Raw genomic sequence first — 72,089 nt, 5'->3', positions numbered from 1 at the left:
AAGGGCAAAAAGACAAAAGAAAAAAAACACAAGCAATTTTATTTCTGACAGTAAGAGCACTATGAAACCTTGACCTCAAAAGTAGTAATGCAAGAAGCTTTTCTTGATATACAGAGGTGAGATGTTCTCCAGCCTGTAGTAAAGAAGAGGCTGAATGAAAAGCGCTTCAGGGTGTTTATACAGTCCAAGTACAGAAAGTACTGCTACAACTCAAGAACAATTATGCATGAGAACAAATGACTCTGGCATAATTTGCATCTTAAAGATTTAATGCTATATAATAGGTTTTTCCTGGAGCCTGATATCATGGCCATTAAACCAAACAGGCTAGTTCATTATGACAGAAGTAGTGTAGCATCCAAATGTGATGATGCTAGAAGCCAGCCAGTTGCTATACTTAGGAAGTCTTGTTTCTTATGCATAATTCATGTGGGAAGAACAACAGATCTGAAGACATTGAACCAAATCTCAACTTACTGATACAAAGATAGAAAATCTGGGGAAAAAAATATTAATAGTTTGACCATGTAACCTGTTATACAGTTTTCCCATGGTCACTGACAGGCCACAAGTTTTGTAATTAGTTTAAAAGGCATTAGACCTTAAGTTTCTCAGACGTGTTCTGGCTCAGCTTTCCTGATATGCCTGCAAATTTTCTTTACTTAGTTGTTTTAAATTAGTTTACTTGGTTACCACGTGTCCATGGCTAATTTGTTTTACTTTCCTTTATCTTTGTATTGTACAACCACAGCTTTATGTAGCTAGCAGTAGTAGTAAGTTATTCTAAGCAGAATGTGATATTTATGCCTGTAACATAATGATGAAATATAGAGAAATATATGCCTCATAAGATAGTGGAACAATAATATATTTATTAGGAGCAATACAAAATGCAGCAAATGTTGATGCAACACTTGAGCTGAAGAAAAATTAGGAAAGACAAAGGTGTAAAAGTGTGTTAGAAAGCAAACAGAAATGACCCCAAGTAATTCCTGGAAGGAGGAGGACAAAATTATCAATGTGAACACCATATTCCTCCTGACAAAGGACATCAGGTGCTGACAACTCATTGTAGCACCCAGCATATCCACCGGGATCAAAACAGACAGCAGGATCCAGAGGAGCAGGGAATGGGTATACAAAAAAAGGATACAAAAAATAACAACATTCACAACACCTCAGGAATGCTCAATACAGGTGTAGCAGGTTCATACAAAAAAACCCCAAAAAAACTCAAAGAAAAAGCCACAGCCAGCCTCTGAGGGTTTTCCATATTTAAATGAAGCAAATAGACAAGAAATATGGGGAATATTCCTGATTAGCTAAGCTGACTCCTATGTTTTATGATTTGGGACTCACTTGCAAGAGTGGCTGTAGAAGTAAAAAGGCTCTGTAAGGTGTCAGCCTGGAAAGCAGCAAACATTCCTACTAAGAGAATTGTTATAAGAGGATTAAACTTTAGTTTCTTATTCCTACTATGGATAAAGTAGCTATAGGTTTAAAAGCAAATTATATAAAGAAATATTTGAACTGTTAAGTAGGTGGGAACAGAGATGTTTACATCCATTGAAATTCCCTGGCAGAGAAACTGAAATACCAAAGCATAGAAAACAGCTTTCTTCAGTTCATCCTGCACAGACCTGTTTTAACAGGAAAATTTTCCTCCCTTCCCTTCACCTGCTGAGGGTATAAGATGTGATGAAGGAAGGGCTTCCCCTCCAGATATTATGAGCTTGATGTGAAGAAGAAAAACAAAATTTATTCCTATTTTTATCGCAAGCAAAATGAAGGGGCCTTTTTTTAAGAGGAGAAACACTCTCTTGTTTATGCAATTCCCTGTATATTCCGTGCAGCTATCTCATAAAGTCAACCAAATTGGACAGAAAAATTGGGTCATAGAATGACACAGCCTGGGAGGGACTTCAGCCTCTGAAGGTCATCTTATACAACTTCTGATCAACACAGGATCAGCAAAACAATCCCCAAGGGATTCTCCAACCTGGTCCTTAGAACAGAAACAAGAACAGAACAGAAAGGGGAGCAATACAGACAGACTGGAATGGATTATTTCTGCTGCTCATAAAACAACCTGCTTCTATAGGGTTTTGTTTGCTTCAGATACAAAATTAATTCAAACTAATTATGTAAGATTTGTATTCACTGTTACCCTTTGAGCATGTTGCTTCTGCATAAATGTTATATTTAATCACTGTTCACCTCTCTACAGTTAAAATGGAGCATGGAGCAGAGATCAGCTTGAACAATTTTACTCTCCATTGTTCAACTCAAATAATCAGTATGTGAGTTTCTCAGAATTATGATTGTTTTCCACCTTTTGAGAATAAAAGTAACTTCTGCAAACTGAAAAGAGTTTATAAGAAAATGAAAACAGCTTCAGTTGTTTCCAGTGAAAGAATACACAGTAGTTACTCCTGGTAAATTACAATCCTGTGTATGGACTTTTTACTTTCTGAGATTCCCTGAGGTGAGCTATATTTTTTTTTAAGAATATCATATCAAATAGAGAACAACTTAATTAGCAGCAGGATTTATATTCTAAGAAAACACAGAATGTACCTAAGGCAACAAAGGAGAAAAATTTAATCAAATTGTTCTCTGCTTCCAGTCTTGGTATCAGTCACACAAGAAAAACTGCACTTCAAGATGTAAGGATGGGATGCAAGACCCATGAATAGGTCTAAAAGGCTGTATTTTTTAGGGGAGTTTCCTAAGAAAACAAAGCTTATGCAATTCTACATTGCAGTTGTCCCATCCACATATCTTCTGTTAGAAGATTTGATCCTGTTGGCCAACTTCAGAAAGGCTCAGTGGGGGTGATTATCAAGAAGATGATGGTGTTACTCAAATTCACAGGAGTGTGAGCAGCCACACCTGATCACAGCTGCCTACTTGGGAAGGGAAAGTGCAGATTTCAGCTTCCACACACTCCATTTGTCAGCCACTGATAAGATGCTGACGTCTAAATACGTCATCCTACTATCACCCTTTCAGATTTTTATAAGGACTTACTAATTATTTCATTATTTTATACTTCTCAAGACATTTTACAGACATTGCATCCTGCATTCAAATTTTTGAGAGCCCTTTCTTAGCTGCTGTAAATCAGCTAATCCAACAGTGGCATTCTGACACGCACCAACACAGGAAGAATTCCCACAAAAAATAAACACTGCAGCTAAGGAGAAAATAATTCCCCTGATGCATTAAATAGTCTATCTGATATGTCTTCTTTCTATCCTGGGGTATACTAAATGTTTTTATAATGAAGAAATTAGTCATATAGATTTCATCCCCAAAAGTCCATGTATAGACAGAGTATTTACGAAATAAAAATGGAGTTATTCCCTGCATGTGAAATCCTTGAAAGCAAAGTGGTTTAGTGTCAGACATAGTTAAGCACAAGGATTAAGAATATTGCTGCATATCTCTGGTAAGCATTGTGTAGTATTGACTAAATACATAGAAACAGGGGGACATATTTAGTCTGAAAATGAAAAAAACTCTTTAAAAGCATGACCAAGGGATTACCACAGAAGTTACAGCGGCTGTCAGGCTGCCCAAACCTGTACCAAATCAAAACAGACAACTGCCTAAGCCAGAGGGCAGACCCAGTGAACAATACTCCAAAATTTGATGCAATTGAAATAATCAGCGGTACATTGAAAGAATAAGGTACAGACTCATACTAGAGGCTTCTACACACTACAGAGAGTTTGTTTTCACATACACAAATGCATTAGCCTTACTAATATTCACCCCAGGCTGCTGGTGTGAATCCCACAGGTGGCCAGGAGCTGACCTAAAAAAGCCTTGGTCACCCAGCAGTGATGGCAACAGAGACAAACCAGAGAAGAGTTGGATGGCAGAGGAAACAGCAGCTGGAGGCTGTAGAACCAGACAGCATTTTGTGCTGAGGCACAGTGGACAAAGCAAGCATTTAAGCCCCATAAACAGCTGCCAATGTTCTCTCTTTTTATTCTTCCACTTTTTCCTCACAAGTTCCATTAGTTCCACTTATCTCCTCCCCCCTCCACTTCCCCTCTGCAGCACCTCTGTGCAATTAGCTTATTCTTAATTTTTCTCTTTTCTTCTCCTTAAAGCCTTTTACTGCTCTCCACTCTCCTGTACAGTTAAGTCAGTATCAACAGATTCCTTTAATGCAATTTTCTTTACTTTAATCTTATTATGCTTTTTCCTGGATCCTTTTCATTGTAAAAACTCCTTCTCTTCTGCCCCTTTCTTTCTCCCTTCAGTTTATCTGGAGACAGTTTACCTCAGCCTGAAGCCAGCCAAAGCTCTGGAAACAGTTGCCTGCCTCTGAAGGGGGGTGAAAACAGATGCTTCCATCTGCACCACACAGCTCCTTTTCCAAACCAACTCCTTTGCAGCTCTGGTTGCGGCATCCAGAGGCGTTATCTCACATTTAATAGTCCTGAATGGATTTCTTTTCTTGGGATTTGTCCAACTGATCTTCAAGCTCAAAATTTCACACACAAAAATCTTTCAGGAAAAAAATCTACAACTAAACCACGAGCTACAAATAGTGTTCTCTTTGCTCTCTTTCAACCTGCATCTACATGATTTATGAGATGGTTTTCAACAGCTGTAAGAAGAGATGGCAACTATTACCTCACCTGATACTTTAGACCTTTGTCAAATCCATCTTCATTTATCTTTTGTCATAGGTGAAAAGTCGTACCTGTGTATCCTGTGTAGTCTTATGTGGAAATGATACAGTTACTTTTCACATCTCCAAATCTGGCCATATTTGAATAGATGGCTTAGATTCTTAAATTCATCTGAATTAAAGCATGCATGCAATGATTGGGAGCTATGTAAAATTATGTGGCAAAAGAAAAGAAAGACATCTGCTCTAGGCTGCACTGCTGAAATCTTTTTTAAAATGTGTGTTGAATTCAAATTAAGATAAACAGTAACCTAACTAGAAATCTAAAATATTTTATGAACATTCAGCATACAAAAGTTTGGTAAAACACAGAAGGTTTGATACACAGGACTGACAAGCCATGATTTTTCTAAAGGACTCCTCATTATCCAGCATATGAAGTAGCTGGAGAAAGAAACAGGCTCTAGGAAAGATTAAGTCCTTCTGCTATGGCACAACAAATGCTTACTTTGGACAGTGAAAACCAAGCTCTGCAAACGCCCCTCCCTTTACTCAGTGTTAATATAAGCACAAGAAAATGAAAGTCTTAGATGCTCATTCTGAATGTGAGTCCAAATGTAGGCAACACCCTAGCAAGTGGTACAGGAGAGAAACAGATATCAATAATCTCTAGTTACTTCTAGGGAGTAGTGGGGTGGAAGCTTTTGGGGTGGGGAACCCCAAACATAAAACCAACACCCAAAGCTTGATTGAAATAATTCTGATTCTGATCTGCAAGAATGACCTCACCTTGTGAACAAACACGGTTGTGTTTGTAAGCTCTTCAACTAAACGTAAGAGCCTATTTAAATACAATGCCTACCAATGCAGCCTGTTTCACTTGCAATTCCAATTCTTCTTTAAAAGCACAAATTTCACTCTGAAACCAATGGTAACACAGACTCCCTGCATTCAGCCTGAACTGCACTGAAGAACCGAATAAAGTTCGGGGTTGCACGTCTTTGCCATGTGTTAGAAGTCTTACTCCTATTTATTCTTTCCCATGCACAGTTAGTGAGCACACACTTGTTCACCGGGGTGATTGCTGATATTATGTTACTGAATAAAGATTTTGCTCTACCAATTCTAGTCTTAGAAAACTTTTTTAATGGTAAAGTAACCATTGAACTAAAGCTGGGTAACTGTGTTAGCTGAACACAAGTGCTGGTTTGCACAAACCAAAGAATCCCCAAACTGGATGATGCCTGGAGCTATTCTCAAGAGTGTCTTTTATATCCCTGCTGAGTATATTCTATTTTTAGCTGAAATCTTAAAGTTGAAGGTGGGGGGGTGGAAATCACCCTGAAACAGCCATTTCAGGCTAACTGGAGAAAACCTGTCAGCATCCCTGTTCCATTTCAAAGAGCACTTAGGAGAAAAGAGCCTCTTCTGCATGCTAAAACAATTAGGAGCTCATGCACCTGAGCTGGATGTGTGTAGCAAAGGGACCGAGAGAACCATAAGAAGGAAACAACAATTTAACCTCTGGAAGGGTTAAACATTTTTCTATTGTACAGCTGCACAGCACAAATCAAACGTGGCCCTCCCAAGTACAATTTTGATAGACAGAAAAACAACTACCTTGCTCAAACATCCATTACATCCGTATGAAGCAAAACAAAATTACCTTTAAAGCTACTCTGTGCCTCAGGAAAGGTTTTCCCATCATGATGGCACCACCTCCAAACCAGCGACTGTCGAGCTGCTGCTTTTGCAGTGGGAAATAAGAGTGATGCAAGAGCGCACCCTCCCTGTCGCTGGAGCAAATTGAATTTAGCAAATCGCATTTTCCTGATTGCCAGCAGCAAAATCTTGTAGTACCCTGTAAAAAGATAAACTAAAAAAAAAAAAAAATCCTATGCTTGAGTCAATTTAAAGTCTTATTGCTAGATGAGCAACATTCAGTTCCCTGACTCCACAGGGGCTTTTATTTAAACATAAGATAATAATAATTAAAAAAACAAACTCTGCAAAATGCACAAGAAAAAAAGCTTTTTTCCACTCTAGATTCAATATTCACTTAGAAAGACACAAGGACAAACTAATTGTGAAGTAACAACTGACAGCAATCTGCTTAAACAATGCTGGAAAATTAATTTATGTTCACCACAATCCTTTTCATAAAACATCTTTAGAAAGATCCTGCTGAGCCTCTTTTTACCTCCTGCATCAAAAGGGTCTCTGAAATTTAAATGCATAATGAATGAATAGTGCATTTTGCCTTGGTAATTTAAATAGGATTCATGCTTGGAGTATTACAGTCCTCACAATCAGATGCCTCCCCACCTCTCCTCCCCCACAGTTCTCCCTCCTCTCAGGAGTTCACCAGAGCCAGAAACCACAGGTTTTTAGTTCCTACAGAACATAAAGACTGGCAGGGAAAAGTAGAAGGAAGCTGTGAGGGGGATGAATAGGGGGTCATTTTGAGAAGTGTTTATAAACCTTTTCTGTCTTTAAAGTTTGGCTGCCATTATTGTTTACCACCTCAGATACTTCAGGCATCATCCTGAATCTTGGGGTCTGCCCAGGCATTTCCAAGTCTTCCAATGAAATAGCAATCTCAGCACTGTCCTGCAGAACGCTGCTGTACACTTGGATGTTTCAGCATTTCCACAATGTTTGATGAAGACACACATGGACAGCCCATCTGGCTGTTCTGAGCCCACCAGAGGGAGGGACATTGGTGGTAAGAACCACCAGAAATTCTGCTTCATAAAGCTGTACGACCATGCTATAATCTAAGGGCACATTGATTACGGATTTTTCTTTTTAGCACCCCCTCAACCATATCCTGCATAAATCTGAGAATGTGGAAGATTAAGTAACAAGTAAAGTCAGCCTAACAATCATTGTGCCCTTTGGAACAGTATAGACTATATTAGGACTAACGATTCCAAGTGAAAGCATATACACTAAAACAGTGGAGAAGAAAATTCTTTCCTGTCACTAAGACCAGACTGTACAAGTAGATGGGACACATTTATTCTATTTAAACATTTATTCTATTTAAACATTTATTCTATTTAAACACAGCAGTCCTGGGGTAGACCTCTTCCTCCCTGTGGGAGGACCCTTCTCAGTGATGAAGAGTTAGCCATTTTCAAGCCATTGCAGACAGCCAGGTGCCGCACAATGAGAATTTAAATACTTTTCATGCCTACAGGGTTACATTCCTCAAAATGTCAGATGCCCCCCCATCCCTCCTCTCCTTTACTTTTGAGTTTGGGCCTATCTGTGCCAGTAGGCCAATGATCAGGAATGGGCAGCAAGGCCTTCAAGGGACCAAGCGAGGATGCCAAGCAAGGTCAAATTGTGCCATGAAACTCACATGCAGTTTTATCCACTAAAGTGGCCAGGGTTATTGGAGGGGTCTGAAATGTTGCATTCCTTTTTATTCCAGATACCACAAAAGCATCTAACAGGAAACCCAGAATAAAACCACACATATTTCTCCACAAAATTGAGAAAGGAAGGCTGACAAGGCTGACTACATCAGTCATACCATAGTCCCTAGACAGATTACATCCAGTCTGATCTTCTACTTGTCACCCGGAGATCTGCAGTGACAGCCAGCTAGCACGTTCAGCCATCCCCAGGAGGTAAGTCACTCCTACACCAAAGCCAAAGATCAAAAGTTTGTCAATACAAGAACAGTGCAAATGGGTGCAAAAAGCTGGGTGATGGTACCTGTCATCTCTAGTACTTCACAGCATTTTGACATGGCATCATAAAAGCTAGCTTGTGCTTTGATGAATCTCCAGCTCAAGTAGAATCTCAGGTGTCAGAAAATTCTTTAAACCTGAGTCTGTAGCTGCTACCATAAAAAAACGTGAATAAAGAAAACAAGAGGATTATGCTTGTTTTCTTTTTTGTCTATTTCTTTTACCCCCCACTGAAATGAGGAAAACCACAGGTAATTTAACCAGTAAAACTCTGGACTTGCAATAAAAGGAAATCATTAACACTAATGGAAACATTTCATCTGTTTGGTTCACTTACCAACTCTGTGAGACAAGCTGGTGAATTTAATCATAATGTTAACAAATATGCCCAGGTGTCACTTCTCTTCATAATTTCTAACCCATCAGCTTTCACTGTTTGGAAATAGCTATAAATTCTCATTTTCCAGCCCTGTGCTTTATATTTCATCCCATACCTATTTACTCAGTACTACAAAACTCCAACTCTGCGTACAGGCCACGTTTCCCATATTTGTCACATTAGGACACTCAGCCCATGCATGGCAGTTCTTGTGTCACAATCATTAGTAAACACAGATAAAACAATCTGTTTCCAAAGTTAATCTTCAACTAACTGCACCACTTTGGCCCAAAAATTTGCACTCAGCGCCATCTATTGATGCTATTTGGGTTCAGAACACCCAGGCTCAGTCACCATCTAGCACTGAACCACACCACAGACTTTACCAAACAATTTAAATATATAGATATTAACAGCAGCAATACTGGGTTAGGCATTAAAAAAGTTTGATAAATCAGTGTTACAATTTGCCTCTGTTTCTAATTAGCCTAGTTTGTTATGTGACAGAAATAAAAATTAAATACTGATATGAGTTTTCCACATAAGGACTTTTGGCATGTCTTGCCCTTATTAGTGTCTTAGGCATCCTGGAGCTGTGCTCCATACATGATACTTCTAGTAGTGGCACTAACAGTAGCAGGGGGTGATTAAGTTCTTATAAATAGATCTGCAGCTTGGCGTGTCACAATTCCCATTCTGCTGAAATGGTTATTTTATATTTCAAGTAAAGACCATTACGGTCTTGGATTCTGCTTCCTTTCTCTTGTGCAAATTTTTCTTTTCTACATATCCACTCTTAAAAAACATTGTTTAGTCTCAGACTTTTGTGATGCATTGTAAGGAACAACTCTGATCTAGACAGATACAACCTTTAGTTATTTAGGTAAAACTTAGGCTAATAGCAGCTTCCAAATCTTACCTCTAAAAATACCTTTTCACAATGCTTTCAGCTCCATCAGTACTGTTTTACAATTTTTCAGGGAGCGTAAGTAATCTACATACTCATTAATTCCAGAATAAAGACAAACAGGCAAATTTTAATTATCAAAAGTTTCCATGATGGATCTATGCAACTCCCTGGAAAAAAATGTGAAGGGCTTGGCAATTTGGAGTATTTTGCTGATATCCTACACAAACTACTACTCCCACACACCTTCATTGTGTTACCATTGCAAATGCAAGTTGACTGAACTCAGAAAAGAAAAAACTGTTACCAGTAGTAATCATCTTCATACAGAGAAGATACAAAAAGTTGTATCTCTTGATCAGCAATTTATGAAGGAGGACTATGCATTTCCAGGGATTATCAACTTCAGAAATCACTAGGTTTTTACCTGTTTCAGTCTATTGGCCCTAGAATTTACAGATATATTTTAACAAGTGCAGGACAAAGCAAAAAACCAAACAATACCTACCCAACTTATGTCCCCATTAAAAAATTTCATAAACCCAGGAGAGAGAAAGTAAAATTAAAAAAAAAAAAAGTTTGATTTTTTTGTGGTATCAGAGAAAAACTGAACGAGGAAAAGCCCTACTGAGGTAAAATGGTGCAGCAGGACTGACTGAAATTAGAATGGTTTACCTGGGGTTTTACAACTTCAATGGACAGAAATCTTACTACCAGACTAGAGCACTTGTATCCCAGTGCTTAACCACTCATAATTCCTAAAGCTCACACCCACACAGCACATTTCCCATAACCTTCTATTCCCTGGCAATTCTTTTTTAACAGAGGAATGGAAGGAAAACAGCAAGTAATTTTGTTCAACCACTATATAAGGAACAGGTCAGAAAACTCTTGCACAGACCTGCCCTGTTACCCCCTAATCTGAGGGGCAAACACACCTGCTGGGCTGCCTTGCCTCCCTCCAGGGCCCTTGTGAGGACAGAACAAATTCTGCTCTTGCAGCTGCGAACCTCAACAGCGCTCTGCTCATCTACAGAAGACTGAATACACACGGATGAATGACTGATAAAATTATCTTGTTTTCTGTTCTAAAGTCTCCTAAGAAATTTCCCCAAGAGAACAGAGATGATCTGCTGCTCTCACCCACAATTACACAGTAAGGGGTACCCAAGTGACTTTTACAACCTGGACATGCAAACCTTAACAAGGGTGAGATTGCATCTACTAATTTTGGCGCCAGATGTGTCCAATGGCAATCCTGAAGGAGTGGATGTAACCCATCCAAAGATTTGGCTTTTTTTTTCTGGACAGGGGGAGCATGAAGCAAGGAATTTTCTTAGAAAGATTTTCTCAACAGAACATGCATCAAGGATCAGTGCTAAAGTTTTCACTAATAAAAAGTGGCAACTCTAGCACAGAGGTCATGGACTTCCAGTTTAAATATCACTTTCATTCAGTCACACACAAAATCCTGTAATAGGAGCTCCTAAATCCTGTTTGGTTTAGATCTGAATATGAGTGAGTGAAGCATTTATTTGGAAGACATGTTTTAGTAAGTCCATAAATCTACTTACTGTTCAACTCTCCTAAGTTACTGAAGAAGGAAGCAGCTTGCTGCTTCCTAAGAATTCACATCAGAAGAACATGTCACATTTTGGTGGATAAGGGTAAAAATAGCTGGTGTTGAATGAAATGCCCTTTGTCTTTCCTGACCTCACACACAAACATGCATATCATCAGCACGCGCTGCGCATGGGCCAGTCAGAATTTTTTTACACTCAGGCAACAATCTGTCAATAGAAAAGTATTATGGAAAAAGCAAATACTTTTTTGAGAATCCTTAATTGATTTCAAACCAAAAGGCTACTGTGCCATAGGCAGCTCTAAGCCAAAACTTTTGCAATAGCACAACACTGAGAACTGTGAGCAGAGATTTAGACAGGTACTATCAGTTAAGGTTCTGAGGCATCCTCTGGAATTTTTTTTTCACACATTTTCCTGTTATCCCAGATAATTCTTTTCAGGCTTCTAAGGCTACTTTCAAAATCCTCCTTTTTTGGTACATCTGCTTTCCACAACACTTCAAGCCCCAGTCAAAACAATGTAAGTGCACAAGAGCAGCCACCTAGCCAATAGCTCTGACATGTCTTTCAATTGAAGAATTCAGGTCATAACTTTGGTTCAGTCCAGGTCTTACTAAATTTATAACCAGACTATACTGGCAGCAGTCAGCAAGCAGGCAGCTTCCTGTCTTTGAGAGCACAGAAGCTGAGAGATTTACTTCCCCACAGTAGACACCAAGTGATCAGTTCCCTGTTAGCTCACAATTTAGGCTTTTCTTTTTACCCACAAATGAGGAAGAGCTCACATTGCTTGAAAGCATGCTGTTTTCCAATGCTACTCTGAGTATTGCTATGCCCATTCTCAAGAGGCTGCTCCCATGGAAAGAAACAGTGCTGAACCAGGAGCACAGTACCAGCAGCAGTCACATTTGTTTTCTTACTCTGCCTCAGTGCACAGGGATAGAGTTACAGGGAAAGTCCAAAGAAACACCAACATTGACATCTCTTGTAAATAGGAATAGATCACAACTGAGCTCTATGATGGACTCTGTGGGTCCCATCCCTCTATTCAATTTGCAGCCTCTCCCTTTCACTTTTCAAGTCCATGACTAGTTTTGCCTATGAACGCTATACAAAATAGTCACTAGGGGTGAGATCAAGGGGATTTCTCATTTTTTTTATCAGAGAACAGGGGTTCAAGAGAGAATCCTAATGCATTAAATGCAAACTACTAACAAGGATAGACAGTTGAGCAGAATCTGTGGGAGGAATAAAGCAAAACCATCATCTGGGACAGTGGGAGGAAAAAGGTGGAGTCTAGAAAGTTACAAAACCAATGATGCTGCACTTAATCTTTGTGTCTGCACAGATTATATATCCCTCTGTCAGCCATGTCCCACTGGCTAACTGACTGACAAAAAAAATAATTATCCAAGCTACTGCTGAGGGGTTATTATTTTCCCTTCCCACTACTTCTCTGCTTTTCTCCAGCAGATACTCACCAAGACTGACCAAGTATCCTCCCTGATTGCTAATCTCTAGCCCTGCATTGCTGTCTATTAAAAACACTTCAGTTCCCTTTCTTGGCATTTACAGATATATATATATAAAAATATATATATACACTAGTTCCTTCCAAAGACTCATTTTTTAAAATTTTTAATTGCAGTCAGTCGCTGACACTTTAGAGTCATTTCAGAGGGTTAACAGAAGTCAATCCTCTAACCTTTGAGGAGGCTGAAACCTAGATTAACATTTTGAAAGGAATTCAAAAACTACAGGGAAGGACTAGGAGAAAAAAAAGTTAATTAAAAGTTATGGCATCCCAAGGAATTAGTCTCAAGAGGAATTGATCTCCTCTTGAGAATACTGCAGGCACTGCCTCCAGCTCCTCTGCATTCTCTTTATCAAGGGACCAAATTCACAAAAGAAACATCCATGCTCATTACTCCCTTCAGAAAAACATCATCATTTGAGGGCACCCATCCACCTTCCAAGCTCATTCTGAAGGTGGTCAGCAGGAACAATTTAAAGCAGGTGTTCAAAGTGTACATCAAAGAATGGGACAAGGTCGAGTTTCACTTCATCCATTAAGTATCCCATAAAAAACACAGAAGAGTGACTGGTCTCCAAAGTTTATTAAAAATCAAAGAATAGAAAACTTTACATAAAAATATGTCAATTTTAGCTTCCACATAGTTGTCCACACAAAAAATTTAAACATTTTTTTTAAACCTGTAGCACATAACCACAGTGATAGCCAGGCCAATTCATTTGGTTCACCATGACTGAAGTGTTACATGATACCACTTTTCAAATGAGTTTTGCTTTAAAATGGACACTAGTATAAGACACCAATTAAAGCCTCTGAAGGCTCTTTAATGTAGTTATGCTCAATATTGCTAGTGTGTGAAGACTAAGCAGTACAGGCTCATGTAACAGCCCTTAGATATTATTTATGAATCAGCTCACAATTTTTAGAACTTTGTTATTGTGATGAGTCTGAAGCATTAAGACAAACTTTCTGCAAACAGATATGCACTACTCTAGTTTGGAATGTTGCCCTCTCTCCCCTCAAGGACCTTTTTGTGTTTGACAGATTCAGTAATAACATGAACTACTTCTGCTTCAAAGGCATACAGCATATTAAAAAGCTTCATGCTTGACACCTCATTTCAATATTCAGATACCAGTTTTAAAACCTTCTATATCTGTACACAGTATAGATGTCCTGTTAACAGGATTCTTCAGCTTTCTCTGCTAGTGGACTTACATAACTCACCTGTAGTTTTCTGTATAGCTTAAGAACTCTCAGTTAAAAAAAGGGAAGTCAGAGGGCATGAGATGTGACCTACTCCCAGGACAACTGTGGTGCTTTAAAAACTCAGGGTTAGGCAGGATGTACATTTTTCAAAAAGTTAAAGACAGTGTTTGTCATGGCAATACACACTTGCATAGTATACCTGTATGCATCTGTAAATTAAGTGCCAGCCACTCATACTGTGTACAACACTGGGCTGTGCTCTCCTGCAACACATTAAAAGATACTTCTTGTAATGCTTAGAGCAGCTGAAGTACTTTTTATATATTTGCTCTTAACAGAACTAATGCATACTACTATACAGATTCCTTAATGGAATCAACATATTTCCTTTCTCCACATTCCTTAAGCCGGGTACCTCTGTTTAATAGTGTTGTTTCAACCCAAACATTAACAGGTTACGTTACTAAAATGCATCAAAGCATGTAGTTCACAGCTTTTTAATTTCATATCAGGACTTGAACCAACCTTTTTCCCATTCCTCTCAAAAGTTTTACTTCTGGTACTACAAATGTTCGATTTGTTGTCTAGTTAAAGAAAATTAAAACTCATTGGTCAGAGCGAGACGATTGATAGAGGCCAGACAATGAGCTAAAAAACACAGGGTCAAAATGCTTTGGAGCTTAGTAAATTCTTAAAACTGTAAGCCAAATCGCACTTTCATTGTGAATCAAGAAGCCTCAAATATTACCAAATGTCATGTTTATAACACTGCTCAGACAACCTGCCAAAACTATGACCCCAACTTAGATAATGCAACCTGGGAAAGGATCTGTAAATTAAAAAACCTCTTCCCCTTAAATATAACTTATGTGATAATATGAAATTAAATTAAAAATTCCAAGTTATTGCACAAATCATACTTCCAATATTTACAGAGAAAAAGAATTGAGCTTTGAAAAAACAAAAAAACAAACCAGGAGAGCAGCAAATTCACTTTTATGATTTCCCGACTTGATTTGCTGCAAAGAAGAAAAAAAAAATAATTCCAAGGGGCTGAAGTTTCCTTCACTTCTGAAATAAAAGAAAAGGAACAGATATAGCCACAGCAAAAAAGCTACAGCATTTTGTAAATGTCCTTGCAGTTCTATTGTCAGAGCTGCTTCGGCACTGAATGAACCATTGTGGGAAGGCAGAAAACAAACTTCCACATTGAATAAGGCTTCACAGATAAGCACAACTACTTCTTGAAGATGGACTGAACCACCACACAAAGAAACATGCAAAGAAGTCAGCTGCAGATATTTGGCAACACCAACAAAACGATGTGCTGGACGCTGGTCTCCATCCCTCGAGTGGAGTGGCACTCACTCAGTTTGTCTGAACAGAGAAGGTCATTTTGGCATCTGCCATTATCTGCTCAGACTAATAGGCAAGCTGTCTCTGTGTTTTTTCCTCCTCCATATATTACGATTGTACTGGTGGTGTCCACGGTTACCAACTGGTTGCCTCATGCCTCCACTGCTGACGGGGCTGTAGCTGTTGCCTTGGTTATGAGTTCCTTTCATGGAAAACTTCATTCCACTGTGCTGCTAAAAAAAAAAAATAAGATAAGGATTCACTTAGGCATAAAAACAGCAAAGAAAACCTATATTACCAGATGTATTTCCTCAACAGACAAGTCACTTCCACAAAACACTGCTTGAAGCAACTGGTCTTTTCATGCTTGTTTATTTGTAGCTGTGCAAGTCCCAAGGCACTAACAGCTTACTAAGTGTTTTCTGAAGAAAATGTCCTGCAAATGAAATGGTGTAGATTTCAAAGTATACTTAACACCCTCAGATCTCAGGATGAAAAGTACTCACTGTACAACTCCCTTATAAAACCACAAGAGAACTTCCACATTAAATAGCAATTGTGACAGGTGTGTATATTTTGGAGTATCTCAGCAAGAGCATGACCAAATGAGGTACTTCCGTCCTTCAGAAACATCATGGAGAAATGTAAGGGCATGATCACACGAGCTGATGCATGGGGAGTACAAGTCAGCTTTCCCCATAATCTCAAGTCAGTGACAGGCTAACCAAGTATGGTTTGTGAGGAGCTTGAAAATCCTACTGGTCTGATCCTCAGCTTACACAGCTCCTAGACTGTACCTCATACACAGACCAAGGCAAAACAATGATGTGATCAGAAATATGGCAGAACACTTTCTTTGGGGGATATCTCCAATAACTTGAAACAAAAACTGCCCAGAAGGTTTAGTAGCAGCCTGAGTAAACCTACCCCACCATAATGTACTACATGCATCTTTATCACTTAAAGGCATACAGTAAGTAAGTTGGCTTAATGTGTATGTACTTAAATTAGGTACAAGGGTTTCAGAAGATGAAACTGAAAGACTTCCTAAATACTGATAATATCAATGCAAGCAACCTTTCGTGATGTCTGACAGCAATAACTCAACAGAGAGCTGATTGCCTGTAAAAAGAGCTAATTCTAACCTTAAGGGGTTGCACAGGAACACAGAGCTAACATTTGGAACAACTGCTTGGAACACTGAAGTAGCTGCAGGTATTTCATATTCTGTATTTCCCAATGAGTGTGAAGTCAAAAGAAATGAGAACACCAAGCCACAATTGTGTGCACAAAACAAAGAGACTTACTGGAAGCATAATTCCATAGGCAATATTTTACTACCAAACTGTTATTAGAAGAGACACTGAGCATCCAGAAAGACAAACTGGTGAAGACCAGTGTTGAGGAACAACCACAGTTAACTTCAGGGTGGCAAAAAACCTTAAAATTATTTTTGATTTATACAGTATCCTACAGCAACCTAATCAACCTTCACCATGCAACTTCTAAACAGCAAGTGTTGTTCTTAGACTACCAGTGGCAAAATAATTCAAGGACAAACAAAAAGGAAACACAAGCTGAGAATTTTCCATATTCAGGAGATACTACTTCCCAAACATAATTTATTGAAATATGTTTCACAAATAGCTTCTAGTAGATATTTTAGCAAGTAAACAACATGAAACTATAAAAAATTAGAATGTTTTCTATTTTGGGCAAGTGGTCCTTCAAGCAAACACACCAGGTCACATCCTTGTGCAAAGTTTTCTAGCTCAGTAAGTATAGCTCTGACTCAATTATATACAAACATTTACTTGAAATAACATCAAAATATTAAAAATTACCCTGTAATAGTAAAACACTAAAAGGAGCCAGTCATCACAGTGACCCTCAACTATGTGCTGAAGAAAGACAGAGGAAAACTTTAGTATTGCTACTGAACAACCAGAACAAAACTGATCAAGGAGCATACAAACTTCCAGGAAGCCAATCCATCCACTTCAGCTGAAAATGTGAAAAATCTGGGAATTTCTCCCTCAATATCAGTGAGGATTCACCAAAAATCCTACTGGGAGCAGGATGGCAGGTGACCCCAAGATCAGACAAGCAGCACAGCAAGCACGACAAGTGCATCCACCTGTATCCTAGAAGATGCCATACCCCTTGTTTGCTCAAAAGGTAAACAAACCTTCAAAGAATGATTAATAACCTAGCCAGAACGTGAACTCAAGCTTGTGATGAAGCATTCTGCATTGTTTTTAGACCATCAAGATAAACACTTGGAGCAGGATCTGAATCCATAAGTCTTCTGACTCATCAGCTGAGAGAGGTGCTTAAGGAAGTTGACTCAGGGACCACTTCAGTCAGAGATGATACCTTTATCTTTACCAGTTCTCAACTACACTAGTTTGTTGAGAGTTCAACAAGTTCTCAAGTTCACTAGTTTGCTCATTTTTTTGAGACCATCAGCTTTTAGCATCCTGCATCCTGTGCTATGGCATTTCACAGCTTAAATGAGCATCACATTTAATTTGAGCCTACTATGGGATGATTTATCAGTTCTTGGAGTAAATAATTTCTTGTCATTCTGTTCTCTTTTTCATATACAGCTGATGACCACACAGACTTAGCTCATCTTGTCGAAGTTAAATAATCATTCTTTCTTCACACAGAAGTGGTTCCATGTGTTTGATCACTACTGACATCTTTCCCTATTCTGCTTCCATTTGTGTTTTGACCTTCCTCTGATGAGGAAAGAAATGGCAAAATTATACTCACTGGTGGTGTTCTGCAAGATGTCATCTTTACAAGATACTGTCTGCTCAGGACCTACCACTCTCTACAAAGTTTAAATTATTTCTCTCCCTCCTGGTGCATCACCTTGAAAGGTCCTCCTGCATCCTTCCTCAAGTAGCCCTGAAGGTGCTTCACACCACCAGCAAATTTCACCAGGCTTCATCCACAGCCTTTCAGAGATTAGGCAGCACAAACTCCTGCAAGGCTTTCCTGGTGAACTCTGTCTTTTAGAAAAACTGAATTTTTTGTTCCTCATTTTCCAATTAGTTAAAACAGAATTGTTTCCAATTCCAATTGTTTAAAACAGAACACATATCATTCACTTAGCTTCCTTCAGGACCTTTGATAAAAGAAATTTACTTCATGTTTTTGGAAACCTCAAGAGGCTGTATCAAACACCTTCCTACTGTGCACAAACTTCTGGATGTTCCCATGCTCAGGATTCACACAATCAATGAGAAAGAACCTCTGCAGCAGATGATGTCTAGAGAGATCAGATAATCCAAAAAGAAAGCCCTTCCTCTGTGATGAGAGAGAGAAATCTTTGGTTTAGAAGTTTCAACTTCTTTGGATCTATTTCTCTAGATAGAACAATCTCTCCCATCTTAAGGCTATTGATTCAACAAATAGAACAGATAGAAGTGGTTTGGTTTTTAGCTGCATTGAAAAATCTGCTGTATCTGGAGGGTAAAGTAAAGAATTCACATTTAAGACAAGGCTGGGTGTGGGGGTAAGGTGAAATTCTTCATCACATACCTGGTTAAAAAAGCTTCCAGGAAAAAAAACCAACATAAAATAGAAAAACAAACAAACAAAACCCCCAGAATCTAACAAAAACCCACAACAACAAACAAAACAACAAGAAAAAACCAAACCAAACAACAACAACCAAAAAAAAAAAAAAACCACACAGGAAAATTTTAAAAAAAGCCCCAGAAAAAACCTCAAGAAAACAAATCTGGTTGCAATAGAAATTCCAAGTAATTATTTGCTAAGGAAACCAAATTTCTATTCTTAAATACTGGCAAATTTACTGTACAAAACTGCTAATATTTAAAGACTACCATTATTCAAAAAGAAATCTTTTAGCCAAAAATCAATCCCCCACAATTTGAAATAACACAAGTAACATAACAGAGCTGAAGTCTAAACATAAACAGGCTTCTGAATTGTTTTGGTCTTTTGTTAGGATTCTTTTTTTGCCTGATAGAATTTCTAAAGTAAGGAGAAAAGAAAGGCAGAAAAATGTTGGTAATAAAGTATCTGTGCTCAAATTAAAAATAGATTATACATACAGTGCTCCAAAATTATTGGTAAGTACTTACAGAGGTAAAGGAAAAGCTTAGAAAAGGCGTAAGACAGTTTTGAAAGATCACATATTTAGTATTTTGTTGTTAAGAGGATTAAAGGCCATAACTGAATCTAGTCTGATCAGACCTGTAATCAAACTCATACACCTCAAAACCATTTCATGTGAAATACCAGAGTAGTATTCAGTGCTACCTTAATGTACCATTAACATTTTAAGTATCCCTTAAATAACCTATCATGCATTCTCAAAATATTTCACAGTTCGCAATATTTCCAAATTCTCTAGTTTAGGCTTGTAGCACTCACTGACTTTCTGACCTTAACATCGGTAAATACACTAAAAGATTTAACTTCTTTATGAAATAGATGCATTGTTTTGCAGAGAAATAATGGACAATGATCTAACCAACATTTTAGTCACAACTACATAAGCAATAAACCAATTATTAGGCAACCTAGCCTCATTACTTTAGATTAGTTAATAGGGTTCTGCAAGATACTTGCACGTGCTATCTGGGTGTACTCTTAAACTGGTAAGATTTCTATGTGGTTTAGAATTCTAAGCTGCAGTAATGACAAAACAAAATAAGTTATTCCAAAAGTTGTTCAGTATTGGCAATCTAGAGAAATAAGGCTCAAAGCAGAGCAAAGACACTTCTCTTTTTGGGACCTACAGGCCACTTTCAGCTACAACTGATAAAATCCTGAGTCCTGCATAGATTTTATAAAATGAGCCCAAACTCTTTTCTGCTGTTACTAAAAAGGGAAATTTATGGACCCAACCATAAGAACAGCAAAGAAAAGGAAAATCAACATGGGGACTAAAAAGAGCTCAAAGGCAAGAAAGATTTTAGATGATTCTTACCTTCGAGCAGAAGAGAACTTGGAAAAATAAAAGCTTCAAGGGAGCAGATTATTTCAATATTCCATATCTTATTTCACTTCATTATTGATTACTGGCAGAGCTACCACACAAAGGTCAAGGTTCTCTTCACCTTTCATAACAGGTTAGGCAATATGACTATGAGCAGCTCCAAGATAAATTAGTATCTGAGAGAGCAGAGGGCCTAGTCCCCAGAATGAGAGACTGACAGCAGACAATACCATCGGCATCGCAGCAAATACTGAACTATGTTATGGTAAAGAAAGCAGAATGACACATGAAATAAATACCCTTTTTGATCTTGTCAGTACTCAAGTTTCAAAACTGAGGGGCAAGAGTCAAAACAATGCTACCAGAAGACAGAACTCATACTGCAACTTTGCTGCTGTTGTGACATGGGCCATGAAGTGTATCTGCATACTTGTCACTACAGAGAACAAGAGATAATAGCTTTTTTAGCACAAAGCTGACAGTTTCAGACCTTAAAGAGAAATCTTACCTCACTGAGAATTCTCACTTTTGATTTGTAACAGAGAAACTATTACTACAGTAAGAAAAACTCTTTCCAAAGGATGAGGTGATACCAATACATGTGAGAAAGTCTGCAGAGGAAATACATATGTGATTATTCAAGTCAATCTCAGTTTGTGAACAAAAAATCTGATTACAATAACACTGGAAGATAAAGGAGTACTATGTTAACAAAAGGAAGGTATGACTTCTGCATTTTGATAAGCCTTTTATTTATGGTGGGGTTTTTCATGTTTCTAAGAAACTACTATGTAGACTTTCCAACAGCTCAGGAAGCAACCAACACGTGGCCAGAGGATTTCATACAGCCCTTCAAACATCTAGGCTAGAGGTTTTTATGGAGACCTCTGGAGACCACTTAATCCAACATTCTGTTGTAATGGTCAGATTAGGTTATCCAGGGTGTGGTCAGGCTAAATCACTTTCCATAAGGAAGGATAACACCACATAAAGACTGTGTAAGTATAGGGCAACATAGATGAAAAATCTCCAGTACTGTTTTCAGCTGAACAACCTCTGAAACCCAGATCCAGTTTTTCCTTCTCCTCTTTCCTTAGAAAAGGAAATAAAATCCTTTATCATCTTCTCCTAAGTTTTGCATGTGTTAAAAACCAAACAATGTTCTGTCACACACAGAAGATGGGAGTCAGACATTTAGAATCAAAACTGTTTCCAAAGTAGACAACTATAGTCTACTTCCTATGAAAACACATGGACACTGAAAAATTATTCCACCCTAAATGAGAGCATTCTCAATTAAAAAAAATAACAAAAATGTCATTTGGTTGAATGAAGAAGCCTTCAGTACCTAAACAGCTTAAAAATGCCATTGAACAAGTCAGGTCCTTCCTAAATTGAAGCTGACATACTGAAAACACTGAAGTATCTCAATATACAAAGGGAATTCAGCATACTTCTGCGCTGACACAAATTAAAATGTGTCTTTACAAACTTACCCTTCATCCAAGTGAGCTACACTTCACTGTTTGCCCTCATCTAAAAGAAATTCTGACTCAAGACCCTGACCAATTTTGTTTGCAATGCTGCTAACCTTCCAGTAATCATCTCAGAGATACAAGCAGTATCAGCAGCACCATTAACGATTCTTCTGGATAAAAGCAAACTCTGAAACAAAATATGCTAGCCACAGAAGTGCCTATAATGCAATATAAAAAAGCAGTTTGTAAGTTTAAATGTTCTAATGTTCTGCTTTATTTGGCCAAACTCAAAATAATCTGAAAAAAAAAAATCTACTCCTGCCAGTCTCTTTACAGGTTTTGACTGTGGTATTTCACCACTGACATTTCACTTCCTAGTGGTCTCCATAGCAACAAACATATTCCCAATCGGACACCACTCATCTTTACTGGAGACTTCCTCAGACACACTAGAAGCCAGCCAGTGCAGCAGAGGGACTGGTGCTTGCTGGCTTTAGATACTTTGGAATCAAAACATAACCCTTTGGGGGAAAAAAGAAAGCATCTTAGAAGTTAAATGAAAGAGTTCTTCAGACCTAAGAAAATTTCTTCTGTCTTCATCTTGGTAACCTAGTGAACAGCAATCCAGCATGAATTAAACTTATCTCAAAGTAGCAACAGGGAATGTAGTCCCTTCCTCTCCTTGGGAAGTTACCAAGCAACTTCTGCCCCCTCTACTCATCTGGACATGTGCCTCAACATCTTTTTCTCTGCTTATTTCTAATGGGCAGCACTGATTCATAAACTTCAAGTAAAATTTCAAACTGCTGTCAGCAGAGTAGAAAAATTATTACCTTGGAAAAATGATGGATGATAATGATCCTGAAAAAGCACACAGACCTGTACCAGGAGCTTAATCAGTCCCTGAACTATCTGGAAATTCTCCAATTAATTATGCAGTACATAAATAGAATTGGCAATCACACCAAACCAAACATGTTTCAAAAATGAAAATAGCAGGAAGCATTAACAGCAGCAAACTTGCCTAGAAGGCAGTAATTTGTTCAAAATACAGTTAAATGCTCTTGGCACCTCTGCTTTGAGAGTTGTATTCAATACCTAGGTACAGCTTTCCAAGCTCAACTGAGGTGGAAAAAGTTGCCAGGGAAAAAGCTGAAGACACCATGCAGAGAAATTAGTCCCTTTCAAAATTTTTTTAATATGAAAGAAGACTTACTTTTAAGAAAGTCTTACAAATGTGCAAATCTATAAGGGCAGGAGTCCTCTAAGATGGTAGAGTACACCTATTAAGAGTTATAAACTAGCCGAGTCTCATCAACTCAAAAGAAAAGCCACCAGCCTAATCTAGCAGTCATGCTCCAGAAAGTTGGAAGTGGAAAGGAGATATTTACAGTATTGTGGGTAAAATGATTTCATTTTCTACTTCTGATTCAATCATAAGCTTTGTCAAAAAAACTCACTTCTACTTCACAAAATACAAGCTTTTGGCAAATTCAATGCAAATAGCCTATTATCCCATTTCTAAACTACAAGGAGCAAGAAATTTCTTCTGATTTAATGTGATTCTCAAAGGCACATCTTTGTTAAGCAAAGCCACAAAAAAAATTCCTGCTTTTAAACATTTCAGTGCTATAAAACTACTAAGAGAATAGTTAACAATCACTTGAAAGGACAGTCAAGGAACAGAAAGCCAGAAAAAGTGCTACAAAGAAGTTCTTTTCCAAGATTCAAAATTCTAGCAGACATCCCAAATTCACACAACACATTGTCTCTTCACTACTGTGGGAAACACTCTGAATGCCAACTTATTTTGTACTAACAACTGCATGCCTGCTAACTAGCTCCAGGGTACTTCAGGAAAGCAAAGCTATTAAGGAAAGAATAATCTACACTAAGTTTGTATTTTAGATTAAGTTTAACGTAAAATAACTCTCAAGTTTTATTCTAAAAAAACTTCTGAAGTTTCAGACTGGACTGTATTCACTAGCCAGAAAATAGTCAATTGCAGACATTATAACAGAAGAATATTTATTCTATTAGCTTCTCACTAATACATTCCCTGCGCAGGTAAGCTGGTATTGCCTAGATGGGACTGAGCAGTGGGGAAAGAAAGGAGGGGAAGAATCTGTGTAATCAGTTAGAAGCTTAAAACCAAAGGCAAGTCAAGAGAAGTGATCATTTCCCCTCAGCATAGGTGAGGTCACACCTGAGGTGCTGGGCCCAGGTCTGGGCTCCCCAGGAACAGAGATATGGACAAATAGGAGAGTGTCCAGTGAAGATCCATGAAGTAAGTGCTGAATCACATTTAAAAAAGCATTAAGTTGAAAATTTCCTGGCCCTTGATTCCCAAGAACTCTGATAGAGGGACTTGGAGAAGTAGGAAGAGAACCTGACCAAAACTAAGTTTCAAAGAAACCAGCTCACTGTTTTGTTACCACAGGCAACCTAGAACCCACAATTTGCATTAAGCCTCGTGTGAGGCATGTTTGACTAATAGCTGTAATTATAAAGACTGAGGGAGTGTTTTCCTGCAGAAAGAGGCACTGAGGTTGTACCAGAATAGATACATTAGCCAAAATACATTCAGGTCCCAGCACAATTATGCACACATTTAATTTTTGGTAAAAAACCTTGCGCACATGTCCATAATTAATCTTCTGTTCTCTACCCTTAATATGTATTACAGAATATTACAAGTGTAACCAAATCTAATAATTCAAAATCAAGACAATAAAATAAGCCTAGAAAGGTCAGTACTATTCCTTAAAATCCAAAAACTATCTTACAGCTCCACCAACTATATGGTGGTGGAAATTAAAGAGCCTAAAGATCTACAAATATCCCACCAGTTGGGCACCAGGATTCTCAAATACAACTTAAGGAGTCAGACACGTGACACTCCTCCTTTAACTTATTCCTAGGTGCCTGTGTTGTGGAGGGGCTCTTCTACTCCAAACCCTTTCCCACCCTTTGCTCTCCCCACAGCCGTGACACAGCAGGTAAGTACTTTTACGACCCCACGAAGCTCAGCACATGCTGTGTGAAGGCTGGCTATGCTCAGAGGCTGACAGCACGCTGCGGTGCGATTGCTCGCTCGCTCGTGACAGAGTTGCTGGCTCATACCTGATTACTGGCGGCCATTATCAGGGCTCTCGGAGGCGCAGATTGGGGTTTACCACTTGGCAGGGGCAATGCGGGCGCTAAACTGGCCATAAGCTGAGTCGGTGCTTGAAGACTGAACTGGTAAACATTAGGAGCTGTGCAAGGTGGTGTATCTGATTCCTTTTGGCAGAGAAAAAGGGGAAAAGAAAAGCAACTTTACAGAAAGTACAGTATATACAGGCTATGCACGTGAAAATGCACCCAAATATCAACTCAAGTGAATACTGTAAAACATAATGATTTTTGTTCAATAGTAAAAAAAAAATAAAATAAAAGCCAGCACTATGTTTATTTTATACATCTAGCAAAAGTTTAACTGAACGTCCATTAAGAAGACAATGTCAACAGGTCTATGGCAATCACAGGTCAGTTCCAGTCAGCACAAACCTAAAGCCAAAGTTATATCTCTAGCAAATTCAAACTAGAAGATGAGAACTAAAGCTGGGAAAAAACAACAAGAACAGCAACACTCTTGGTGATAAAGGGCAAGAATTTTAGTTGTCATGACAGATTTGGTCCTCAGGACAGTGTTCTGGAGTGTACTGATTTACATGGCAAAGTTACTCACTGTAATTGTCACAATCTTCCCCTACTCCACTCAGCAACAGTAAAGCTAGGGCTCCACCTCCCAAGAAACAAGTTGACACTCTGCCCCTCAGGACCAGGATATACGCACCAGTCACACACACCACTGCTCTCGGGGAGTTCTGCTCCCCTTGCTTTCCATCTGAAATCTGGGGGGATAGTTCTTCAGGGAAAGCAAGATGGATGCAGGATAACAGAAAAGGTGCTGCAATGGAACTGATATCATTGATTACTATTCTTCCTTCCAGCCTAATCACCTGCTATCTCAGATGCATCCTAAGCAAACATATTGGTGATGCTAAAGTACTGTGTATCTGGAGCACCTAACAGCAAGGAGGCAAACACAGATCCAGGGCTTTGCAGGAAATTCTGAAGTCTGAAAATACCCAACTACCTGAGCTCTTAAATGATCAATTATTTTCTAAGTTGAGAAAGGTGGAAAGCAAGCTGCAGCCTTCTAAAACAACTTAAAACACAGAAACTCTTGTAAAACTTATTTTTCAGCCATAACATAACGGCAGAAGTAGCATCCCCTATGTTTCACTGCTGGCTTTTACCACATTCTTAACTCCAAAGCATTCTGAACTTAAAAACAATGGAAAGACCTATTCTTTATCCTAAACCACTAGCATTTGTTCCATTGCCAGCTGTTAGGTTCAAAATATAGCAAGAGATGGGGGTTGGCCAATTAGTAGTTTAGAAGTTACCACATTAAAAGGCATTATTGGCTCAGGTCATCATGGATCTTTACTGTTGAAGTAATTACTGAAGTATTCTATTGCTCTGTCTCTAAAGATTAATCGCCTGGAAGCAAAGACTCTTCACTTAAATCACAAACTTTAAACAGATCTCCAGCATTACTACTTGCCCTCAAATGACCTTGTTTTCTAAATTAGATTCTTCAGTTAGAGAATAGGCTGCTCAAGAACAGAAACAAGGGAATGTTTAAAAGCTTTTCTTGGGGAAGAAGATTATATAAGTGAGACTGACAACTGTGAATACTGAGCAGCCTAAGCAATGAGCTACTACAAAGCAAAACTTGCATCCCAGCTGAATTCAATACTCACGGTAGAAAGAGTCCTCAATAAAACCAATTTGTTAGAACAATCAGTCTTTCATTGGTCTGTATAAAGTTGTGCTTACTAAAAAATAAGATCTAGAAAGGAAGGAGCTGCTCTCCTATTAGTTCAACTAGTGGTAAAAGTTACAGTATGCCTTTGTGAAGCAGATAACTGCATCACGAATTCACTAGAGACACATCATACTTGTAAAAAGAATCTGTGCAGAAATCAGATGAGGTGAGCTCAGAAATGAGAACAGATATTTATTCTTTAATAAATATGTTCATCATAGAGGGAAACTACATGCTGTAGCACTGACCAAAAATTAAGCTTAATTGATGCCTGGATTTGGTGGCATTTTTCTCCTTTGCCCAATCCTACCGCATCAACACTGTAGGAACAGGCTAAGGTCTTTACAAAGATGAATTTCCTTGGACATTTTTGGTCATGGAATTTATTAAAAAGCTAATGAGAAGAGAGGGAAATGAAGAGGCAAGTTCTAAGCATGCTCACAAGTACCCATGGAGCAAGCAAATGGGATGGAGAAAGGAATCTTATTGTCTAGCCAAACCAATGTGCAAATCTGCAATGCAGCCTTCACAAACCTGACCAAAGAAAAATTTTAATATCTCCATTCAAAGGATCTCCCCTTTTCACTTCTGCTTAGATCCCTGAAGGTTCACATACCTAACTCAGATGGGATACTTTCCATTAATGAGATTTCTAAGAGGTTTTAAAGAAACAAAAAGTTGCTCAAAAGAAAAAGAGTAGCAGATGGAAGAGAAAAGAGCATCACAAGATTTAATTGAGATTGAAATTCACCACAAACTAAGCTTGTGTTGCTTTATTTTAATTTTTTAAAGGTATGTTTTTATGCCTCAAGTGTTATTTTCTGAAACACATCTCATACAGGCAGATTGTATCTTTTTTCCAAGTCAATCCTGGATTGCCCGTGCCATTACTGTATGGAGTTGGTATTGACTGACTTATATAACCGATATTTTGATGCTCTTGACTTTTTGAGAGTATCAAAATACTTTTGTAAGGAGCAGTATTACCCTTCTTAGGCTGAAAGATTAAACTTGGATCAGAAAATTGAGCCCTATGTGAACAAATCTGATTTTCTATAAGCACAGCCTACACTGAAGGATAAAATCTTTCTTGGTCTTCTGGACCAGATTCTTAAGCATAACATGCAAACTTGAGACACTACAGAAGTCCAGATGACCTACAAGTAAATACGTGGAGGTACACTTTCGACACATTAGGTACACATCTGGAAGACAAAAGCTCTGACTACTACTAGGGTGAGGGCTACAGAGGTCACATTAAAAAAGATAAATGTTCATTAAAGGGTATGATCCCTCAATTGGTTTTAGCAGACAATGTAGGGATGAAGCTACAAGACTGCACTTCATAGCAGTACCTCATCCTGTGAGGAAAATATCTTGTAAAGATATCCTTTTGGAAACCAAGAAAGACTAACAGATGCAGGTTCATCCTCCTGGGATGTTTCCATTTTAAAACACGCTCTTTAACCAGTTTCAACTTCCTGATTAAGAACTTGGTGTGCAGAAGGAAAATTTCTGCTACTCACAGCCCTGATTACTGTGGACTCTAGTTTACTTTAATGCTGGAGAAAGAGAAAGTATGGAAGATACCTAGAAACACTGAGAAGCTTCTGCCTAAACGGAAACAGTGAAGCACTGCAGTCATTCGAAAGATGAAGAACTTAAATCCAGACTTCTCTTCTTGATATAGGATGAAAACAAAGTAAAATAATTTACTTTTCTGCAAAATGCATCTCCCATTATAAGACGACTAAGGACCCCATCACCAAGAGAATATTTACTTGCCAAAACTTCATTACTGACTCGGTCTGGCCATAAGAGTTTATTTCAATTCCATTAATAACTCAAGGCTTAAGATATCTGGTAACTTCTCAGTTAACAACAGCTAGCATTTCAGAGCTTTCGATTTTCAAGACAGTGTGCTTTCCTAAGAGCTGAAGTCGCCTAAGATTAATTCACAACACCAGTGTGTTTAAGTTTGGCTCAATGCTAAAGGAGTCTAACTATCCTAAAGTCAGTACTCAGAAATAAAAACTTAAAACAATAGAATGCAAGTCTTTTGATAGTGTGATGAGTTTGGGTTTTTACCCCCATCTCTAAGAATGAACTACAAAAGTCTTGGCAAAAAGATCCTTATTGTTTCCACCCTCAAAATTTCTTCCACTAATTACACAATTTTTTTTCTCTTTCCCACAACACTCAGGAGCTGGAAGCTGTGAGAGAACAATGATCACTACAGTAAACACTCTGTTCCATGTTTGAAAGCAAAGAACTGAAAAGTCTTGTTTATAGTTAACACTCTACACTGTACATTTTCAAGTGTTCCTCTCCTCACTTACAATTACAGTGATTTAACAGATGACTGCTGCCAGTCTTACTCCTTCCTCTTTTCCCATTCCATCCTTCTCCATTACACCTGTCTTAGTATCTGACATTATTACGTGCTAATTCACAGAGGTGAACCACAGAAACAGTAATCACCTTCTTACTAGTTTCACTTTCTGAATCAGCTCACCACAGGATTAAGCGTACACCAGTACAGAAAAGCAGGAACAGCTAATGAAAGGAAATTTGGCTAGCAAATACATCCTATTACTGAACTGGCTTAGTAACATGCAAAACCACATTCCTTTCAACATAAAGCAACACCAGAGGACTTCAGACATATCCTAGTTTGTAGCCATGTACAGGAGAAGAACTTCAATGCATGCATGCTCTCACTCAAATGGCTTTAGCCCCAGCCTACTTAACTGTGCTTGATAAACCACCATGCTTCCAAAGGTGACTGTATGATCACCCCTGCCCTCGTCCCATTTCTTCCACATTGTGTGCCATTTCCTTTCTTGGTAGGTGGAGCCATAACTTCAACTATGGTGTAAATAAAGCAGAATGGAGATGAAGAAAATTTCTACTTCTATGGAAGGTCACAAGATAGTTTGCATCACAAGATAGTTGCTCCACTTCCACTGGCCAGCCGATAAACAATATAAGTCTTGAATTAAGGTGAAATTGGTTGATTTTTCTGCCTTCCATTGCAAAAAGAAAATATCTTGGTCATTGTGATTACAGAAGGAGAGAAATGAAAGAATATAGGATACACAAGCAAACTGAAAAATACGCATCCTCCAAAAGCATTAGTGTTTGTTTTACAGAAAGACAACTGAAAACATTATCTAATTAGCATGTACCAGATTAAACACAAGCCCAGTACCCTTTCAACCACACCTCATTACACCCTGAGAGACCTGACTGCAAGCTTATTCCCTGTTTTATCAATACTCATTGTATTTCAGATAAGGTATCTTAAATAAAAAAGGTCCCAAGAGTGTGCAATTTAAAACTTCCTTTGTTGCCCCAATACTTTTATTTCACAGGCTTTCAACTGGTCTGTATTGCTAACAATATAAAAATATCTCCACTTTGATTTTTAAGTTATGCACAGAACTCCTTATGAAAGCTGAACATGCACCATTACTAGACTATAAATACTGAAATTAGGTTTTCTTCCATCCTAAAATGGCTTAGGTACCTCTGTGAGGTTTTTTTTTCCATGGGAGGGAATGTTTAGATATGCAAGATTACAGCTTAGACTTTGGCATCAGAAACCAGTCTGAAGTCAACTCAAAAAATTATGTGCTCCTCTCCTTACTTCGCTGACATCACAGCAGTAAAATCCCACTTTACCTGCTGAATTACAGATTCCCTCTGCATCCTCTGCTGCTTAGAATAACTTATTAAATAAAATTACTTTAGAATTTTGTAATCAAAATTGTGCCTCCTGCAGCTTTGCAGAAATTTACTCTTACTTCAAGTGCATATGGAGAAGAGACTGCTCAAGGAACTGGTACAGAAGAACTGAAGAAAAGCATGAGACACTATAAAATTCCACACTGTCAGAGATACAGGTTAAAAACTTTAGAAACAGACATGGGGCCATACAGTGAAAGAGGAAAATAGTAAAAGCAACACTGGAAAAATCTGTTCCACTCTAATCCACAGAAGTGTTCATAATCTGCATAGCAAGAATAAGAAAAAATAATGGCACTTCTAAGGATTTGGGGGCTTAAACTCTTAAATGCCTCAAATGAAATGTCAATTAAATGCTTTTCCCCAGTTAACACCAGGTTGTCTGTGTCTCTGCACTCAGTGTTGCCCACTGCTTTATGTGAAGACAAGCTTGTCTGCAAGTCAGCACTTACATCTCTCTGAAGGCTAAACATTAAGAGAGGCTTTTTAAAGAAGTTGCCTCTATTTGTTCAGGAAGGGGAGAAGCTTAAGACAAAACTTGCATTATTATACACAAAGATGATCAACTACTCATACATATTTGAACAGCTACTTTGGTTAGGGCACAAGAATACACAGGCACATAAAAAGAAGAGAGAAAAAATTGTGTAGCTCCTGCTCTCAAGGCTAAGAATTTTATTAGGCAATCTCCTTTCCCCCCCCCTCCTTATACACACAATTTCAACTACAACTCTAAAAATCAATCTGTCATTACAATGGGTTTCACAAGACTTCAAGAAGAGCTTTTACATATTCTGAAGTGTCTGTCCCTCTACCGAAGATAAGCATGCCTCATGCCTACAAATTTAATCACTTTTAAAAAGCACAACATTTATCCAGACAAGATATGACATATACTCTATCACCTCTCTGTGAATATGGAAGCACAACAGCTCCTGCTAATAAGCTGAAATTTAGTCTGGCTAATAGGAAGGAAGCTGAGATGGTTGATAACTTCATTTGGCATGTTGAGTTCAAGTACTAACCCACCATTACTGTAAAGCAAGTACCAGTTCCAAAAATCAGTGTGGATTTTCTATGCATTCAGCAGAACTGAAAGAACAACGAGTCTTATTCTTATCAATCATATTTATATATTAGTATCAAAATGTAAGCATCCAGTCAAGGTACTGAACACAAAATACTTCAATACAGTGAAAAGACAGATTCAGAGAACACTGAAGGTTCTGCTCAGCAGTATATTCTCTGGCTGATGGGGTGGAACCATGGGCAGATCAAGCACTGACATTCTGATGAAAGGGTTACATTTAATTTCAAGAACAGTCTGAAAGAAGCTATTGTAAATGTTAAAAAGTTAAAAAGAGGCAAGGATTGTGTCATCTCCAAAGGTAGACTACAGGGGTACCTTGTTCACTGAAGCTTTAGCTACATTGGCATGACTGCAGAACTCAGAGGTCTTCACGAAATTATCTCATCACAGAAGCCCACACAACATTATCACCAGAAACACTGAGATAAGGTGTATGAAATTTGGTAGAAACAAACTTCTAAGACAACTGTATCTGTGATGGACTGGACATTATATATCCATAAGGAAACAGAAAAGGGCTTTAAGAATTTCCTATGAGCCATTTTATCCGCTACTGATACACAGCCATCACTGTCACATAAAATCTTAAGCTTTATTTGGCCTAACATTATCAGAAGTGCAGAACACACTTAGCACCAGAAATCAAACCAGACCAAAATGAGACTGCAAAAACATACCTAGGATTATTTCTTACTTGGCAGAGACTGTTGATCACGCAGCAGATATCCTCTAGCACTACTCTTGGACTTCCTGAGCTAATGAAGAACATTTTTCCACAATGCTTAAGCAACAAGAAATCCTGGTCACCAGTTATAGAGCACAGGTCCAGAATTAAAAAAAAATGCAACCAGAAAAAGAAACCCAACCAACATAGCATTTTCAAGAGGAATTTGGTCACTGCTTGATCGTGAGACTGACATCTGTAATTATCCAAAACAAGTAGAGAGCTGGGAGTGAACATAGCTTATTTCATCTGGTTTCAGATCCTCATAGCAATGACTTAACTCAGTACCACAGTGAAATTTCTTTAAATGTCAGAGGCTTGTTTTCTGTTGTTAAACAGTTTGACTCTGGCTTCCATAAAGTAAAACAAGGACACTTTGCACTGCCCTTGATGGCAAAGACATTTATAAAACATCTTCCATTATTCACTTCAACATTTGTTGGATCATGTAGGAATGCATCATATTGTACAACTTACCTGCATGCAGGAGTGAGGAATATACCTGGGTTTTTTTTGGGGCAGTATAGGGCATTTGAAATCAGCAGAAAGCTTCATTGAGAGAAGACTTACTACAGAGATCAGTTTGATAATTACCATAATTGAAAAAAATATATTAATAGTCTGATATTTCTGATAACCAGATTCCTTGTATCCATAAAATTTTTTAATACATGTTCTTTAGTTTGCTCCTGATCACTTATATTTACATTATTCACAGCAGGAATTTTAGTACTCAATATTTAGCACAGAAGTACTGCTAAGTGAGAGCTCTGTATTGACATGTGCAGTAGGACAATCCCATAAACTGAACAGCTCTCCCACTAATAGTTACAGCGATACCCGAAAACAGACTTCTCTTCTACAACATCTTTGATCTAAAATTTACTGGCCATTTGAAAAGCTGTCCTTTGTTACTAAGATTTTACAGTTGGCTAGAACACCTACTAAAGACAGCATGGCTAGAATTTCATTGGCCAGAGAGTGCTAGACTCAGGTATTTTGAAAAAAGCTTTGCTACTTTGGGAAATTCACAAAAGGATACCTTTTGTTCAAATTATCATCTGATCTCATTAGATCCAGTTCTTAATTTTGGGCTGTGTAGACACACAGTGGCCCAGAAGCATGTTCTTCTGCAAACTAGTCCTAAATGTGCAAAGATGAAAGTAAACATCCTCCTGAGTTTCACATGGTATGCTGAGAAAAAGCACATAGATCTAAAATATATGGGCAAAGAGAAGACTGTCCTTTAAGAAGACAGTTCTCTTGTTCCTCAGTGATATTTAAGTTCTCATCTTTAAGAGGTTGCCACCAGTATGGAGAACTCAGGGTAGTAACTGTAAGCTCTTATTTTCTTCCAATTTTCTGAGCATATACAGACATTGAGAGGCTGGCTTCTAAACGTTAGCTCTGGTTTATGACAACCCAGTCTTGAGAAAAACATGCTCCTTGTTATTGTTCTGCTTTCCTGCTGCCAGAATAAATCTATAACCATTGCTTTAGCTGACAGACCCATAAGTCCAAGACACCAGAACAATTATCCATTCAGCTGCTGAGTCATATTTACAGATTATTAATGCAAAACCTGTAATGCTGTCAGAACTCCAAGGGAGCAAATCTTTAAAAACCAAACAGCACGCTGCATTGCAACCAACTATTAAACTATAGGGTTTCATAAAAATTCTAGGATCCCTGTGAGCAATACTGCACTGCTCTGATAATGCCTGCACACATAATATATACTGCCAATATTGTTTCCAGGACATGTTGACAAATATATACAAGGCCTCCAGACTTATCACCAGTGAACAGTGATGTGATGATTTCAAAATACAACTACTTCAGTGGATGGCTGGAGAGGGGCAATGTGAGAAAGTAATGTCACAAGTTTTCAAGCCTATTTCCACTTCCTCAACACAAGTAAGCTGACTTCTATTATACTGGTAGGTAGAACTCAGAAAGGAGCACTTGATCACTATTACCAGAGAAACTTTAGCAGTAAATAGAAAAGCAAATATGCTATCTATGTCTACGATTTAACAGATAGGATCCTACACCTCAAACAGCAAAAGATATTCCGCAATCATGAAAAAAACACTTCCTGAAACAATGTAGAGTTTGTGCTTAAGGTTAATAGTGACAGAGGGAATAACATCTTGCTATTAAAATAAAATCTTAATTATTGGGAAGAAGTCAGCAAGCTGTAACTCTGGGGTCTCTTCATCTCCTGCATTTTCTTTATAATCTATACCTTGCTTCCAGTCTTCCAGTACCAGAAAATTTCAGATGATTTAACCTTAAATAAATAAAGAATCCTTTCTGAGGAACAGTCCTTCCACAAGATCAGAGGTAACACTGCATGTAACTCTAAAGTGATGAGATACACCATATTCATAATAACCTTCTTCTGAAGCTGACAGAAAAGCTCATCACATCATGCCTATTAATAATGCACCAGAAGTTCTGGCAAAAATACCAAGTCACACATGCCTGATGTTCTTCTGCTGCAACCTGGGCACAGCACTATGCCAGATCATGGCACAGATCACCTGAGTACGGCAGAATAGGCTTCTCTTCCTGAATCAGGTGCAGCTCAGGACTGCTCAGCCAGAACTTTCCCCTCTTCACACACCCAAGAGTAGGATGAACTCAGTCACTTTTTAGAAACCTGCCATTCCATTCCAAATTAAGTTAACATTCTATCAGTGTGCTAAGGACATAATGCCAATATATGACCTGGCCTTTCTCACAAGGACATGGATGTGGTTTTTTATTTTGTTAGAAAACGTAGCATTTCCTTTTACTCTGTGAATGCCCAAGTTGATTTCATTTCTATCTTGCTGAGATCCTTGTCACTTTTCGTTAATTTCTCTGGCATCAGGCAATGAAGTTTCACCTTCAACATCAGGCTAAACAGTACTATGGGGAGTTCATAACAACTCACCACCCAATATTGTGCACTCCCAATGTAATAAGCAAATACTTGCATTTTTCATAAAATTTATTACAGCAAAATCTTTTCCCCTGATATACTTAAACCAGGAGCATGGCTAATAGTATCACTGGCAAGTATCATGCTATTCTTTGCTCTTTAGCCAGATGGGACAACTAAAACATTTGTCCTGTTTATTGCAGGGTGCATAAAAAAGCAATTCAACACCAAAAGAACCGCAGCATAAAGTAATTACAGAAAGTAACCAGAACATATATAGGCAGTGCTTGTCCCTCAAAAACTACTAAATTTTTATTGAATACAATTCCCAATTTTTAATTACATATTTGATTCGTTTTGGAAAGCAGTCAAGAAACAGGTATTTGGACCTCTCTTGGCTTCACCTAGTTATTCACTGTCATAGTTGACCGCATATTACATCTTGTTCCATCAATGCCTTTACCTAAGACAAAATGCTTCAGATTTACAAAGAGCCACTCATGCCTTGCGCATTGCTGTGCTTTGTAATCTGCACTGCCCAATTCTGCACTGATTTAACTTGATACCAAAACAAAACCACCTGGCAGAACCTTAAAAGAGTCTGGGAACATACTTCAAGAGACTGCAGCTTCCTCTTCCAGGAAGTTATAATAAAACCCAGTAACTACTTTAAAATAAGGAAGCTGACAAGAGTTTATGCAAGTGTCCTGCTACCATTAAAACATGACCTGACTGCTTGGCTGAAAATAATGAGTATTATTCACCTTCACAGCACAATATAATGTTCATGTTCAATTTCAGGCATGGGGAACATGGATCAGAATTTGACAATGGAAGATTTTGCTTAATGGAAGGCAACATTTCTCCTCTTCAACTTCAGTAGCTACTGTTAAATTGGGTTGTTATATTTCATTACATCTAACTACTACCACAAAGGGTACCAAAGATTTAGGATGGAAATAAGATCCATTTAATTAATAAAAAAAAATTGATTTCAGTAATTTTTCTGAGCAGAGGACATTACCAATTTGCTCTTTAGGGACAGTATCCCATTAACTACTATATACACTGCTGTATCAGTTGAAGCTTTGAAGATAATCTCTGCTACTTACTAGTTTAACCCATTAAAAGAAAAAGCTTACAATGTCACTGCTGGAGAGCGATGACACAGAAGAGGCAGATGAACCAGAGGATAACTGTTGTGTGCTGGCCAATGACAATGCCAAGTGCTGATTGTAAGATGGTTCAGAGTCTCTGTTCTGCTGCTGTTCTCCATTGCAGAGAGCTATCGGGTCTCTTATTTTCAACCTATTATCTGTTAACAGAAAACATAAGTATCATTTAAGAGCACAGAATACAAACACATGGGCCTTGAAGTCTAAGAAGAGCTGCAGTTTAACAAGCTAACTGAAAAACAGGCTCAGAGAAAACTAATCTTGGGTTAGAAAGTTACAGGTTCCTTTTATTTTTTTTTCCTGTATATCTGAATGATTAATTTCAAGGCATGAATATTTTGAATTACATCAAAATCAAGAAAAAATTTTAAGTTGGTTTCCTGCTATACCTACCAAGTTCAGGTGATAAATTAATTTTGCTCCCCCACTTCTTTTTAATCCAGGCCCTGTAGTCAATCACTTCTTGGGTCACTTTGATGATTCTACCTAATGTGCTAAAAAAATTTTTCAATTAAGTATTAAACAAAGACTGTTCGTTACATATTTGCAAGCATTTTAACAAGCTACCAAATTACACTCAAAGTCAGTTTAAGATATCCCTAACCAAAGAATCTTTTTGAACCTTCTTTTTTTAGCACACCATTTAATCCACTGAAGCACCACTTATATTCATATTATTTTTCTTTTACCATACTAACATGCAAGCAGTGACACACAGGTAAGATTTTTACTCTGTATTTCCAAATGGAATGCATATTAACTATAAAGAATGCACATGCTGATAACAGTATATTTGATAAAAGCAATTTATGGTTCTTGCATTTCTCCATACAGGAAGTTTTTCCACAGAATCTGGATTATAAACAGGTATGGGATGTAGAGAAGACAGAAAACATCCCAGCATCACAACCGGCTGTGTGGAGACAGACCTTCAGTAATCCTTGCTTCGGGATTTACAGACCAACTTATAAGGTGATACAGCCCCCACAATTACCAAGTACCATGGATCGTGAGGTAGTGGAACAAGAAACAGACTGGCTCCAAAACAAGGTAGAATTTCAATAAACTCATAATACTAAGAGGCTCAGAGAAAAAGCTTACCTGGTCCTGCTGAACAGTGACCAGTTAACAAAGTAGTGTTTTTCCAACACACTTTCCCAACATTCAGCTATTTGAATCGTACTTCTTGAGTCCTCTTGTTTGAGAGATAAATTTTCAAGGTTTCTTTTCATTAGATACTAGTCACTGAAACACTAACTATAAACTCCACACCCAAGATACATAAAATTACTATTGTACAAAAATGGGCTGTGCAAAGTTACCACTGTGGAACCGGTTTTTTTTTTTAATCTTCAATGGTTACATTAAAGTTTATCTTGTACTTCACATCATAAAGATACCTTGTGCCGGTACTGGAATTTTGTTTTAGTTTAGGTGTACAATGGGACATACAAAACCCTAATATATTTAGACTATCTTTACTAGTTTTCATAGTAACACTTTAGGTAGCAATAATTCTCCTATTATCCTAATGATTACTACTTAATGCAAGAACAAATATCACATGTTCCATGTTAGTCTTCCAACTTTAAAGACATGTTACTGTTAGTACTGAAATAGTCAGTCCAGCAAACATTGAAAATAATATCATCTAAATTACAAGTGCAAGTGCAGCTGCAGATGGGCCACCAGGACACAATGCACGTCATCCACCATTCTATTTATGTAAGGTGGATAAAATGATGCATGCTGGAAAATAAAATCTTGAATTTTACACGCAGAATTACAGGTGTGCTTGTCACCACTCAGAAATTAAAGATCTGGGTAATAATTAAAGATCAACTTTGGGACCCACAGTTCAATAGCTAAACAGAGCACACTAGGAAAAGAATAAATAAATCAGAGGATCACATTTTGTTAACGTATACTCCCATGATGTAACAAGCAGTTCTGGTTTCTCAGTCTCAAAGAGTAAGTTGAGCAAGAGGAGACAGAATGAAGATAGGGATGACCAAAACTGCAGAGGTTTAGCTGTGGCCCTAAAGCTGCAGCTCCCAAGAGAACAACCCCAGTATGGGACTCCAACATGCACCACCAGCTGGGTCTCATCAGCACCAGGACAGGGAAGGAAATCTTGCAGTTAAAAAGTTTTATCTGAGAAGGCCTTCAGAAAGAGCTGAGCTTCTACTCTAGGATTACACATAAATTTCACAACTACCACCAGCTGTGGTCTCACAACCAGAGAGTAAACATGGGCTGAGTAACAAGCTTATTACATATAAGGAGTCTGTCAAACCTGATGCTTCTTGGAGTACTGTTCTGGAAGTGAACAGAGAGTCACAATTTCATGTAGCAGAAGCAAAATGAACAGTAGACTGGTATTTTTATCAGACTGGGTGACTTATACCAAAGACCAGGCAAAATTTTGGGTTAAGTGACTGCTGCACCAACAATTGTGGCAGAGTTGCGCGCACAGAATGGGGGAATATGTTGTCTCATCAGTTCCTTCCAAAGAGCACAGAGATCAAAGCTCTAAACTCTCTTTTTTGGTATAAAGGTAGAAAAAAAGGAAATTCATGAAGTTATAAGGTCAGGAGTGCAAAGGCAGATCCATGCTACATTGCCTGTGCAGCAAAATTAAAGACGTTCATTATGAGACATCAGAAGCGGAAAGGTGATTAAGGTTAAACTGACATGTACTTAATAAAGCAGCAAAGAAAGAGGAAGCAAGTGTGATCAAGCCAGGTATTGAAGATCCAGGCTGTTTAGCCTGGGAAAAAAAGAAGCTCAGGGTGGACCATATCATTCTCTACAACTACCTGAAAGGAGGTTGTACCAGGTGGACACTGGTCTTTTCTCGCAGTAAGTGAAAGCAGAAGAGGCAATGACCTCAGGCTGCATCACAGAAGGTTCAGATTAGATATTAGAAAGAATTTCAACAAACAGGTTGTCAAGCACTGGAACAGCATGTCCAGGGAAGCAATGAAGTTACTGTCCCTGGGTGTACTTAAAAGCCATGTAACTGTGGCACTGGGGGACATGGTTTAGTGGTGAACACAGTAGTGGCTGGGTTAACAGCTGAACCAAATAATCTTTGGGGTCTTTTCCAACTTAAATGATTCTGTGAAAATATCATTCCTCATGGACTGAAGAAGCGAACTCACTTGAGATGGCACACTCTTTCCCAGAGACAGACAAGGGGCAAAGATCATATGAAAGCTGTTCAAAGCACATACTAACACCAATCCTTAAGCAGGAGATATCCTGCCCATAACTGTATTTCACAGCTAGACCCATTTCTCTGTGGCCCTAAATATTAAGAAATCAATCACAATTCTCAGTCACCTTGGCTGAACACAACACCAAATTTTATCTTGCATACAAGCCGTACAAGTTCAAAATGGATCAGTCTCATTTTCCTAAGAGGAAACTCCTTTTTCCAAGATGACAGGAAGCTGCTTGCTCTAATAAAATCAACCAAACTGTTCTAAGCCATTCTCAGAAGGGGATAGGTACAATTGATGGGAGGACAAAATAGTGTTAAGGTAATTTCTGTAGCTGTAAGAATTACCTTCAGGATTCAACTGATCACTGAGAAGAAAGCTTTTCCACAATAGGAGATAGAACATATGAGGTGTAGTGGGAATTAAAAGCTATCTGGAAGCCTGAATGATGATGGTGGTAAATGATGTGAATCTATCCCTATTCTGTGGGACTTACTACCACAGAACACGATGAAGAAAAAGGCCTATGTGGCTGAAGGACTACTCTGACTTTTTTTTTTTCCCCATTGGGACTATCAGAAGCAGCAACTCTTTAGAAAGCCTTCAATTAATGTAGACATTTTTGTGTTGGACTGACCCTGAAGAAGAACTACAACACCAAGAAAGATGTGAAATCTACTGAGTATCATCTACAAAACAGAACTCTGTACACAGAAACCTTCCCTGGGAAGAGGAAATATGAATTCAAATCCATCAGACAGTTCAAGAACCATCCTACTTAGGAAAAAAACTAGCCCCAATTAGGACAAAACTGAATAACCTCAGCCTGGGGAGTTCAGCCTCCTGCAACTTCCTATCCTTTCAAGTAATCTTCATTTAGTCTTGATCCCTCTAGTAGAACGTAATGTTCTACTAGAAGCCAGTCCTGGGTCTTAAATGGAGCCCATTGTTTATAGTTACAGTTATGCATAGGTAGTAGCATAACTACCTACTAACAAATCTAGAAAAGGGAAAAAAATGGATCAGGACAAAGGGCTCCCAGATGGCCAGGCTTTAGGTCAAGCCACCAGAAAGGTCTTTATACAGAGCATGGACCATTCTGCCTTACAGCAGGAAGAGGGATCCACAAACATACCTGGATTACCCAAGCACATCATTGGTTTAACTGAGACCAAACATGGAATGTTGACCTCTGCAACAAATTTGTTACCAAACAGCTCATCATCCACTTACAAGTCCTTTGGCACTGACGAGACTGGTGCTAGGGGAACTATTTGTATATAGAACTTTGTTGAATGCTGTTCCCCTTGCAAGCCAGTAGCATGACAGGTTCTGAGATTCAGATGTCACTGGCACAGACAGCCCAGAACTCACAGACAGGTCAGACGTGACACCTGAGCACTGCTGCTGGGACTGCTCCACAGGTTTGCAGTTGGGAACAAAATTCAAACATTTCCCAGATACAGTAACAAGTGCAAGTCCATGCAAAGTGCACATAGTGATGACACCTGAGCCTCCCATTAGATGCTATACAAATACACTTTTTGATGCCTGCAGTAAATAAAGACACCTCATAAGAGAATGACTATATTCTTCAGAGAAAAACATAGAAGTTAATGGAGACCAGGACCCAAGACAAGCAAAACTTCACAAATTCCTAGGTTAGTCTACCTGTACTTAGGCAGGAACAAAGTTTCATTCAGTATCAAGAACCGTCAGCCAATACACATTTAACAGTGACCTTTAATATCTTAAGACAGCAGTCTCAAATGTCAGTGTGCAACACTCCATACCCCTCCTTCTGTACCTCCAGCACAGTGCAGTCTCAATCTTTGTGAATTTAATACCACTGAACACCTAAAGGATTTACAGGCACTCCTCAAGTACTGTCAGTTTTAAACTCACAAGTGAAAGACTGCATCCACTTTGATGTAAACTTATTAGAGGAAACTATTTCACCTTCCAACGACATTAACGCTGAAAGTTTACATCATGGCTAGAGTCTGCAGTTGTACTGAGATGGTTTATGTGACATCTTACAGCCATCCTTCCCTGTGATTAGCTGGGGAGCTCAAAGCCATTGGTATTTTAGGGAAGTCTCAGGGAAGAGACATCCTCTGATCTAGCCCAAATTCACACTAAGGGTTAGAACAAAAGGTGCTAGAGCAGATACATTAATGGAAATACCACATGGCAGCCATGCCTTCATTATCTTTCTCCCCTCTCTTTCAAAAAACAGAAACTGCAAAGGTGAGAGCTCAAAGTACTGGTGTTTCTACGAAAGACACTAAGAACTGCATTAAAAATGCCATGTCTAGAACCATGCTAATTTTAATGGCAGTTCTGGCAATATGATCAAACTGGACTGATTCTATTAGGTTTTTTTAAATATAGTATTTTAAGTCTTTTTTAATTCTTAAATACATATCAAATCTTTTAAAACAGCTTAAGGGGGCATTTATTAAAGAACCAGGGAAACTCTTAGCCTTGTTGTCTAGTTTTCTAATTGTCTAAACAAGTAATTTGATCACACACATTTCTTTCTGCCACAACACAGACATGCATATACTAAACATTAAACCAGCAAACTCTCCTTTGAAATAATACAAGCAGAATGTTGGACTCATCCTGGGTTTTATCATACTCTCTTAATTTCAGCGCTGCACATTGACGCATTGCACTGTCATATCCCGGGGCAGGTTAAATTTCTGTGCAGATTTCAATACAAACCACAGTTAAACAATAAATAATAACATTCCTTTTATGAATCTAGAACCAAACATTCCTAACTGATTACACAGACAAATGAATATTGAAAAAGTGAACTAATTACCTCTCAGAATCTCTGTTTGGATATGATCTTGCAAGTGGCGATACTGCATGGCTAAGAACAATGTAGGCATAATCAAAAACTTGTTTCACTTGCATGGCACCGTAAGAACTTCTGCCAACGTCGTTTCCTGAAATAATGTGACAGTAGTACGATCAACTTTTTTTAATAGCAGTTACCAAAACACTAGTCATACTTAAAGCTCAGAAGCCTCAACAATACAGCTTAATTCTGTTTAAACCAGTTATCCATCCTAGCCACATCAGGAACACCTAATTGCCTATTTCAACAAAAGAAGTTGACTGTAGGAATGACACTTAACAATACGCACTCAATTTAGCACTTCTAAAATACTCATTTATAGTCTTTGAAAGAAATAGAGCATAAAGATCAGCTTAAAGCTCTTAGAGCTGTCTTCCAGAGGGAACCTACTAAGCTTAAAGCACCATGTCTCACTTACCAGTAGAGTTCCTGCAAATTCAGTTTAAAATGTCATTATGTCAGACAGACTCACATAAAACCCTATTTACCCTTATCAAAACTACAGATTAATAAACCAGCACATACAGATATTTATCTCCACAGGATAAGCCAGTTTTTTTAAAAAAATCTATCATAGAAGATTCCAGAACCTTTTATATACTGTTTTTTGATCAAGTTTGTAGCACTCTGAACTGCCCTACTTTAGGAATGAGTGACATTTTAACTGGAACTCTTACCAAGTCTATTGCCATGTGAAGAACTGCAGAAGTTAAGAACATTGTATCAGTGACAAAGTACAAGAACAGATCACCCATCTGATACCTAGAACAATCTTGCTGTTACTAGCAGAAGGCATTTGGGAGGTTCATGCGGATGGTTTTGGCATCAGACATCAAAGTTCACTGTCAGCATTCAATTTAAGAAACATAAATAAAACTGCTTTCAAATGGCATAAAATATGGACTAGGTCTTGAGTGGGTAGAAAACTGCTTACAGTGCAAGGCTCCTTCCTTCAAAATGATGTGTGAAATGCTGTGAGAACACTAGAAAGGGATGAACCACCAAATATGAAAATCAGATCAGAGCCCATGAATAAAAAAAAACAATGAAAAATCTGCTTTGAAAAATTGATGGGTAAAGGACAGAATCCATCCTTTGGAGGACAGAATCCAACAAGGCTAAGTTTGACTTTAGAGGAACACTTCACTCCCCTCAGTGTTTTGTCCAGCAAGCCACTATGGACAAACCTGCTGAGATTGGTCATCCAGGGGAAGAAAACAGATTCCTTTCAAAATTCTCCAACCATAATGCCACTCAAACAGAAAAGCATAATCAATGAAAACTAACTGAAAACATATTAGCATTTTGGGAAAACAGAATTTTTCTAGTAATTCACATGGTAAAGTAAAAACCGATCAAGAAATACTTCCTGTTTACTGACATAACTGAGTATCTTACTCTGAATGCACCACTGTGGTATACAGCAGCCACTAAGCTCAAAGTTACAGAAGCCACTCCAGATGGTTTATTTGCTATTGGACTCTATTCTGAAGTAAAAGCAGAGATCAGTATGGGCCTAGGACAGTGAATCTAGGAGGAAACACATGGTAATGTTCTCTACAGAGGACTTCACAAAGGACTTAGTCCAAAGGTGCCTGAAAAGTGACCAAAATATTTTAGTGGTCATGAAATCAGAACACAATGTTAATTATACTAAAAAAGTAATGATTAATTCAGTAAGGGCTTTGCAGAGGTAGGACACTTGTGTCCAGCCACATAATGATATTCTAAACCTAGATATGTAAGAGAATTAAATTGAGATGCAATACAGAAATGGAATACATACAAGTGGCTAAAAACACACCTACCACTAAATTAAAGGCCATCTATGGTTAGACTTGATGTTAGGGCTCTTTTCCAACCAAAATGATTCTATAAATTCACATAACACTAATTAAGAATACACACTCAACGTGCACTCAAAGAATCTTTTTTAGTTTAGTCTAACCCAATGCTAGGCAGGGACATTTGGCATGTATCCTGCATAAAGTTATACCTAAATGAAGACAAGGCTACCACAAAATATTGGCTATTCCTTTCATCAGCTGTCACTACCTCCTCTGTTGTACCAGCAAAAGAAATCATAAGCCTTTCCTAAACCAATTACAGCAAACTTGGGCAGTTTAGTTTAAATCAATGAAGTTGTGCTTGAGTCTTGATTGAAGCAGATTTGAGAAGAGAGGCAGAATAGCTCATGCCATACCATGCTTGAGTTCCTGGATTGCTTCATTCTGCACCTGTAACTCATTCATAAAAATGTCTGAATTAACAGGTCTTAATCAAGTATACAGTCTGCACAGCTTTTTACTTGGGCTGCAGCGAGAGCTACTGTGAACTGACCTGTCGAGTCTGTATAAAGATGATCCTAGCCAATCCACAAAACTACATATTAAAAAAGCCAGAAGATCACACATTTGCATTTGCTGCCCTGAATAGATTTTCTTCTGAGAGATCATGTCTTACATAACTGAGCATCCTTGTTTGGTCACAATCTAGACTGATCAGTTAAAGCACGCAACTCAAATGCTGTCACTCTTTAAAAAAATCATACATACTTCAATCCTCAGATGTACATTAGCAGATAACAATGGTGTGTGATTTCATGTATAATTCAATCCTTATTCTTTCTTACAAAGCCTTCATCCCTAAAGGAGCATGTCCAAAATTTCCATCATTTGCTATCAGTATTACCACTCCATCAGGTAGCCTTCCTTTACCTGAAGCGGTTTTAAGAACACGGCCTGAAAAGGTAAAGGTAAGACCATGAGCTAGAACTGAAGCAGATCCATTCATGTTAAGCTATTAGCTAGTAAACAGCTTTTTGCAACATTCAGCACTAAAGAGGTTCTTTCAAACGCTAACTGCAATGAACCTGTGCATTTTTATAAGCACTTATGTTTTATACACACACACAAACATATATATTTGCAGGTTCTAATGACAAATAGCTGACACTGAAAAGCTGCCATGAATCATTCTAGGCAGCCACTAAGGCTAGAAGAGATGATCTCATAGATGTTGCCAATATCAAATCTATTTACTTCCCGTACTTGTGACCTCTCAAGATGCAGAAGCAAGCAACATGAAGCATAATAAAGCCTGCAAGTTAAAGATTCTCTTTTCCAAGGAAACACATTGAACTAAAGGTTTAGAACTTTTCATTACTGCCCACAGCAATTCAGAATGAAAAACAAACTTGCTCATGAATGGAGCTGCACAGGTGGAACTCCAAGTTTTAAACTTGGTGTTAAAGAGTAGCAATTTAGCTACTCTAGCTACTGCCACTCTGAAACTAGACCAAAAATTATTCCTGTTCTGTGCATCACAATGATTGGAGGACCTTGATAATCACCTGATTCACAAAGGTATAAAATAACAAGCCCCCCCAACAGTCTGCTGGGTAAGTGCCAAGTTTGTTTTACAACCACAGATTAAAAGATTTGTCAACTGCAAAGTTATGTCTGACAGGATGCTGCTAGACCAACTCCAGACAAACCTCTTCCAAGATGACATCTACCCTGCTCCAACATATTCCTGCGAACAAACTTCTGGGTGCCTGGCTTTTCAGCTCTCTTTAATAAATACTTTTACTTTTTATATATTTTACAAAAAGGACAAGTGCTTTGAGAAACTGAAACACTGCAGCTACAAGATGTTTATGGAAACTCCCTCCTTTAGACAATACTAAGGGAATGATTTTCATTTCATGACTCTGTCCTAGGACACTAACTCAAGATGAAAGATCTTAGACTATGTACGAAGACCAAGTATAAATGATTACTTGAAAATGCATCACCTCTACATTAGTCTGATAACTCAAATCTGGACCTCAACAAGCTTCCCACTTGAAGTGTCAACTTCTGACATTTTTGTTGGAATCCTGGTTCTTAAATCATACAAATTATCTTCTGGCACACACTGATCAGTCTCTGAAAAACCCTGCAGTACCTAAGAGAATCTAAGAAAACCCACTGCAACCAATACAACAACACAATATGGAACCTGGATGCCTTTTCCTCCCAAACCCAGGAACTAAAACAAGGTAATGAGCAGGTTAGAGTGATGTATCACATCCTTCTGATGACACCTTTCATCTCTTAGTCAGACATCACCCACCATTTCTGAATAAAACCACCCACACTGAATAAAAAACAGTTCCTTCAACTTAAAGAAACTAAGTCCACTAAACACATTCCTGTTCCCTACAAGACCATTTTAAAGCTATTCTTTTGAGTTATACCCTTCATTATCCCACTGCTGAACTACTGCATACACAGACAGGAGTGACTTTTACACTACTTTGATAATCTTTGAGAAATTGAAAGGGAGAGCTTTTTTTATCCCTGTATTTTTGTCTCATTTTGGGATTAAGAAGCTATATTTTCAAGTATTCTTCCAAGGTTTAAAAGGAACCGTATAGACAGTTGTGATCAGGCTAAAAAAAAAGGATTGAAAAACAAAGTTAAAAACCTGTGCATACAGTGCAAACACAGGTTTGCAGGGGTAAAACTCACCAGCAGCTTATGCTAATTTAAAGTTGAGACATCTGTGTCCACTCTTTATGAAAATAACTTATTCCCATCTCCTTCACAGTACTACCACCAACCCTCAGAGTCAGACATTGAGTGGATCTGAACACAAACTCATCAGAGATGACTTGTAAACTGGGCAAGGACCTGAACCCTTGGGAAAGATTTTTGTACTGAGACAGAAGGAATACCAGAATTAAACTAATTAACAGAATTCTAGACGCTACTAACATACACTTGACAGGCAATTTTAGATACTGTAGAAGTACATGATTAAGTCTGAATCTAAGGAGGCTATACTCATCAGATCTGATTCAAAGAGACATCCTATATGTGCTATGTAATTTTCCTCCACGCTTCATCTGGCAAGTTCTGAAGGTCTGTGGTAGCTGCTAAAAAATATTCCTATGAGACACAGTGGTCAGATAACTTCAAAATATTGTCAGTTTTCATTTCCATTGCCAAAACACTATGCCCTGTAAGAATTATATTATCTCACACCATACAAACTCTTTATTTAATTTAATTCTTACCAACTCTTTGACAGCATACAGCTATTCTTTCTTCTAAACTACAGTTCTTTGTTTCTGCAAGATTAATGCTAGGAAGAACAGTTCAGAGCCCCCATTAGACCCTTTTTTTTCTTCTCCAGAGTACTATTGGCAGTGATTAAAACATTGCGTAGCACACACAATTTATTTTCCTTCAGTCCCCAGCAGACAGAAGGAACAGAACTGAAGGACAGTAAGGATTTTTGACTCTAAACAATTGTGGTTTATGTTGCTATTCAAATGGGTCTTCAGGCAAGTAAGTACACAGCTGCTAAAGGAAATCTCAACGACAATGACAGTTCTGCACAATCACATCCTAACCTAATGCCTGGCCAAGTACAAGAGTCATGATGGACACAGAGTTACAAACATATCAGAGATATGGTTAGACAAATGAGTATCATGGCCTGAAACCTGTTCTAGGGAAGTATGAACATTCAGCATATTGAGTATTTAGAAAGGTGCCAGACTTCAGCTCCTGATCCATGGTACTTGCTTTAAAAGTGGTGTAAAAGTGCCGTAAAATGTCTATGCGCAAAATGTGACAGTATGGACTTTGACTGCCAATTACATTCTAGAAATACTTGTGCTGAAGTCCAAATTAGCTGAAAATTGACTTTGTTAAAAAGCTGGTTTGGAATTTCAGCTACTTGTGATGGTCTAAATAGAATACAAACTGAGCACTTTAAAGCTGGAAATTTTCCCGAGGCACTTAGCCAAAATTAAGCTCAATTATTTTGAGGGTTACTGAATTAAAACCAAATCTAAAAAAAAAAAATAATTTTATGTTAACTACTATCAAAAGAACATGCAACTCTAAAACACTAACTGGCATTCCCTAAAGATCCCTGTGCAGCACAGAAGCCAGATATGCAAAGTGCTCTCCACACCACCACCACCGCAGCTGGTTTTTACAGATACCCACCCCTGTTCCTGTGCAGTCCCTGTGGTACCACCCTGCAGGACTGGTTCTGCACCTGGGGCATTTCTTTCCCATATGGTGTGACTTATCTGAAGTATGGCACCACAGACTGTGGCAGTAAAAGCTACACTTTCCAATCTCATTCTCACAGCAAATAATGGAGAACTGTTCTGCTAACAACCTCCCTTGCAGCATTTCCTGGAATTCTTTCTTTCACTACCTCTCGATGCTGTCAGAGAATCTCATTATGTCCTCAACACGGTTCTGGATCCAAAGCACTATGCAACTGCACTGTTTGTATGTAAACCAATTTACTAAGGCTAAGAATTTTGTGAGACCTCAGGCCCATATCCCTCAGCCCTCCCTCCTACCTGACTGTACCTCTACAGCAGCAACAGCCTCTTCCCAGTGCAGCTTCTTAACTTGTCTGACGGACTAACGCAAGCTGAGAGCACAAGCTGAGCCAGAGCTCTGGAATATTGCAAGAAGTGTGCAGTCTTACCAGGCAGAAGAGGATCTTCAATACATAGCATGGATGGTCTGTATCCATTAGTCATGACTTTCATGATTTCTTCTTTGGCAATATAGGCACCTCCATTTTTTATTCTAATACCAGTTTTCAAGTAGTTAAAATTCCTTCCATAAAGTTCAAAAAATTCTATTAGAAGCATTCCAAGGTTTTCATCAGCTCTTCTGGCATCAATTCTTGGATGTAGCTGCAACACAAACCAGTTTTTGCATATAAAAAATTAGTAGTTTTCAGACCATAACACAGGGCAACAAAAAGCTCATTTAAACAGCTGAATATTTCTTCACATAAGCCTCAACTGAATAATTCACTCTTCATGTACTTAAACCATTCTCACACAACCTAGAGGGGGCAGCCCTTCAGCAGTATCTGAAAGCCAAAGAATTCTTTTCTCTTTCCTCATGTAGCTTTTAGAGGATTGGGGAATTCTTTTCCCTAAGTCAAAAACAAGAACTAAGTACTGCACACTAAATTATAGCCTAGTTAGTAACAAAGTAGTACCTGATTTTCCACAGCAAATCCATCCCTCAATGCTTTCAGAAAGTGGCAGGGAATCTAGTTGCCTCAACTGAAATACAGTTTGTGTCTCTATCTCTACTTGTTATATTTGGTATACAAAATCTATAGCAATAGTTCAGTCAACACCACCAGCAGCAGAATATGTAAGTTTTCCATTACCACAGCTGCTGAGAGATGCTAACCCAATACCTCATCATACCTACAGGAGGCTCACTGTCACAAAAATATATTAAGAGAAGTTGTAACTTGTTTCTAACATTGTAACTTGTGACAATTTCATCAGTCAAGTACAGCATCTGCCAGTCTTAAGTATGTCAAAACCTAAACAATATATAAGAAAAAAAAACTTGACTGTTGGATTTCATCATTTTAATAAACACTGAAATCAACTACTCTGCACATTCAGTACCAGTAGTCTGGGAAGCAAAAGACAAAAATGCATCCTGCAGATTTATGAAGCACCATTAAGATGATTCAGGTAGAGGCCTAGTGTAGAGAGCAATGCATAGCCTCTATGCCTTTTCACAAGGCAATTGCTGCTGTTCCAGCTCACACAGGATAGATCCTGGATGTCTGAGAGGTACTCCACAGGATCTTTCAAGAGTCAAACACTCAGAGCCATAACAGTAATGCTGCGCTTTGCAAGGGGCATCTGAAGAAACAGTACAATAAAAGGACATACATACAGAACCTAAAATATTCTGAAGAACATGGAAACAAATAAGGAACACTTACCTGCAGGAAACTAATTGCCATTAAAATTAGGCTATAAGAGCTAATTCCACCAGTAAAAACTTCATTCAAATCCCTCTGAAGGAGGAACTGTTTTAATACTAAAATCAAGTAAGGTAGCAAAGAATATTTCTGCAAAGCAAAACAAGTTTTATCAATGACAATGTCAACATTCCAAAACAAATAAAGAAGTACACAATCTCAGCACACACAGATTCATCTAATACAAAAATATTTCCAGAGGAAGAACTGAAACTTGCTTTTTTTAATTCTAGAAACAGATGAATAGACTTCAACTCTTACATGATCTAAGACCTAACATATCAAATTTATTTCCCACCTAAACAGTAACACTTTTAGATCCTTCTTTGAATGCCAATGTCACTTACTATAGTCAAAGCTTTCACTCTAAATAGTACTTTTACTACAGAGCATAAAAGGAAACTTTTTAAGTGTGTAGCTACACAGAATTGGTTTTTGACAGTTTAGCAGGACAGTATTCATAATGCAGCATCACTTAAATTCAAGGTAAGCAAAACTTGAAAAGAGACTTGCTTCAGAAGCAAAGTTTAGTGCCTATCTGTATATCTAGACATGAACATAGTAGTTCTTTCAGAGTGTACAGGTTTACTCAAACACCTAGCACTCAAAGGGAATACTGAATGGACACCAATTGATAACTTAAAATATCTGTGTTTAACTAGTATTAATGAAAACAGTCTTCAGCAATAAATTGTCAGGCCATACCAATAAAGGTTAGCTAAGCACCTAGCACACCCTTAGTAAGTAGCATAACTTTCAATACATGGCTGATACCTTCATGTATTCCTTGATAAATCGAGCTGCCTTCACACCAGTTTCTACATTAAAACTGATGTCAACTTTCACTTCTGTCTCCTGGTCAGTGAGTTTAATTATTGGTACCTGAAAAGATTAAGACAAGAACGTGAATCCCCAGGAATACAACACTGGTGCTGTTCCCTAGCTCACTCAAGACACATGGATATAAGCACTCAAAATGATTTCAACTATCAAGTCTGTCTGAGGGGAAGTAACAATCCTAACCTGACTGACCACTGAGTGCTTTCTACGGAGGTGATTAATGTACAACCACATTAACTTACCATCACTCTGGTACTCTACCATAGCCATTAGCTGCCTTCATAGCTGCAACAGCAGTGTTTCATACGACAACTTAATTTACTTAATTTAACGGCTCATTCTAATTAATAGAAGATCTTGTAATCTCATAACCTGTGGGAACTGCATTCCTGTGACCCAGTATTGCACCATTCACTTACTGAACTGACAGGAAACCGGCCTAGCAGAAAGAAATGCCTGTTGGTTTATCAAGATGACCTGGTTCAATGCAGAGTCAAATGAAAGCCAAAAAAAATAAAGCAAAGCCACCATAGTAATATGGCAGGAATAAATTAATATAAAATGACTATGTAGTTTAGCTTCACACCACCACCTGGAAGGCCCTATAAAATCATCTTACAATCATAACCTAAACTTCAGCTGATAACATTTAAAATAAAATTGAACTCCTCATATTTTTAATCTGAAATTGAAAACAAAAAAGAGCAGACGTATACCATCATTTTGTACCAGTATCAGAAGAAAAAAATAAGAAGGAATAGTAGACTTGTAAGCCTAGCACCATTTTCCATAATTAACTGGTAATACAGATTCTGAAAATCCCAACAGTTCTCAGTTAAACCAAAGACTACCAAAGCTACTGCTACGTCCTGCTACTCTAATGAAAGCCACAGGAATATTAGGAACCTAAAAGAGGAAGACTGTTTTAGAGACCACAAAACAGAAGCTTGCTAACAGAAGTTTGGAATACTCACCTTAGTCCCCTGAAGAAAACATCACTTGCTCAGTAACATAAAATTCTCACACATTAAGTTTTTAACATATTCAACATGATTCAGGCTTACAAGAAAGACACAAGAGATACCACACATCAGTCTGACAAGTGACATAAAGCTCTCAAATAGTATATTTTGGACAGGAAAACCCAGTGCTAGGTTTGGAACACTTCACTATGCCATCAGAAACAAGACAACCTGAAAATTATGTTGAAAGCTAGACAGCTCTAGTTACTGGCTTAACAAATTCCCCTCAAAGGTCAGTGAAAAAATATTATGCAAACAGTTAACTTATTTTACTGGATATTTTGCAAATACTAACTTTCATATCTTTATTGTCAATGTAAATATAAAGTATGGCCTTCAGCAAACACAGTACACATAATTACCGACATCGATGCAAAAGACTCCATGCTCTTGCTAAGCATATACAGATTCCACTGAAATCTTGCAGAGAGTTTAAGACAATATAATTTACTTCAGGAATTAAGAATACTACATCAGCAATATCTGAAGGGGCCTGAAAGTTTTCCAGTTCAGTATTCCAAAGTTATTACTTACCGTAGCTTTGTCAAGTACTTTAATGGAATATGGCTCAGCCACATTGTGTTTTCTCAGTGCTTGCTCCAACAGCTGTAAAGGGGGTCGTTCCCATTTTCCAAAAACAACTAGATCAATATCACTAGACAAAAAGAACAGCATGAAATCCAGTAAATCTAAAGCAAAATACACTGCCAAAAAAATACGGTAAGATTGGCATTCTACATATTACAAGTCATATATGGTGATGATTTTGCAATTTGCAATATAGGTTACCAATAAGCTTCTTCTAGGAGCATTAAGCAAGACAGTCCACGGTATTTTAGGACCCAAAGCAGTATTCTAGTTTCTTGCTTCCATTACTCTGATGAGCTTTTCCTCGGAGTTCCTTTCCCTTTTACCTTTCATGCTCCCTCCCCTCTGACTTAAAACAGTCCAATTCCATCCATCATCTATCTACTCATGTTGATGGGCATTTTAATAATCCAAAGAATTTTATCAGTGATTGGTATTCACAGAAATGAAATTTCCCATGCTTTCCTTATGAAAATTTAACTTATATAAAAACAACTTCATCTTCAAGGCAGAGCTACACAGGTTTCCACATCCAATTGAACCATTAAGTGATACAAAATACCAAATTAAGTAAGACATTTTGCTCCCCAAAAAGATGGGAATACAGCACTGTGATGGCTCTTTTAACTTTACACAGTAACTCTGTGTAAAACACATTCCAAGTAATTTATCTTATTTAACTAAATGATCTTTACAAGGGAAATGCCAAGCATTCAGTTTCACTCTCTGTTTAAAAAAAAAGTCAAAGACTAACCCCAGACAGAAGGAAGAAAAGGTAAATCACCAAAGGGTCAACAAGCAGAGCAGTAAGATAATACATCAAATACTTATCACAAATCTTGACGTTCAAAAGCTCTTCCCTTTGTCACATGAAATATAAAAGTTTTACTAAAAGCTTGACACATTTGCACATTTCAAACTCCTCTTTGAAATTTAGTATTTCTCTAAAAGAAGACAAAAGTAAACTATTACTTACCTAGTCGGAAGATAAAGCCCTGTACTAAAGCTGCCAAATATCTGGACCTGAAAACAACAGAGCAGTAAAAGATCTTGCAATTATGAATTCTCACTTCCTTTTTCTTTCACAAAACTTCATACTGTTCTCCAGTTGTTAAGGTTATAGCCAGTAAAAAAGTTACTTTATTATATACTCTCTGGACAAACACATCTTTTCTTAGAGATGCAACTTTAGAGGAAATTTGGCTTCTTTACCACGAAACAACTACCAATCCAGCTAGCAGAGAGTAAATTTAAGGAAATTCTTTTCATTACTTATTTCCAGTTTGACAGACATACAAGCTTTTATCAGTTTCCTTCCCTCCTGCTCCTTCCTTTCCTTACAGGACAGCTTTACTGAAACTGTAAGAGTTTTAGGGAAATTTTTATGCTTAAAGACCAGCACGTACGTCCAAACATATCATTCAGAAAAATATGAATACTATAGATTTTACTGTCAGGAACAACTATGAAGTAGCAGCAGTTGTTGGTGTGTGGAAAAGCAGGCACAATGAAGATACACCCACAGACTGCATCAAATACTTTCAGTGAGCTTCCCATCTAAAGGACTGAGATGTCCTTCCCTCTCTGATACAGCAGAGCCCAATGCACAAGCTCACTTAGTTTTTGGCCAGGCAACACAGGCCCTTTTCAGTGTTTATATCGATCTCAACAAAGTAGAAAAATCTCACTATGAAGGAAAAACATGGGTGAGATGAAGCAGATCGGCTTTACAGTATTTTTAGTTCAGTTCTGTAGCCTGAGCCCTCACTGTCTGCCACGGAAGGCTATGAAATCACCATGGTCTCAAACATTTTTCTGGTGGCTAAGGACAATGCTACAATCTGGCAATCACAAAGGTGATGCTAGAAATACAATTTAGAACACATTCTTTTTGAATAAGCAAACTTGTTCACTGGGTAACAAAGTGTTTGGAATACTCTAGCTTAGACTGCAACATATCTCAGGGAGTGCAATTTTCAGACTACAGTGGGGCTAAAGCAATTCTTGGATGTCAAATTCACGAAGAGTACAAAAAAAAAATCTGCATTTAATTGCTCTTTCATAAAATATTTTGATTTAAAAATATCCACACATTCAGGACTCCTTGCAGAAATGGATACATAGGTAGTCAGTCCCACTTTATTATTCAAAATTAAATTATACAGAGACAATCAATTTAATAAGCTTTTACTTTAAGAAAGGCACTACTAAAAGCTTCACATTCCCAGCTCTCAAAATGAAAAAATATTCAGCAGAATTCATTAAGCCAAAATCTAGGTTTGAAATTTCCCCACTTATTTTAAAATGAATTGCCAAATACTGTAAAAACTGCGATATTAAGTCAATTGCCTTAAACTTTAAGAGTTACCTGTTCATTCCTAAAAGAAAGAAAGATAATAGCAAGGTTAAGTGAACCAAGCTCTACAATTTACTAGAGAAGGAAAGCACAACTGAAGCTACACTCACATCAGCGGTAGGCCAAAGATCTTTGATGACTGTTTCTATCCTTTTTACCACTTCTCTTCTCATAGCTGCTTCTTCAGGACGAGGGGACATGAAGTCATAGAAGTCAATGATTTCTTCATGTAGTCTAATGGAGAAAGCAGAATCAGTTAAAGTGACAACTGAACTATTTAACTATTACAATAAATTTTACAAGAAACAGGCCGTAGGCTTTATTTAATATCATCCTTTAACCCAAGAGCTCAGAACACTAACTCTAGTAGACACTTCCTAAATTTCTTACTGACTCAGCAGTGAAGGCCAAAGTCAATTCCTGATCCTTAATGATTCTCTTCTTTAGAAAACAAAGCTGAGCCTTAAAAACTACATAATGATGCAAATGTGAAGCAGCACAAGACCAACCAAAGTCTTCAAGCAGGTTTATTCTTCCAGCAGTTCTTACTTCTGTGTATGCAGCAGTTTACACAGACTATAAACAGGCCACTGGCATTGGTGAGGTTTTGCAGAGGACAATAAAAAGGACATTTGAGTATTTCTTGATGTAAAAACATACACTTTGACACTCAGGCCCTTCATTAGCCATTCATTCATATAGAAAGGGACCTTCCAACTGAACTCAAAGTGAGAAATGTTAAATATATTCTCAAGTGTAAAGCATTTTTATACTAATGTTACATGAGGACGCTGGAACCTTATACACCTATTAAGCCCTTTTGTTTCACATCTACCAGTACTATAGAACTCTTGCTGCCAAATCTGAGTATTCAGGTGAATGTCATGTTTGCCTTCAATGGAAAAGCATCAAGCCATGCCAAACAAAAATGCAAATAACTACCCCGTGACATTTTTTCCAAAACATCTTTTTGATGTTGACATATTTCTAAGATTTGTCTAACTCACAAAATGTACCTAGTCAACATCGTAGTGAAATCCAAATGCTGTCCTAAACCTAAAAATCAATCTATAGTTTATATAGTTTTATATACTTAAACTTCCAAAAGCAAAATTTAATACCTCTCTAGTAGAACTCAACTCTTCATCTGAGACTTTTGCAATTCATTTTATTCAGCAATTTCCCTGCTAGTAGGTAACTTCCAAGAGACCACATGCCTAAATTTTGATGTGTAAGTATTCCTTCCCATACACAAAGAGATTTTTGCAGCAAAGCTCAAAGATACTTCCAAAAATCATAAATATTTTGAATTACTGTGTGCCCTTTCTCTTTTCTTAAACTGAGCTTGGACCCACAACTGAACATTTAACTACACAGCTGATTTAACTAACATTTCAATTTGCTGATGAATACACTTTATTCCAAAATTTTAGAGCAAGACAGAAAATACAAACTAACATGCTCTTACTTTGTTTTGCTTACAGAAAGTATGCTTTTTTCCTACCTTTCCAAGACAAAAAGACCAATGAATAAAATACTTGAATACACCTAACATCAATGGGGACAGCCTAAAGACTTCCCATCCTTCTGCCTATAATAATCTGCAGTAGGCAGATACAGGGTGAAAGCAAGAAAAGACAAGAAAAGCAAAGGGGCAGCCATCCTTCCAAGCCTCCAGTAATTTCATCTAGCATACGTTCAGGGTGAATCCCAACCTGCTACCTATTAGCTCAAAGAGCTTCGTTCCATAGATTTTTCCAGGTCTTTTAGTCCATTTCTCTTTTGTTATTTATGGCATTCAATGAGAATTTAAGTATGCATCAGAATAAAGAGTGCTTTATTTTAAACTGATGCCTGGTAATGATTTTATCTGATGTTTTTTCCTGGGGCAAAAAAAAAGTTGTTACTGGCAGTTCATATCAAAACACAAGACTTCTCAGGCTCTCAATCCATTTATCTCTGTCCACCAGTAGTTTTCCAAGCTACTAATCCTCATAGGTTTTTGTCTCCTTTGATAAGAGGAAGTCCAAAGTTTGACCACTGTTAACCTTCTTCAGCTTGTTTTCCATTTGCACCACATTTTCTGACAGGCAGGCAGAAACACAGTAAACATGTATTCTGCCATTCAGTCCAGGACACACACCTGTTTTCATTTTATTGTCCCTACAGTTGGGAATATTGCTGCTTGAGGATATCTGAGCACATAGCTGCTCTTTAAAAGAAACCATATAGAAGGAGCTTCAAACTGTTTTCTGAACAAAACTATCAACATAGAGCCCACTCACTGTGTGCATTCAGCCTGAATTATTTTTCTTCAGTCATGAGTCTATATTTACTAGAATTTAATTTTACCAGCAATTTTATAATCTAATGAACAATAAACTCCCACTGTGTCTGTCTGCAGTCAGCTCTAGCTGTCTAGTATCCTTTCTATCCTTTTCTCACTCATTTCTTCCCTCCAGGTATTTATGAACATATCAAGCAACAGGCTTGAGTACTTCTATTTGTAACTTTCCCTTATTATAAAGTAAATAATTTATTCTTTCCTTTGGTTATTTCTAAGAGCTAACTCAGCAAACCTGTAAATGTTTGGTTTTTACCAAGTCTTCAAAAAGAATCTCAAACATTCCTCTGAAAAAGAATCCAGAAGTTATGTTATGAAACTGAACACAGGAATATGGATTAACAATGAATCTTTCAAGAAAATGAGACCTGTGAGACACAAGTACCTTAATCAAAACATGTACTAGACCCTTTCTTTATGTTTGGTGATGCAAGTAGTTCTGGGTTTTTATGGTATCAGCCCCATCCAACCACTCCAGGAGATCTAGACATTTCTGAGGAAAAATGCACTTACAGTAGCCACCCTGTATTAGGAAAAGAATAAAAGAGGAACTGTCCCTATCACAACTTCTACCACACACAGCACAGCCTTTCAAAAGCAGCCCCAGTGCATCAGTGAGCTCAGGAAAATAGCCAACACACAAGTACTCTCAATTTGATGCCACACTGAGCCTCTCTTCCAATGATTAACACAATCACAATTGTTAACCACATTATGAAAGACACAGAAGAGTATCACTCATCACTAGTCTACATGACCTTCCCTCATCTGCTCTTTAATATGATGTCAGGTTCATATTTTCTACTTCACACTGGCAAGGCAGTACTTGGTTTAATGCTTCAATCTGCACTGGACAACAACAGAAGTCTAGATAGCAAAGTTCATTTAGAGTTCAAGCCATATTCATGGCTAATTCCCCTGAAATTCTTTGGCATATACCACAAGACACGGCTGCATAACCAGTATTATTCTGCTGACTGGATTTAAACTCTTTCTGAAATTAAAAATTGCAGTTGCCTGGAGTCAAAGTGTTCTTAAGTCTCTGAAGTCCTTCTCTGGCAGCAAGCAATTAGTTCACTTAGTTCTTACTACATGGTCTGTGTTCCCCCTGGTGCCCTTTCACATCTCTCTCTGAGCCCTGGCAAGTTTCTGACTCTGGCAAGTTTCTTGCTTTTGATGTGCAAGACTTTCAGGTCTTAATGCATTTGGCAAACCAGTTCTTAACCCTCTGACTTAGAAGACTTCTATTTTGCTTGCTCTTTCCAGTTTTCCTTAATTCAAGAGTTTCTAAAAGACCTTCTTGGTCTATGTCCTTCTGGATAAGAATCAATGCTATACTCACAGTCAGCATTTGGCAGTACAACCACTGTAGCATTTTACCTTCTGGCTTACACCTGAAGCTTCTCCAAAACAGAGATGTTTTTTTAAAATTTAATGTTACAGTAGTTTGCATTTTTGTAAACATCTTAGTTCAGATAAAGTTATTGGAACACTGTCACAAAAAAACCCCCAACTGATGTATATAAAATAAGATCCTGTATGCTGTTCAGGACTAATCCCAGTATAACTTCTCACTAGCTGAAAGAATAATGCAATGTCTGAAAAAAACCCAGATAACTGTGGAACAGTCAGCCAGCCAATACAGGGATAGTCATTACTTAAGTATTTTGTCCACGTACACTCTATGATTTTCATAAGCACTTTTTAAGTCAGGGCTGTGACATTATTTTAACCACTAGGAACACAATTCCCATCTACAGCACATAAGGTACATGCAGACACAAGTAACATTCTAACTCCTCTTTTTTTTTTACAGAGCTTCCCTTAACATATAAACAAGTCAGTCTTCTCAATTTCCTTCAGGCTTCTTAAGGAATCTGGATTCCCAACAGCATCACAGCACCAAGCAATCTCCTGTAACATTTTAAGATGCCCATTGTATTACCTCAGCAGCAAATGCAGGCCTTTTAATCAACTTTTTCACAAGACAGCTTTACTGTATTTATAGAAATACTGAGAAAGAAACTTGTTGGTAAGCTATAACTGTACTCTTACTTAATATCAGACGGGAAAGATTAGAACACAGGAATGAAAAAGAGAGGCTACTTGTACTTGCTAGATTATTCAGGTTGCTAATTTTAACAGCCTGGAGGAACCTACCATTTACTGATGTTATTACTGCTAAGCACAGCAAGCATCTGCTGCTTACAGGCTGAACTACTACAACAAAATTAACATCTTCTGTTTATCAAAAAATTATCCCTTCTACTGTTTAAGGAAAGGCAGCCACTCTTCTAGCCTCTAGGTTAAAATAACACTCAGGTGACAGTCTCAGACTTTTGCAATGTTTTTCCTCAAAGGCAGATTTCTAAGAAAGGAGATCATCCATTTTACTCATTTACTGCAAACATATTCTACAAAAGATTGACTTATTACTTCAAGGGCTAACTTCAATGCAGTGAAACAAAATTGAAACAAACATCATAAACAAACTAGAAGGTAAATTAAAACCTACAGAGACTTTGTTCCCTCAAGTAAGCATCTGGTTCCTTTTCAACATGATTACACTACTAAGCACATTAATTTATTCTAAAGGAACAGTACAAACATGATTGCATCTTTTATGTGGAACAATTAACACTTTTTAAAAACATATTCTTTACTGAGAATTTTTCTAGCTGAAGGCTAACACATCATCCAAGTATCCTTACAAAAGGAAAGAACAGATGTCACAGTTAAAGCATGGGGGTCTAATACTAGGGATTTGTAGAAAATGGAGGTAAAGAAATGGGGAGGTATACACAGCATCTCAAAGGAATCTCTGTGGAAATAAAGGTTACGAGTCATAGAATACATTCCTTCAATGAAGCAGGAATTCCAAAACATGTGACTTCACTGTCTCAAGACTAAATGATGAAATGCATGTCAGTCACTGCACATATTTTGGAAATCTGTTGAACTGTACTTTCACCTATGACTAGGGCAAAGCACAATTGCATTATCATGGAAATGCAGGTGAAATCTCACACTACATCAATCAAATGCATCCAATAGTTGAAATCAGTCAGTCTTACAGTCTAAAACTAAAGAACACAGTTCAGTGAAATAGAGGAGATACATATATATCTATATCTACACACACACACACAGAGACAGCGCATGTGAAAGTAAGGATGCATTCTGAGACAGCCTTCTTCCAGTATGATCTAAGATTAAGACCAAGAAGAGATGAACTACAATTCTTCCCATTCCCACTCACAACACCCATCAGATGCCTTTACCTTTGCATACTAGTCCTTCTCAACACCACTAAGGCTCTGGCAGCACTACTACTACTCCATGCCCTATGCAATGTTCTAAGCTTACAAATGAGAGAAACTATGAAAACACAGTGCTACATTCACAGACCATACCGCTGCACCAAATCAGTCTCACACTACTACATTATTCAGACAGCAATTAACTTTGTCACTCTAATTGTATGGAAGGCAGCAAACTACAATGACTGGCAGAATAAAAAAAAAATTATATAGTACTTATGAATCTGAACTCTGAAATGTTTTACAGACAGGTAAATACCAAACTCAAATAAGAATTGAGCTTGCTTTGCAAGTTAACTACAAAGGAGTACAAAAAAAAGTAACCACAGAACAAATATACTGTACATTTTCCACAAGAGATCATATTGATCTTATTTGCTCTCTAAGCTTTCTCTTTGCCCCAGAGTCATGCAAGTCAGAGCCCATCCTAACTTCAGACCAAGTTTCTTGACAATTTGATTTTACCTCTTAAAAACACCTTGACAAGTTGATGCACAAGTTTGTTGGATTGATTTACACTGCAAACGTCCAGACCTATGTAACAATTTGTCCGCATTTTGAAGAAAATCAGAAACTAATATATTTTTGCAAATTATATCAATCCAATAAAATTCAACCAATTACCTTATTAATAGCTGGACGGGCTCTGAAAAAGCTGCATCATTAAAAAAAAATTAAAAATAAGCAGATGTACATCTCCAATTCAATACATGGCAATGTACATCTGCTACATAAGCTTCTAAAGTGCATTACTCCTGACTTGGACTGATGGACCTCCCTACACCACCAAGAAAACATCACAATCATTTTGTTGCACCAGTAAAGGAGAATGCCATACGTTAAACCTTGGGACTTCATCAGCAAGCTTGCTATGCCAATAAATAGAACCACTAAACCCTGAAATTCTTGTCTTAATACCATTCTTTTCCAAATGCTCAAAGATAGCAAGTGATTAACATCCCAGACAAGTCAGACTGCAACAGCAGAAATGTATTAGTGATGAGAGACTAATTTAGCCCATGTAGATCAGGTATTCATTACATCAGGTTAGCCACTGAAACATTAAAGAGAAGCAACTCTTGACATAATTCTGAGCAGCAGACTCTAACTCAAAATGTGCCCATCAAAGCACTACTGGCAACAAACCCTTCACATTCCAAGTCAGCATCTCTGCAAGGCAAAAAAAAGCTAGAAAAGTCTTTTCTGGATTTAAGTACTGCTGCAGTTTGCCATATAATAGAGGAAGCTCCTTCAAAATCATAACCAAAAGAAGAATGTGTTTCAGTCTTCTAAAGGTATCACCACTGGTTATTTAGTGTGCATCACTAATCAGATTTTAGGCGAAAAAAAAGAGCTTTTCCTAGTTTGTCAGAGATTCCATCAAAAGATGTCTTCAGAAATCCTCAAGTCATGTACAAAGCAGGAAAAGAGGATTGGAAGATTAAGGACATCAAAAACGATTATGAGGAACAACTTAATGAGATGCAAAGCTATGACTGAGAAAGGCTAAACTAGTTCAAGAGCCCAAAAACCTGCTTCTGTTAAGTGAATTAAGTTATCAGTTCAGAGAAAGTTAAGTGATCCAAATGCAGGATATGTAAAGAAGTTAGTATTTAATTTTTTTTAATTCCTCAGAGACTTCCCTGATCCACAACTATGAAGGAAGAACTTGCCCCAGACTTTTAAATAGAAAACACTTCACAGCAAAACCTTTTCCTTGTAATTCAGAATGCACCAAAAGTCATACTCACGCGATACTGCATTTGTACCAGAACAATAAGTAGTTATCCTTCTTTTTTAATTTAAAAGGATTAGCTTTGACATTCAAAATAGTCAAAGTAGCCTAAAGCAGAATCAATGCAATAAATGAATAGCTATTACTATATCAAGATGCTAATATAACTATCATGAATAGATGCAGTGCCTTAAAAAAAAAACCAAACAAAAACAATATTCAGAGCCATTTGGAACAATCAGAGAACCACAAAGGAAAATCTATTATTATCCTGGATTTCCAAATGGCATTTGACAATGGCCCCATACACCCTTATGCAGGCTTATGAAGAAATTAAGCTGACATGGGATGAGGGGAAAGACCCTTCATATAGATAAAGAAATGTTTTAACCAGGAAACAAGCAGATGGAACTCTTAGCTTCCATATTAAAGGAAGATCACAGGTGAAGCCTCCAAGCACAGAAACATCAGACAAGTCCCATGTTAGTAACGAGGAGACAGAATACAAGATAGAACAAGATAGCCCAAGATGCAGGAATACTGTGACACTATCACCCACAGGTATGGTTCATATGAGTTCCAAAGATAAAGCAGGGACTGCAAAGCATACAGAGGAGATAAACATCTAGAGGCAGGAAACAATACAAGTTTCAATACAAGAAATGATTTAACAGACTAGAAAACAAACAACTGTCAGGTTGTTCAACCTCCCCCCTCCTCCTTTTTCAAGTTCCCTACAAAAAGCACCCATGGCCTGCCTCTGTAATGCACAGACCTGCAAGTGGCAGCCACTACAACCCTAGTGACAGCCTCAGGATAAAAAAAAAACCATTACATAATGCATAGCTTTACTGAGGAATATCCTCCCACAGGTCATTGCTAATCCCCGACCATAAAAGATCAAGGCAAGACACCTTCATAAATAAAATCTACAATAAGCATAACAATGCACTGCCTATAACCCAGGCAGTCCAAGGACCACTAATAATTTAAAGCTGAGAGATGCTTCCTGAAAATATCACCACAAGCTCATGTCGATATGTTCTTTTCCCAACATTTGGCATTGGCCTCTAAGGGTCTCACCCAGTACAGCTGTTGATGTTCTTAGTGCCAGCTGTCTCTACTGCCAAAGCCTAACAACTGGCAAAAACACGATGAAGCTTATGCCAGGATTAAACTGCTCCAAACATGTCCCATTCTCCTTTACACACAGATGTGAGCACCTGTCATGCAAGGCCTTCTCGTGTTTTACTACTGTAGCTCAGCCTTTCTGACCTCTAGTACCTCTGGTGACTCTGGAGCCTACTGCTGCCAAAACATTCCTTTCATTCCACTCCCCACAGCATCAGTCTCTAACTCTACACTAGGTACCCACTATGCACAGAAATTTTGTGCTTTACCAAGGCAACTTACTTGACCACAGGAAAAAAGATGTTCTATTCTGCTGGACAATTCATGCAGCAGCTACCCTGGAACCTCCCTTCATACCAAGCTTCAGGCATGAAATCAATCCATTTAACTACATCCTGATGCTTTCTCCCAAAATTTACTATGATTAACAGGCAACTACTTCCACACTTCTCCTTGCACACACTCCAGCATATACTGCCTACTTCTACCCTGACCCTATAGTCAAGCATAACAAAAACTGAGTGTAACATGCCAGCATGACCTGCCTCCTACATCAACACTTCCACTACAGGTGTCCACCTAGCACCACAGACAGCAGACACCAAGGATTAGACAGCAGTGTGGGTGAAGCATAGCCCACTATGCTGATTCTTTACTAGAAGGTGCTGGAACAAGACAGCACTGTTAAGTGCAGGGAGAAGTTAAGAATAACCAGCCTCAGGAGGCCCCTAAAGCCCTTACAAGCGCTGGACATCTCACTGCAGATAGTAAAGGCTTCAGAGCATTTCCAAAGTCTACATTCTTTCAGTTCAAAGCACAAGAAAACAAAATTTGCAGAAGGGGCTGACAATGTGGCATGCCCACACATTAATTTGTATCTGACAGCTCTGACAGCAGGATAATAAGAAGAAAGGGTTGACAAACATGCAACCACAGCTATGCACAGCCCTAAATGCAATGGATTTTCAACAGTGCACTGCACTAAACTGTAATTAAATTTATCTTAGTTAAAGTTCTGAAATATATCAAAGATTCAAAAAATGCCTGTAAGACTGGAATTAGAAACACTGCATACAGGTGAAGAAAGAAAGATGATCTAATATAAGCTTAGCATAGAGGCGCACCACCGTATCTCTAGACATCACTTTTTGTGCACAGTATCATTCAGCTGCAAACTGGTGAACACTGAAACATGTCTTCTGTAGAAGCACTGCCATAAGCTTACCTTGCTTATGAGAACTCTCTCCAAGTACCTGCTGTAGTCATTACGGAATGCTGCCCTGAATCCTCCTTCAGGAAAAGGAAATGTGGAGGTCTTGGTGCTCTTGTACTCTACAGCAGAACTTGTTTGCCATTATCAAGAAAGAGTTAAAGACAACAGCTATACAGGGGGAAGAATGAATGCAGGAAGTTATCAGACACCGTGCAACACTAATTAGTCCAGGCAGAGCACCATTCCAATGTATCATAACAGTTCTGGTACCCAAACTAATCCTCAACAAGCCAGTTCTGCTGTTTCTGCACAGCACTGTAATGTGTCAAGCAAATATGCCAGGTATTTCAGCACTAATCTCATTCAACATCTACAATTAGACTGAACACTTAGTTGAAAGTATTAAGCAGTACAGACTCATATTGTTAAAAATGCTTTAATTTTTTACTTACTTTGTTAAATTCATATTAAGACATAAAGTAATTAAATGTGATGTAATTTTATATTATTCACAAGCTATTTGCTACATCTTCAGAGAAAGCACTCCATTAGCTGTGCATCCAAACAAAAGCCTTAGCAAAAAGGCTTAGTAGAAAGGCTTAGTAGAAGCCTTAGCAAAAAGTTTAGAATAGCTTGATGCCATCCTTTGAAGTAATATTTGAGCACTTCTAAATTCTCTGGATGCTTAAATTACTCAGATATATTTAAGATACTGACTTTACAGAAACAGAAGGTATTTGCTCAGTAAAGAATGCACACCCTAAGAGGCTAGATGCAGGTTTTACACACAAGAGGACACTTCACAGTACCAAGAAATAACACGCACTTCTGAAGATCAGTCACAACAGCTTGAATTAACCTCATAATATTAAAGGATACTTCTCTGCCTTGCATCTGAAACCAATCATTTTGTCATCTGTAGTCCTAAACTAAACCCAGGCACATAGGAATTCACACTGTTGCTATATTAATCACTCTGTTGAAGCACTCGAATAAAGATGGCTTCAATCTCCTTACTCCTTACCTTCCAAAATTCTGTTAAAAGCATGACATGGGACAATCTAGGGTATCCAAAAGAACAGCTATAGGATGAAATCTAATCGAACACAGCTTTTCACACTTGTGTTTTATGGAAAAAAATTTCTTCACAAAGACTGTCATGCTGCTATCAAAGTGGTGAAAGCATGAAAAAAATGAATTATGTACATAAAACAGGGGAAAACACAGCATTTATACAGTATTCCTAAACATCACCACACCTAGCATCACAAAGCCACTGACTACGAGCAGCATGAATAAAACTGTGACTTGCAGTGCTACAGACCAACCTCAGCTCTGAATGAGAAAGCAGGAAAGCACAGTACTGCTTCAAAGCACACAATTCTCAGAAGTAGGACTGCAGCCTGGGAGAGGACTAACAGACACTACCCTGCTTACTCTGTTACCAGATGACAATACAGTAACACTATGAGCCACTGCGTATCACTTGGAATTTTCAGCATGCTGTAGAAAAGCATTTTTTTTACGAGCAATATTCACAGCAGAGTAAGCTCCACCATTCAGGTACAGGGTAAGCATAAGAGGACCTATGATCAAGTCCTTCCTCCTCTAATCAGTGCCCAAACCAGACTGCAGCTGAAGATTTTCAGGACCACATTTGTCAACAGTTGCATATACCAGGACAGCAACACTGAAGATGCTCCGTCAACCAGCTGACAGTTCCAGGGAACAGCAGGCAACTAAAGTAACATAAGGGATCCACAAGAAACTCCTGTAGGGATATGTCCCCAACCCAGCCTTTTCAGCGCATTTTCAATTGAATTGCCAAATAACACACAAGCCAGGCTTCAGGAGAAAGTTAAGCTCACCACCAAACAGGAATTACTGCAGAAGATAGATACCTAAATCCATCAATGAAAATATTCTTATTTCAATCATGCAAGCACTTAATAAAAAATTACTAACACTAAAGAGGAAATTATTTAAGAATATACACTTGTTAAAAATTAACCTGAGGTAACAGAACTCAAATTTTAAGGCAGAAACTGCTTGTCATATTTAGGTATATGGTTTCAAGATTCATGCTCTCCTTCAGCACTAGTTAGTTCCCTACTACTTTAAGGAATGCTCTGGAACTACAGGATCACACATGCTGCAGAAACTCATATCCCACTGCCAGAATCAGGTCCCACTTTTGTAACAGAGATCCTTGACAGAATATCAGGAAACACAGCTTCCACTTTCAAATATATTTAGCAAAAAACTTGTCATTAACACATCAGCAAAAGAACTACCTACATTACAGAACTGAACAGCACAACTGAATCTCAGCTAAACAATTTCCTTGTGTATGAATTCCCTAGAAACTCATACTTGAAGAGTGGCATGGCCACTATTACATGAAAGCTGAAAGAAAACAGGACAGAAGATGAAAAAAAAAAAGTTATGTGAATGGCATAGGTGGTGCTGCCTAACAGCTACAGGACAGAACTTGCAACACTTGGATTTGATTCACAGGTTTGCCATTTGCCAAAGACTGCTGGATGAATTCAGGCTGCTCCTTCCCCCACCTGCCTGGAGATCTGCCTCACTGACACTGAGATGACTTAAATTAAAAAACTACCACATCTCTACAAAAACAAAAAATAAAACTTCACACTATTTTAAAGATACTATTGGAACTTGATTCATACAAACTTCTATGAAAGCTCCTAGTGCAAGACACCTCTTGAAGATTTAAATTCTAGCTTCCTGCAAGAAATTTGAAGTTTTAGTATCAGTCTGGAATTAAAAAGCAGCAGTCAGAAGTCTTGTCCTCCCCTTATTGAGGCTATGGTTTGCAAAAATATAACTTTAAAAGTGTATTGAAGTACTTCTTCATGACTTTTAACATACTCAGCACCTGACAGTACTACATGAAAAAGAAAAGGAAGACACTGTCCTTAAGTTAAATCTCTCACTTAAAAATCCCCAGCTCATACCCTGTTATCTTTAGCTATCTCCCCTCTACAAATATGCAATGCCTTTATTCCACAGGCATCCAAGGGTCTTGATGTTAGGATGTTCCAAGAAACTATTTTTGAAGTGACATCAGAAATCTGCTAGAGTCAGTCAATGCAGCTAGCACTTCTTCCAAGAATAAAATAACCTTAACTTTAGAAAGTAACATTTCCCCTTGATTGAATGAAATTTGACAGGTGAAATACAGCAATCTCATAGAGCATACCAGACACGCTTTGTTCAATTTTAGTCCCTTCTCCATGCCAATCAGATCAAGCTGAATACTCGGCCTTACTGACTAGCCATTTATAAGAGAAAGGTATGGCTTATGAGACAGGGTAAGCTTCATAAAAACGCTCTCTTCAAAAATACAAGATTTCTGTACAGGTATTGGCTAGCTCAATTTATCCTAGAGCTAAAACACACTTGAGAGAAATGTTCTAAGACTACACTGACTTTCATCTCTATCTCAGACAGAACTCGGCACCTTCCTTTCAAGTGATCTTACTAACACTCCCCAAGCTAACCAGCTTGCTGTAGCCTAAGCAGAGGCATTTGAAAATTAACACAAAGGTTTTGAGTCCCTCTGAACGGAAGCCTTCCACTTCGCCCTTACAATCTGAATTGAGACCTGGTAGCTCTGACAAGCATCCTGCACACACCTTGCTTTAATTATTGTAGGTGACCTCTAACAATGGCCTGACAACTTCACTTCTCAACATATTACAAAGTAAGGCCTAATCCCTTGCATCTACGGGTTCCCTCGCACTGCATGAATGGCTGCTTCGGCCAAGAACCACCCAGCCGGCACAGACCAAGGTGATTTACAAAAGGGCACGGGTTTGTGCCCCGCCATCCCCTGCCATCGGCCTCCCTGCCGCTCCAGAGGAGTTCGTGTGATCCCAACCCACCGCCCCCCTTCCCGGAGGGGCCGCAGGAAGGAGGCGGCCGAGGCCCCCCTTCCCTCTGGGGCCGCAGCAGCCCCCGGGGCCGCGGCTGCTCACCCCTGCACGCCCGGGCTGTATTTCCTGGTCTTCCAGGGGGTGCCGGGGCTCTGCAGCGCTGGCTGAGGCGGCTGCCGCTGCTGGTGGGGGGAGTTGTTGACGGCGACGCCGCGGCTGCCGGAGAGCAGGTAATTCATCCCATAGGTGCTGGCTTTATTCTCCCGTTTCCTGCGGCCCGGGTGGTACTGGTGCTGCTGGGGAGACGCCGGGGGCGGGTGCGGGCTGCGCGCCGGGTGCGGCGGCTGGTGGTGCCCATTCACAGCGTTCACTTTGTTCTCGTGGAAGTTAAAAAACTCCCCGGGTCCAGCCCCGCTGCCCAGCAGCCCGGGAGGAGCGACCGCCACCGCCCGGGGGCCGCCGGAGGAAGAGGAGGAGCCGCCGCCTCCGCCACCGCTGCATGATCCCGAGGAGGAGAAGCCGGGGCTCTCGGTGCCGGACTCCACCGACGAGCAGGAGGACGAGGAAGACACGGAAGGCGACTTCTGCAGCCGCCGCCCTCCCTCGCCGCCGCCGTTCACCGCCGCGGGGCCGCCGGGGACGGCGGGCACCAGTCCGGTCAGCAGGGCCGGCGGGGAAGGCGAAGGCGACGGCGGCGAGGAAGAGGAGCAGCAGGCGCCGGGCGCCCCGAGCCGCACGCAGCCGTGCCCGCGGGGCGGAGAGGCGGCAGAGTCCAGCGCCGGGGAGTTGAGGCAGAGGTAGTGCGGGAAGCTGGCGCCGCCCCGGCCCCCCACGCCCTGCGAGGTCTCCCAGATCTGCATCCACAGCGCATTCGCGGGTCCTTTCTGCTCGGGCTGGATCCAGGCCACGCGGGGATCCATCCACGCCCGCCCGCCGCCGCCGCCGTCCCTCACTGCCCGGCCAGAGCTCCGCGCCGCCGCCCGCTCACCGCCCGCTCCCTCGCTCGTTCGGCCCGGCAGCGGCGCTAGGAGCGGCCCGGCAGCAGCGGCATGTGTCGCGGGGAGGAGGGATCGAGCGAGGGCGGCAGGGCGGCCGGAGGCAGAGCCGGGCGAGGCGAGCGCGGTTCGGGAAGAAGCGAAGGCGGCGCAAACTGTACCCGGCGCTGCCCGGAGCGCTCCGCTCGCCGTTCCAATGTGGCGTGTCCCCCTCGCCAGGGCCAGAAGCGGCACTGCGCATGTCCCGCAGATTTTAAACCTTCACCGGAGACGGCCGCCCTGGCAACCGCACATGCGCGGGAAGCGGGAGGGAGACGGGAGCTGGGAATGCTCCCCCGCCCCGCGCCGGCGCGGAGCGCGCGGCCGTGCCTCAGCCCCGGCGGCGGGCGGGCGGGCGGGCGGGCAGGCAGGCAAGGGGAGCCGTGGTGCCGTGCCTGCAGCTCCGAGACCCCCAGAGTCACGGAGTCGGTCCGGCTGGAAGGGACCACAGTGCTGCGGCGTCCCTGCTCAAGCAGACGCGTCCCAGAGCACGTGGCACGCGGTTGCGTCCGGACGCTTCTTGAAAATCTCCAGTGAGGGAGATTCGACAACCTCTCTGGGCAACCTGTTCCAGTGTGCGGTCGCTCACACAGCAAAGAAGTTCTTCCTCATGTATAGGTAGAGCTTCTTTTGCATCAGTTGCTGCCATTTGCTTCTTGCCTTATTGCTTGACACCGCCAAGAAGAGCCTGGCTCCATCCCCTTGACAACTTTCCTTCAGATGCTTACAGGCGTTCATGAGGTTCCCTCTCACTTGTCCTCCCTTGAAGCCTCTCCGTGAGCGGCTGGCACAGCTGCAGCCCTGCCTCCGTGTTGGCTTCTCACAAATACTGCATTGTCTGACCCCTCCATGACACAGCTCATCCCTTTGGAAAAAGTGTAGCCTAGTTCCCACAAAAATAAAGGGTGGATTTTGAGGACTAATTCAGGGGAGAAGCAAGTGCAGGCAGACCTCCTTTAGGGAGACTGAGCAGCAGAGAGTGTGGGGCTGGGCAGGGCCACTCTGCTCCCTGGGGGAAAGGGGAGGCCTGGGTGATGTGTCCGGCAGCGCCGGGCAAGTTCGTAACCAAGGGAAGGCTTTCCTTGGATTGGTAGCACCAAGAAAGCACAGCATTTCCACTGGGTACTTCAGTTTTTATTGGGCTTGAGTCCAGAACTGTGGGCAAGACAGGGAGACAGTGCCTCTTCCAAGGAGTGTCTCTAAGGGATGGGTTTCGCATGCAGTGATCACTAAGTAAAACGGACGCTGCTAGTGGAACAGGATCAGACACAGACGCACCATGATCTGATGATGGGCTTTAAGAGCCAGCCTCCCAGAATGATGTCTGTAATGGTTCTCTTTCTAATCCAGTGATATGCCTATTTCCCTGGGCAGCTTCAGTGTGCATATGGATAAAGTGTCCTCTCCTGAGGTATCCCCAGAAACTCCAGCAGTCTAGGACTCCCCAGACCGTTCAATAGAGCCCTTAACCTAACTGCAGAACAGCACAGAGAAGAGTTGTGCGTGCATAAAGCCAAATACTATCAGGGAATTGTAGTTAGCACAGCCCTCCAATGCAGCTGCGTGGTACTTCTTGAATGAACTAGCTGCTGCAGAAGGTGAGAAAAGGAGAGGTCCTGCTCTCTATAATCCTGCTAATTCCTTTCCCTGCTGCCTTGCACAATCCCTGATATTGATCAGTGAGCCAATTTAACTTTTTAATTCAGAGAAGACCGCACTTGGAAGAAAAGTAATAGTTTTCAGCAGTTCATTTTGAATTAGCTTACTTTGTGATCAGAGCTGGCACTAAGGAGGGGGTGGAGAGAGGATGAGAGAACAAGACTGTCATTTGTTAGCAAAAGATAGTTGTGCTTGATGCAGTTGTATTCTCAAACTATGCCCTTAGACTTCAGAGCAAGGGAAACTGATATGAGGGTGACAGCCTAATATTTATTACCGGAAGTCATTCAGAAAAAGCAGGTCATTATTTTTGTTACGTAATAGGACTGTTTTCAGGACTAACAGCCAAAGTACACATAAAAGTACACAATAAACTAACCAAGCCCAAACCACATGAAAAAGCTATTAAGTATTTCTCCTGTAGAAGTATGTTCACCACAATTTCTTGCATAGTCAATGAAGTGTTCAGATCTTCAGCAGAGATTTCAACTTGAGTTACTGATAGCAGTCCTTCATTTTATAGTTCATCTTCCATAGGATTTTGGATTGTTTTGGTTTGGTTTTAATTGAACTTGAAGACAAATAAACAGTCCCCTCGACTCTGTTCTTTTTATATAGATGCTGTAAGAAATAAACCAGACAATTACACTGTCTCTTCTTTCAGTCCTGAATACTTTGCATTCTTGCCTCTATGGTGGCCTGGGT

The 72,089-nt window shown here is 39.1% G+C and overlaps 1 protein-coding gene across 3 annotated transcripts; it reads right to left on the bottom strand.

Annotated features, from left to right (window-relative positions):
- Positions 1–13,404: 13,404 nt before the first annotated feature.
- TENT4A (terminal nucleotidyltransferase 4A) lies at positions 13,405–69,868 on the bottom strand. 3 transcript variants are annotated; one of them, XM_084208504.1, is made up of 12 exons: positions 68,794–69,868; positions 55,157–55,280; positions 53,667–53,713; positions 52,637–52,757; positions 51,015–51,122; positions 50,202–50,330; positions 48,921–49,134; positions 42,378–42,504; positions 36,714–36,814; positions 36,288–36,460; positions 24,900–25,058; positions 13,405–15,550 (listed from the first exon to the last, which is right to left on the bottom strand). In XM_084208504.1, exons 1-12 carry the CDS (start codon positions 69,609–69,611, stop codon positions 15,371–15,373), a joined length of 2,301 nt encoding a protein of 766 aa, XP_084064630.1. In that variant the 5' UTR covers positions 69,612–69,868; the 3' UTR covers positions 13,405–15,370. The 3 variants fall into 3 exon arrangements, with proteins under 3 accessions (XP_084064630.1, XP_084064631.1, XP_084064632.1); XM_084208505.1 differs by having other exon boundaries at positions 13,405–15,547; XM_084208506.1 differs by lacking the exon at positions 24,900–25,058.
- Between the last annotated feature and the right edge of the window lie 2,221 nt (positions 69,869–72,089).

This window comes from Fringilla coelebs, assembly GCF_963513975.1.
Source record: "Fringilla coelebs genome assembly, chromosome: 1".
In the NCBI taxonomy this organism is placed as follows: domain Eukaryota; kingdom Metazoa; phylum Chordata; class Aves; order Passeriformes; family Fringillidae; genus Fringilla; species Fringilla coelebs.
Note: the sequence above shows the minus strand (reverse complement) of the source record. Positions and strands in the feature narration are given on the sequence as shown.

Excerpts from the sequence above, each read along its gene's own strand:
- TENT4A (XM_084208504.1), bottom strand. The coding sequence starts at position 69,611 with ATGGATCCCCGCGTGGCCTGGATCCAGCCCGAGCAGAAAGGACCCGCG. Across the intron at positions 36,461-36,713 it reads TAATTTATCACCTGAACTTG|ATAATAGGTTGAAAATAAGA; the intron begins GTAGGTATAGCA and ends TTCTGTTAACAG. Across the intron at positions 15,551-24,899 it reads TAATGGCCGCCAGTAATCAG|CAGCACAGTGGAATGAAGTT; the intron begins GTATGAGCCAGC and ends TTTTTTTTTTAG.